The sequence below is a fragment of the Balaenoptera physalus genome, assembly GCF_965194825.1.
Source record: "Balaenoptera physalus genome assembly, chromosome: 6".
In the NCBI taxonomy this organism is placed as follows: Eukaryota; Metazoa; Chordata; class Mammalia; order Artiodactyla; family Balaenopteridae; genus Balaenoptera; species Balaenoptera physalus.
Genome location: NC_138885.1, coordinates 39,829,127 through 39,901,215, shown reverse-complemented (window position 1 = coordinate 39,901,215; position 72,089 = coordinate 39,829,127). Strand labels below are relative to the sequence as shown.

Below are 72,089 nucleotides of genomic sequence, written 5' to 3'. Positions count from 1 at the left end.
CACACAGAATATATATGTAAATACACTCACATAAGCATATTTGGGAATCAGAGATTTAGTAACCATGCCCTCCTTTCATTACTGATTTGAAGTTTTTTATTGATCACAAAGGGCTAATTGTTCGGTAGAGCGCCTACCTGAGTGAACCTTCCATCAGGACCGACACGAATAGGAGCTCGTTAAACAGCTTAAAACAGACCAAAATCTGACTGCACACCTGGGAAAGGTGGGCTTCTGGCTCAGCTGTTTCAGTGGAGACTCTGTAAGAATGCAGAACCCTCAAAAACGTATTGTCTGCTTGCTTTCAGTAGAGCTTGTCAGTTCAGTTGAGATCTTTGTTCATATTTTTTTAAGGGACTTCAGGTAGCTGGGGGGAAAACTCATTGGGGTGGTTCATTCAAGGAGGACTTGCCCCAAAGATTTTTATACTTTACCCACAGAGATTGACTTAATCTGCCACTTTCCTTTCTTTATTTTCCTGTCATTAATCAGATGACACACAGATAGAAGAACAGACGATGAAGAGAAGTAAAAGAAGACATGAGTGAAGAAGTGAAGAAAAAAAGTGAATATGGTAGAAGGATCAGTTTCTCCACCTATCACTATGAGAATTTTAGGATATTCATGGTCAATAGTGACCACACTTGAAAAAGAGTTCTTTGGGATGAATCCCACCGTGTGCGACTTAGGTGTTAAAAACAAAACAACAGGCCCCAGATGAGATCACTTATGCTAAGCCCCACATCACCAAACTGAGACTTAATTACAGTTTTGGCTCTCCCAGAAATGGAATCTTAAACCAGTCAATCAGGAATCTCCAGATTAGCTAATAATAACTAATAATCTAATAATAAATAATAAATAAATAAATAATAAATAAATAAATAAATAATAATAATAATCTAATAAACTAATAATAATTATTAGTTACATAATCTGCCTGGTAGATCCCTGCCATCCCCTAAAGGAAAGTAACCTTGCAATAACCAACACACTTTCTGGCCTAGTATAACTTCTTTATTCCTACTCCCTTTTGTCTACAAAAGTCTTTCATTTTGTACAGCTCCTCAGAGGTCCTTTCTATCTGCTAAATTGAATGCTACTTAATTCGAATCAGTTTTTGCTCAAGTAGAACCTTAAAAATTTTAAGATGCCTCACTTTATTTTTTAACATAAGCTATAATTACATTCTGAAGTCTGAGAGACATTGCTCAGTTGATAAGTGTGTAGGCTTGAAATTGGGAGCTATAGGGCCTGGTCCAAGCCTTCTCTAAATGACTGTGCAGTGGAGAGCACACTGTCTATCCTCCAAGTGTGCTTCAGTATCCCTATTTATTAAAAACCAAAAGGAAAACAATGCTTAACCTACCCATCTCACATGCCTGATGTGAAAATGTGAGAGACATCAAGTACATGAATATGTTTTGAAAGATTCCAAGCAAATTGCAAAGTTCAGACATTAAAATCAAATAAAGGTTTTTTTAGGGTGGTGTTGACCAAGCAAAATATTTCCGTTAAAATATTAACTGATGAGTTCAGTTAGTAAAAGTGTGTGACTTGCCAAAAAATGGATTGGTATTAATTATAAAAATTACATTAGAATTAATGCATTCATTAATGACCTACTAATCAATATCAATTGAAGGTTTATTATTTTAAGGAGGATGGCCAATTAGCAGTTTGACACCATGAAAAAGAGATAACCAACTGACTGATGGGTCCCCATCAAGTTTAATTTTAATTTGTTTTGAAAGTATCTTCTTGAGGAATGAGTTTAAATGCACACCACTCTTTCTCCTTTCAGCAACTGAATATATAAGTTGTTTAAAAAGCATATCTGAACGACCAAGAATGAAGTCTGGCATATGTAAGAAGAAATGAGCACATCCTCTAAACGGGCTCGATGGTATGATCTAAGTTCTATTATATAGAACTTATATGGTCTAAATCTATAACTGGATTGCTCTTTAAATTAAGTGAATTTGTATGTCCGCTTTCCCTTAATGGAATCGGTTTTGATATACTCTTTGTTCATGCTGTTACGGCTTCAGTCTAAGGGTTCTTTGTACTGACTTTTTAAAGTTACATCACAAAGAGGTTTTAAGATTTCCCAACAGGCTTTTATTTAACCAAAGCTTTTGATCTCAAACCTGCTGGAGACTAGTGAAATCCTTACCAATTCTCCAGGAACTTCTCACTATTGGAATTTGAAAAGACCCACCTGAAGGACTGAACTCCCAGTATGGTTTCAGCCACCCTTCAGATCACGCTATTCAGGCAGCTGGCGAGGGGGTCTAGTGCACCCTTTGTGATCGGCTAAGCAGCCTAAGGTGTCCTTTGCATAAGTTGTACTCCCGAGGAAATAAAAACCAGGAGGACACAGACCTATATACCTTATTTCCTGCTATCTTCAGTTAAAGGCGGATTGCAGGGGGTCTGCTTAACATCCTTTGCTACCTAAATACCTTTTGGACATGGGAACTCAATAAAAGAACTTTCATTGCATCCATTACCCTACTGTGGTGCATAACAAATTAGATTTAAAAGGCTACTTTTTTCCCCCTTACAGCTATTTCCAACGTTTTCTTTAAAATTTCAATTTAGTGTCTAGTGCCAGAATATTCTATAATATACTTTAAAACTCTATAATACCAATTATGCCAACTGAACACTATTTCCAAAGAATTAGGCTTCTATTCTTATAGAAAAATTGTAGTTTAGAATTAAGATAAGGTAAAAAATAAAATAAAATAAAATGAAGATAAGTTAGAAAATTATGTTTAAAACAGGTTAAATATAAAACTATATAATGCAAATATTGTTCTTGGATAACTCTTTTTTAAATATAAATGCATTAATTTTTTATTTGGCTCCAAATTCCCACTCTTTGAAAAAATTTTCATTTGAGGTTGAAAAATATCAATGCCACAGATTAACCTATTTTTAGAAAGGGTGAAATAAAATTCTCAATGATAATATTTAAATATTTTTATGTATTTTATCTTAAAACTCCATTGTGCAAAGGTTTTAGGGCATGTAAACAACACAGAACACAGAAGGCAAATACAACTTTGTAAAGAACACAATATTTGCAGCTGTGTGTGAGAACAGATTTGCCTATAGACCACTTGTCCTGTGTAAATATTTATCTTTACCCTTCTATTAATGTGGTGTCAAGCCTCTTTATTATTCAAAAAAAAATTTTGGACTCTGTCTTGATAGAGATGGATATTACTGTCATTGCATCAGATGTTATGATCCCTGACAAAGCCTCAAATTAGCTATATGCCAAAGAACTAGAAAGAAATGTATAAGTATTTCCAGAAGCTGTAAAATATTTGCCATTCAGTGCTCACTGCTTGAGGGCATACTCTCTCACACCACACATGTACCATCTATTACCAGACATTAGAGGCACTTGCTATCAGTATGTTTTTTGTCCTCTTTGTGCTCTGGTGTAACTACAGAAAAGTAGTCTGGAACCATCTCAGTTCTGAATATGTGGTAGAGTGGTCAGGCTATGTTCAGTCTGGGTTTCAGAAACACTGTTACCACACCTGTAGAATATGACATAATTGTTCCATTTCTCGACTTATTAATTTTCATAAGCATTTGTTACACATCTGATTGGTAGATATTTATGAGTAGCTGCCTGATGGACTCTTATGTTCTGCAGTTAATAATAACTGATTATAGGAAGACAAGATGCTATGAATTCTTTCTCTGGACAGAGAGAGGCTCAAAGACTTGCAGAACTGTGAGAATCATGGGAATTCTGGAAAAAAACGATTTTTATGGATAATACAAGTGTTACTTATGTTGTGTTACAGTAATCCCCTGCTTCTTTGTAAAAAAAAAAAAAAAACTATGCATTTTTATTGCATAGATAAAAGATTTAATAAAATATTTCTCATGATCCCAGATTTATTCTCATTCACTTTTATTCACAGTGTGAGTAGTTAGAATTTGGGGGATGATTATTCTGCAATATCTATCATTTAAAAGATGTGTATCACCTTTGATTAGAAAACTGTACTTCCAAAATACAGCCTTTAGAAATATTCACAACATTGTACTTAGAAGTCCACTAGTGTGTGATGTATGAGAATAAAAATTGTCATCACTCTAAATGTCCACCAACATGAGGTTGCTAAGAAGATATCACACACCCACGGTAGCAGCACTGTCGTGGTTGCGTGCCTACCAGGGCCAAGCAGTAGCTCCTCATCCTGCGTGACAACCATTTCAGGGAGGTATTGTTCATATCACACCTTACAAGTTTAGAAAGTGGATTAAAGAGAAAATAAGCGACTTGTCAAAGTCAGAGCATTACTAATAGTGAAGCTAGGATTCAAACTCAACCAAGACATTTGGCTGCAAAGCCATGAACTTAACCCACTAATATTTGTATATTTTATATAATACTCATATAACCCACTAATATGTGTGTATTCAAAGAATGAGATAGTTTTAGAGATCATGAAATGAAAAAAAGTCTAAGAAATATTAGATAGAGTTTGGTAAAAATTATGTCTGTATACATTAGAATATGGAGAGAAAAGTTTGAAGGACTATTCACCAGCCTGTTTATATTAAAATGTCTGTGGTTATTAGACTTTTATTTTCTACTTTATATATTTCTTTAATATTTAGGTATCTTATAAATTTGTGTAATAAAAACAATACAGTTCTTTAAAATATCAACATATAAGCAGGAGAATCAATAAAATTAATAAATTATTGTATCAACATATGCAGCATTATTTCAAGATCTCAAGTGCTGGCATTCAATTTGGCATTTTTTAAACAAAGCATAAATAAATTATATCACATAGAATTTTTCTACTACGGACATTAATTATTGCAGTCTGTTTTGGGGGAGGATGGTGTTCTACGGTAAAGAAAGCTACACCACCGAGACTTTTTTCCTTGTGTAAGCAAGTTCTGCAAGTGACTTGTCTTATAACTATTGAATAAAAGTCCTGTTTTACCGATAGAGTTATACATATTTTTATTCCGCATTCTTTATATTAGAACACAATTATTTATTCTTTTAAAGGAGGACTGTCACAATGTTTCTAATACATAAAAACGCTTCCTACTTTTGCATTTGTAAACTGCTTCCATGCGTGGACATTGCATCCAGGTTCCTAAGATCAGGAAAAAAGATCTGTGCATTTTATTCTGAAGTTACAAATGATACTTGATACACCACTGTGCTAAAGGCAGGATTGGGCTGGCTCTAGCTTTACGTCTTGCATTTCAGCATTGAAAAAAAAATCAGTCATGGGTAATGCTTTCAAAAATGTTAATCCCAATTTTTGCTTATGGATATCACATGATTTTAAAAGGTAATAAAGAGTATTCTCAGTAGTCAAGGGTGAGTCAAGGAAAATGGCATCTATGGGAATAAGTCAGCCAGACAAAAACTTGACCCAACACCAAGCTCATTGTCAGAATCACAGCTGCCGCATCAACCAATGAGACCTGAAATGGAGGCAGCCAGGAAGTCAGGTGCCGAGGCTGGAAAGCCTGTTCCAGACCCATTGGCAGTTGGCCCTTCAGCTGCTGTACAGCCCCAGGAAGGGCCCAGGGGGCTGGATCTGGTTTTCGACCACAGGAGGAAAGTGAAGTGAAGTACAACCAATATTGTCAACAGCGAGACTGTCAAGTTAGTGCTGATAATATATTCATGGGGAGATGTATTGTTTTGCTCTTCGGGCTCAGTGGGGAAGGAGAGCCAAGGGAGAATGTACATAGCAACTCTGAAAGCATAATCTACCTCCTGCTCATAGAAACTGGTGATGGTGGCTCAGGCTTCCTTTTACCTCTCGATTCCTTCTAGTAGCGTGTCTTATTTACTAAGTAGGATCTTGAAAAATATGGACAGAAGTGAATACCAGGTTTAAAAAGGAGGTGTGGTTAAAGGAACATGATACTCAGATTTTAAAAAGAAAATGGATTTTTGAGTTTGGCATTATTAACAGAGAGCTGTCATGTTCTTTTCCTTCAATAGAGAAAAGAAGTGACCCAAAACAGAAAATAAATGACCCGTGCTATGATTAGCAACTCACTGTGTTTGTTTAGTGTCAAGAATGCTGCTAGGATTTAATAAAAATTTACAATCATAGATCACCTCCCAAAACAAAAGCAAATAAACAAAGCACACATCTTTAAGGTAAGTCATCTTCTAACACCTTTGAAGCTAAGGATTGTCCTGCTTGCGCAGAGCAGGCATTTCGTAAACGTTGAAAACTGAATATAACTCGCTGAACCTTGAGCTTGTCTTTGCAGTCTGTGCCCCTCCCGGATAGACACCCAGTTGTATGGCTTCCAGATTCATATTATTACATTCTCACTTCGGTGCTGAGACTTTATATAAAGACTTTATGAAAAGCTTTCTTAATGACAAACACATTCGTTTCGTCCACTGTAGTGAAGAGCACCCGGTGTGGGACCCTGAACATAGTATGTTCTCAATAAACGCTTGTTAAATTTAATAGAAGTCACTAGGAATTGTGAGACATTATGGGAAGTTTGAAAGGCATTATATGTTCTTAAATTTAATGGGTGCTCCACAAACACAAATGAAATAGAAATATACTCACATATACATAACTTAAAAACCCATCATAAACACATGCAAAAACAAGAGGCATTTGTAGTGAGTGGCCAGAGGTTAACTTTTCAACATGGTTCCGATGGAGGAGATGGATAGAACTGATAACAGCTAACATGCATTAAACACTTATTATTGGCCAAGCAAAATGTTAACTGCTTTAGATGTATTGATTATCTTATTTAATTTTCACTGCAACCTTAATGGAGGTGATATTATTTTCATTTTACAGGTATGACAACTGGGGCTTAAATTGTCAAAATAGTTGCCCCAGATTAGTAGGTGGGGGGGGGGGGGGAGGGGCAAGCCAAGCTCTGCAGCCAGAAAATCTGGCTCATTGGCCCCATATAAAGACATATGCTGTGACCTGAATGTTTGCTTTATGCTCTCCCCCCATCCCCCATCCCCTCCCCACCCCCTCGCCAAAGCATATGTTGAAATCCTAATGCCCCAAGTAATGGTGTAAGGAGGGAGGGCCTGCGATTATAAAAGTTGAGCACTCATGAATGGAATTAGTGTCCACATAAGAGAAACCCCAGAGAGCTCCCCTTCCACAGGTGACGACTCAGCTGGAACCGGGAAACAAGCCTTCACCAGAACCTGCCCATGATGGCACCCTGATCTTGGACATCCAGCCTCCGGAACGGTGAGAAATAAATTTCTATTATTTATGTTACCCCGTCTATGGTATTATGTTATAGCCTTCCAAACAGACTAAGACAACACATGACAACATGGAAGAATGGTAATCTTACAGTCATAAGTCTCAGAGTTTTGGAGAATTGTTCAAGGATAACCACAACTGCACATTTAGGACTCAGATGACAACCGAAATATCATGAGTGTACCTCTAGAGATCCAGTTATCTTTTTGTTTCTTTAATAGCCAGTGTTTTTATTGTGGAGTGTTGCCATCCTCATGACATTCTCTGGCCCTGATTGTACTTCTCTTGCTGCTTCTCACACACACAGTCTCACCCCAGCCTCATTTCTTCCTCAGACTTCTGACCAATCACAGCTTCCTTTGCTGTGTGGTCTCAGCTCACCGCCTTCTTCCTGAATGGAGGCCTGAATGGAGGCCTCTGAACCTCTCTCCTCACTGGCCTTCCCTGATGCCTCACATTCACACGCCTCTGAGACTGGCTTGCAGATCAGCTGGCATGTGGTCATGCCCGTGGTGAGGAGCTCTGTCTCCAAGCCACCTCAGAGACCCTGGCCCTGACAGGAGACAGGAACCTTAAGGTACAGGGCTGATCTCATTTGATTGCCGTGGCCTGGTGTGATGGTTAATTGTATATGTCAGCTTGGCTAGGCTGGGGAACCAAGAGTTGGTCAAACATCAGGTTAGATGTTCCTGTGAAGATATTTTTTAGATGTGATGAATATTTAAATTAGTAGACTTTGAGTAAAGCAGATTACTCTCCATAATGTGGTTGGTCCTCATCCAATCAGCTGAAAGCCTTAAGAGAAAATACTGAGGTCCCCCTAGAAAGAAGGAATTTTACCTCCAGACTGCCTTCCGACTCAAGATGCAGCATTAAATCTTCCTGGGTCTCCAGCCTGACACCTGCCCTGCAGATTTCAGACTTACCAGCCCCAACAATTAGTTGCTTTCCAAGTAACCATCGACAAGTGACTTGATTTCCTTAAAGCTCAGGGTCTGACTTGGCAGGATACTGTGATAATTAGATGTAATGAATTATATTGTGATAATTAAATATTGTGAAATTCATTGATAATTAAGTGATCATTTTATGTACATAAATTTCCTGACATCTAGTAGATGCTGAATAAAAATAAGTTTCTCATCCCTTTCTCTAGCTAAAATTATACTAAGCCATTCTACTTGTTTTTTATTTCACTGGAAATGCTAACTTTAGATATAAGGGAGTTTTTCTTATGATTGACTGATATTTCATGTGCCAACTCAAAGCCATCTCATGTTTATTTATTAAGGTATTCTTAGTCTTGCCACTCATTTCTCAGATTGACTAGTTAGTTTCAATTCTAATTGTCTCTCATTATATTGAACACAATGCATTTTCTTACCAGAGGTCACTATCTTTATGAGCCTTCAATCCTGCTCTGTTAGGGTTCTCCAGAGAAACTGAACCAAGAGAATGTGTATATATACATAAAGAGAGAGATTTACTTTAATTGTGTTTATGATTTCTATTTACCCTGTTTCATTTTGTCATTTTTTTCCTATTCTTATTTAGATTAATTGCTTTTTCTTTTTTGTTGTTGCTGTTATTAAATGGGAGTTATATATTCTACTTCTTCAGTGGTGCTCACAAGTTTTTAACAAGCACACTTGACCTATTTGTTTCAATTTCCAAACACTACACTCTTCTACCATCAATATATTATTTTACTTCCCCTTTGTTTTTATCCCCTAAACTATGTCACTGTATTTTACCTCAATATTTACTTAGAATTACACACATATTTACCAGTTTCTTTGAGCACCACCTTTTGTACCTCTCCTTTATTCTAAGTCAATGTTCTTTTTACAGACGTACATCCTTTGGTGGTTCTTTCAGTAAGAAATCTGAGGATAGTAAACTCTATCAGTTTTTATTTTTTTAAAAATCCTTACTCTTTTGATCACATCCTTAATCTTTAATTATAATTGATATGGGTATAAAATTCTAAGTCAACAGTTGTTTTTTCCCATAGCACTTTGAAGATATTATTCCATTTCCTGCTGAATCTATTTTTATTGATGAAATCTCTGCTTTAGCCTAATTGCTGTTCTTTTTTTTTTTTTTTTTTTAATTTATTTATGGCTGTGCTGGGTCTTCGTTTCTGTGCGAGGGCTTTCTCTAGTTGTGGCAAGCGGGGGCCACTCTTCATCGCGGTGCGCAGGCCTCTCACTATCACAGCCTCTCTTGTTGTGGAGCACAGGCTCCAGACACGCAGGCTCAGTAATTATGGCTCACGGGCCTAGCTGCTTTGCGGCATGTGGGATCTTCCCAGACCAGGGCTCGAACCCATGTCCCCTGCATTAGCAGGCAGATTCTCAACCACTGCGCCACCAGGGAAGCCCCTAATTGCGGTTCTTTAGGTAATCTGAGTTTTCTTTCTAGTTGCCTTTAATATGCATGTCTTTTTAACTTTATTATTATTTATTTTAACTATGATGTATCCAGGTATGGATTTATTTTCATTTATTTCATTCCTCTGTAGCTCCTTCTGTATATATGTTTGACCATCTCATTCTTTCCTTCATGTCTTCTAGCATGAAAAAAATTTTCATTGGGTCTCCTTTTCTCTGTACTAATTGGAGATAATTTTCTTAGCTATGTTTTCTAGTTCAGGCATGAGCTCTTTAGCTACTGATTAGCCCATCCATTGAGGAATTTCATTTTAATGAACAAATTTCTCATTTCTGCATGCTTAATTTGTTTATTTTTCAAATTTGCCTTTCCTTTTTTCATTATGTTCTGTTCTTTTTATAGTTATTCCTTTTTTAAATCTTTTTTATCATTTTAAGCATCTTTATTTTGTATTGTCTTTCAGATTATTAGATCAAGGTATTAAGGGTACTAATCTTTATGTTTGTTGTGTCTCCTGACTCTCTCTTACAGAAAATTGTTTTCTTGTGTGGCTCGTCACTCCTGTATTGTGAGCTTTTCTTCAGCTGTAGGATTCTTGGGCACCCCAGGCAGTGTCAGCAGTCCCTAAACACAGGTTTGGGGTTTCCTTTTGTCAGGTTCATTTCCCTTTTTTGTACATTAGATTCTTGAGATTTTCAAATAACACAAATGCACACTCTACTCTTGCATAAGGCACATTTCTGGGAGTTTAATATTTGCTGACTTTTTTTCCTTCCTCTGTAACAAGCAGAAACAAATGTCCTTGTTGGTTACCTAAACCAGTATCTCCCACAGTTGCTGTGAGGTCAGTCATGAGTGATGAGGTCCTGCAGCTCCCATCTCCTCCCGACCCCTGAACCCCAAGCCTGCCACGGGGATGTTCGTGCTTGTGTTCACCTTCGTGTACCAGCCCTGTGTGTTCTGCTGTGCCACACCCAGGTCTGGGAGGGCAAGGACAGGCAGAGGATGAGACCCCCGACACCAGACCTGCCTGAAGGAGAGGACATGTGTGGGTACAGCTCCCTCTGTGTGCCCCACTGTATCTGTGTCTCCGGCTTCCTCAGCTGCCCAATGGTCTTCAGCCTCTGTCCCCGTTCTGTCCCTTACAGCAACTAGTGTCACGTCCTGCATGCCCTAGGTTGCTTCTCATTCTGTAACCTCAGCTCTGTATCCTTCCGGTCGCAGGGAATGGGGCCTACTCACCCGAGCCTGGTCTCTGAGCCCCTGGACCAGCTGTCTCCTGTGGTGCCGGCCCACACATGACCACGCCTCGGCAAGTGCCCCCTGCCCCAGCAGCCTCAGGTGTGGTTCACGGGAAGGCCTGAGGAGGGCCCAGGTCTATGCTCAGGACTCAGAAGCCTGCTGGTCAGCGGTCCCCAGCCTGGGACGTGGCAGGAGGCTGGGCAAGCGAGCGCTGTGGACAGACCCTCGGGTTGCCCACCTGTAGAAGGATAGAGATTGGAGGTCCCCCTGTTTTACAGGTGCCCACAGACCTGGATGTTATGAAGTTGTACATAACGTGAACACTTTGTAATGTTGTTTGATTGAATGTAAGACAATTCATCTAAAAAAAAAAAAAGTTTCCATGTTGTGAGAAACAAGAATCCCATTATTACTATTATTAATTTTATTAAAACAGTATTAATCAAAAGAGTGCTACCATTATTACCATTCTTGCCATGCCTATGCCATTTTAAGAACAAACATCCTCAACTAATTTGAGTTGCAACTTTTCCATATTGTTTTTGGATGACTGGTTTCCATATTTTAGATTATGCCATAGCATAGAGACAGAAAGAAATAAGTTGTACAGATTTACATTAGACAGACACTATTTTGACTTCCTTTAGGCAAAATAGTATCAGAATTTTATCACTAGAGTTCTTGAATGTTAATTTATTTTTTTCTCCACTCCTTTGAGATCCCCGTTTTAATTTTTAACAACTTCCTCCCTTCTCCACTTCTATTATAATGCAAAAAGGGGGAAGAGGTGAGAGGAAGATGGTAGAGAATCTCTGAGAAATAACAAAAGGAAAAAATAGTAAGTAATAAATTGGCAGAAGGGAAGGAAATAAAAACAAAATTAAAGGGAGTAAATTTTCAAGAGTGGAGAAAATAATATGATGGTATCCCAAGGAACACGAGTAAAGAAGCTATGGGTCAAAGAAAAGAGAAAAGGAGTGAGGGGTGGGATGCTGGGATGGAGAAAGCATGAAGCATTGTGGGTGATGACGAGAGAAACAGAACAAGTACCATTTGTGCCTATTGTGTGCTGGAAGAACAGTAGGCACATTTCATCCACAGCTCATAGGTAGAGTCAACAAATGTATGAACCAAGAATGATTATCTCATTTGATAAATCAAAGAAGTCAGAGAAATTAAATAGCTCATCCAAGATCTGAAGAGTTAGTAAAAACCTGAGTCAGAATTCATGCACAAATCTGTGTGTTTTCACCAAAAACTGGGGCAGGATTGGAAAGGTCACTCTCCACCCACTGTGTGGAACAGAGGACAGATGCCCCTGCTTCTTTCTTCTTTTCTTTGCCAGCTAATTACATGTCTGATTAGTGTAGGACAAAGGAAAATGTGCAGAAGAGAAGCCTGACAAGGTTGAGAAGGAAATGGCCCGGGAGAAAGGAAGATGATTCATTGATAAGCTCTTTGTCCTCTAGAAATGCAATAGGCCTCCTAGGAGGAGAGACTCAGTGTCTGGAGGGGCAGCTCCGGCCTTGAAGGAATTGTCACCCAGAGGTGACCGGGCACAGAAGTGCTGGAGCATTTTGAGACCTCCCTACCTCAGCAAGCCACAAAAAAAGTGCTATAAAATGTCTTTGATTCTTCCTCCTTTTCACTCATACTATTATATACCGGCCTGTCCGACATTGCCCTTGAAAACCAGGCCACCTCTGGAGCAGTGAATTAACCATGTGGTGTTTCTTGAGCATCTAATCCATGGAATAGGATCCCATGTCATACTTGTTTAAGACTCGCTACAACTTAAATAGGGTTTGCTGCATTATTCACCCCAAGTAAAAACCCCAAGAAACCAAAACAGAATTATACAGCAATTTAAAAGAATACTATTTTCCCACTGATGACGCCTAGTATCATGTCTCCACGTTGCTGGTAATGGAATGAAAGTCACGTCAGATACACGGTGAGGTCAACTCACCTTGTCATTAAAGTTCAAAAAATCAAAAGCCCTTTCTTTAAAAAAAATTTTTTTTAATTCTTGCTAATTTTTATCACCATTTCCATTGTGTGATTTTTTTTTTCAGAGATGAAAATAAAGGTCATTTTTAATCCCCAACTTCTAGTTTAGTGTTATCTCAAATCAATTCTTGATATACACCTCATTTAAAATTGTCTTTTCTAGTTAGAGGCAAGTGTGGAGTTTTCAATGAAGAATGAGGGTTTCATTCGACTCTCTCTTAGGTGCACGTAGAGCCTTCTAAACATTTCAGAGCGTGGGTGGACCTCCCTCTATAAATCGTAAATTGCCCACGCTTTTGAACTCCCTTTCTCTTTTAAAGCCACCTAGGTTAAAAATTAAGCCCCTACAGTGAAGGGCACCTGTATTTGCTTGCCCTATTATGCAGCTATACTGAAATGCTTTACAGCTGTCTAAATTAGCATAATTAAATCCACATCAATTAAAAACCTCAATCATCTCTCTCCCCTTCACATGTAGATGGTGACATTTGTCTAAGGTGGGAACTAACAAAAGAACTTTTTAACAGTTGAAGATCTGGCTCAAAAGGAGGGTAATAGGATTGGTCTATTGTTCCGGGTTCACCTAAGACGGGGAGCAGTGGTCAATGAGAGCTATTTGGCCAAAGTCGTCTGCGGTTTGCATTTCAATGCTGCTGGCAGCAGGGCCAGCCATTGGAGATGTGCATTTTACAGCAGGCCTCTCCTCCAATAATGAGGGTATACAAAGCGCCCATTCTGACTTTGGGGGTGGTGGTTGTTTTTAAACTGGGGAAGTCTGGTGACCTCAGGATAGTGACAAGCCTAAACCGTGTGGTGCTGGCAGAGAAAATTCCTGGAGATGAAAACTGACGTGGGGTCCAGGGGTTAATTTCTGGAACAGACAAATTTGCATACAAATGAAAAATGATGGGATTTCCGTTCTCCTAAATTTTCAATGTCATCAGCATCAAACAGCAGCCCTGCTCCCTTGCTGTTTGAAGAATATTCATTACTTTAGAAAAAGGGGCACCTTGTTTGGTGTTCAACTGAATGCAGGTCTATGACTCAATTTGTGACGCCTCATCTGGAGGGTGAGTTTTCTGTGCCTCTTCGTAATACTACTAAGTATGGCTTGAATGATATTTATTTTTATAATCCTAAACTTTTCTGAATAAACATTGAATGGCCTGTGGTTGACTACTTTGAGCATTTACCTTTTCACCCTCATGAGCTGTTTACCCATATTTAGCTGACCTTTCTTTTTTATAATATCACAGAGGATGACATTTGGGTCTATGTTAAGTTAGTGGATTCGAGAGACAGGACATGACAATACTAATTTCTCCAAAGCACATGATATTTCTTCATTTTTTATTCTTTTAGTTATTTGTTTTTTTCACATTTAAAGACAATTGTTTTTAGAGCAGTTTTATGTTCTCAGCAGAATTGAAAGGAAGGTCAGAGAGTTCTCATAACCCCCTGTTGCCATCCCTGTTCAGACTGTCTCATTGTCAACATGCCCCACCAGAGTGGTACATGTGTTACAACTGATGAACCTACACTGACACGTCGTAATCACCCAAAGTCCATAGTTTCCTTTAGGGCTCACTCTTGGTGTCCCACATTCTATGGGTTTGGACAAACTTATAGCAACATATATCTATTCTTATAGTATCATATATCATTATAATATCAGACATGTATGAGAGTATCATATATGTACATACTCTACATACATGTATGTAGAGTATCATATAGTTCCATTGCCCTAAAAATCCTCTGTCCTCCGTTTATTCATCCCTCTCTCCCCCTCAATCCCTGGCAAGCACTGGTTTTCACTGTCTATGTACTTTTGCCTTTTCCACACAGCCTATGGATGGAATCATACAGTACGTAGCCTTTCATTTTGGCTTCTTTCCCTTAGTAATATGCACTGAAGATTCCTTCGTGTCTTTTCATGGCTTGATAACTTGTTGTTTTTAGTGCTGAATAATATTCAATTGTCTGGGTGTATCACAGTTTATTTATTCATTCACCTACTGAAGGACATCTTGGTTGCTTCCATTAAACGTTTTTTTGATGACATAATTCATATCTGCTCTTTTTTTAATAAATTTACTTATTTTATTTTATTTACTTTATTTTTGGCTGCATTGGGTCTTCGTTGCTGTGCATGGGCTTTCTCTAGTTGTGGCGAACAGGGGCTACTCTTGGTTGCCGTGCACGGGCTTCTCATTGTGGTGGCTTCTCTTGTTGTGGAGCATGGGCTCTAGGTGTGCAGGCTTCAGTAGTTGTGGCACACGGGCTCAGTAGTTGTGGCTCGCGGGCTCAGTAGTTGTGGCGCACGGGCTTAGTTGCTCCGCGGCATGTGGGATCCTCCCAGACCAGGGATCAAACCAGTGCCCCCTGCATTGGCAGGCAGATTCTTAACCACTGCACCACCAGGGAAGTCCCCTGCTCATTTTTATAGTGTTACAAAAATATAAGTATGCAGAAAGAAGAAAATAAAAATTGTTCAAAGTCTCAGTTCTTAGACACCACTGCCAGTTAATATTTTAGTGTATATTCTTCCTCAACCCCCTTCTTCAAAGTTTCCATACTTTGAAACTGTCAGCCCATTGAAGGCAGGGATGCTTCCCGTTGCCTATAGCAAAGCCCACCCTTTTTAATTAGCTAAGCCTGCCCTCGAGGAAATACTGCTAGAGGCACGTTCTTATGAGTCAGTCTCTCTCCTTTCCCCGCTGTATCACTAGCGATCGAGAAGACCCCAAATAACTTCTTGAAACCCCTAAGTCTTCTTTCTTCCAAAATATGGATCTCTCTAGATACTGTGTCTAGATGCTGCCATAAATTAGTGACTATTAAAGTATATCAAAACTCTTATTTAACTTTTAGGACAATACTGAAATATTTACATTTTTATAATGAAACAGAAAGTACTTTGCTCAGTTCCTCAGCTCTTTAGAGCTGTAGGATGCCTCAAGGGACACGCCTGACAATACTCGCCATTCAGATTTGCCTGCAACTTCTGTGGGAAACAGTTCGTGATACTTTCTACTGGGTCATGGAATGTTCTTCAACACTTTACTTCCCTCTCATGGATGAGATGCCTCCTTGGCAGTTTATCATTTTTTCTTCTCTCTCTCTCTCTGAACTATTAATAAGAAAGAAAGGAATGATGCATAAACTTTAGAAATCTCATAAAAGGAAAAGGTCCACCTTTCAGGATATGAAATGGTTGAGAAATCCCTTAAAGAAATAGCACTACAGCAGCTAAATTGCTATGATATATGAACCAGAAAGGCAATATAATAATGTACATGGGAATAAAATATATCTGTTTTAACCTGGAACTTCACATTTGTATACAGTCTGGTCATATGCATCTCTGGTACAATAAGTACCTTTAACATATATGTGAGTTTATCAGAAATACCTTTAAGGTTTTTGTCAATTAAGGTATCTTTATTGTAATTACGACTTGCTGAAGGGGAATTTTGAGGCAATAAACAACATACCTCAAAGCCCAGATGTCCTGTTTAGACAAGGAGTTTTATGTTGATTCTAGTCTGCCTTCACCTAACCTCGTGTAGCAAATATTACAAAGACATAATTAGAAAATTTGGTACAATATTTAGCCCTGGTCGCTGTGTGATGGAATTGTTTGACTGCTGAGTTACTGAAGCTTGTTTGCATCCCAGTGTGTAGTGAAAGGCAAACTTCAAAGAAAATATTATATCTCCCAACTCCAGCTCCTGAGAGTCTTGGAAGTATAATACAGCAAGGCTTAAAACTCCCTGCTGTGGAAAGGGCAATTTGACACTGAAACTAGTGTTAAATCACTATTGAGACACTGGTTTGCAAAAGAGTTCTTATTAGATAAATATAGTTAAAGCCTTAAAAGGCAGGAGCAAAATACACCCAAGTCATAGGGAAAAAAATGGGGGAGAAAAGTCTTTCAAGTTGGACAGTATGTGTTGACAAAATTTGGAGATTTTAAAACATGTATCTACACATTTATTTTATAAATTGTACATAAGACTGGCTCCTTTTCCAGTGCAAAATCAAATATTTAGATTTGCAAAAACCTATGGAAGCCAGATTTTAGACAAAAAGGGATTTTTTTGTCAGACTGTCAGTCTCTGAATTTCATCACAATCTGTTCAGCTGTTTTTGTTGCAGGCAGGCGTAAAACGTACTGGGTAAATGTGTGTTTGTATTTATTATTAAAATGGGGATGCTAAATCCTGCTTCCTAACAGTCTTCACATTCTTTAAGTCTGTGATGGTCACAGGGAAGCAGATCGATGAAGTGCAAGTATGAGAGTCATACATGGAGGAGGAGGGAGAGAGGGGTGTGACAAACACCGACAACCAACACTTCTTTGCAATAGAGGCTTTCGAGCCTTTAAAAAAATGACCTTGACATGTTGCCTCAATAACTTTTTCTGAACCTATATGTACTTATTCTTGTCTGGAAGAGGGATGAGGAAATGATTTGCTGGTGACAGATCTAAATGTTTCATTTAATTGTCATGATTTCTTTTCCCATTCTCTGCACTAATCTAAAAATGAGAACTTGGGTTGAAAGTTTCAACATCATTTAATATACATGTATAATTGTATATAAAGATTGCCTAAGAGAATATTAAAGCTAGAATCTGAACCTCTAGGAGGTGGGACAACATAGTAAAGAACAAGCAAACAACAAACAAATAAATACCAAATCTCAGGTAAGTGCATGCTTGCAGAGCTAACTCTTCTAGCTAGGGCTTTTTGATACAGTTACATCCAGAAGAAATGAGATTTGAGATGATATTTCCCTATATAAGTAAATCTCTTTACAAAAGGAGAATAATACGTTTGTTCCTAATCAAATTGACAAGGATAGAGCAAGCATTTGAGGACTATTTTCATATTTTCAAGAAGTACAATGGAAATTTTACCTTTAACAAAAGGTATATCAGTCAGCTAGGGCTGCCATAACAAAATACCACAGACTGAGTGATTTGAACAACAGAAATTTATTTCCTCACAGTTCTTTCTGGAGGCTGGAAGGCCAAGATCAAGGTGCCGGCAGCGCTAGTTTCTGGCGAGACCTTTCTTCCTATTTTATAGGCAGTGGTGTCTTGCTGTGTCTCAACATAAAATTTCTTCTGCGTTTGAACAGAGAATCTCTGTATCTCATCCTCTTCTTGTAAGGGCACCGGTCCTATAGGATTAGGGCGCCACACTTAGGACCTCATTTAACCTTAATCACCTCCTTAAAGGCCTATCTACAAATACAATCACACTGGGGTGTTAGAGCTTCCCCATCAGAATCTGGGGAATGCGATTCATTCCATAACTAAAATAACACACAGCCTCCTTGGAACTCCAGTTTCTTTGTTTCTCACTGGCTTTACATCAACTCATTATAAGACTTCATATTCTGCTCAGAACTTTTGATTTGCAGTTTTATGTTTCTGATTAATAAGGCATTGGAAAAATAAATACTATTGTTCCATAAATGTGGTTTGGTAAACAAATTATTTCTGAATGTAAGGTCTTTGGAGAAAAATCATTAAAGAAATTCTCGGTGATTAAAAGAGGCTGAAAGTCTCTGGAGAGAACATTACCTGCTTGAAGAGGTGAATTCAACTAGGGAGTCTCAAGATCACTTCCAGGTCTCAGAGCTATGAGTTTGTGAATTCATTGATTTGCATAATACAGTTTGATCCCGAATTATGTGGTATTGAGAGCCCATTGAAATATGGCAAAGTAGTCTTCCCTCCAAAATGTTAAGGAGTGTTGCTGATAAATTTACAAAGAAAAATAAAATTCCCAGGTTTGGTTGTGCACCTGTGGCAGAGACTGGCTGGTTAGATGCTTGTTAATCCCATTTCTTTTTTCTGTGCACACAGGGGCACTCCATTTCCCAGCTTCCTTTAGATTGGACCATGTGATTAGGTCCTGGCCAGTTAGAAATTGATGGAAATGATGCACAACCCTTCTAGGACTGGACAGAACTGTCTGTGTGATCTTTCATGATTTCTCTTCTCTTTTGGTAGTAACAATGGAGACCAGGTGTGGAAGTCATACAATACAAAGAGCCTGGATCCCATAGTCACCACTTGAAAGAGGCACCCAGAAAGACTTTCTGACGTTTTTGGAAGCAATGAATAAATTTTATTGTGTTAATCCATTGAGATTTGGGGGTTATTTGTTATAGTAGCTGGCATTACTTGTCCTTACTAATATAATATCAAGGAAAATGTCAAAACAAAAATTTTGGACAGCAATCTAAGTTTTATCTATTGAAATATATACCATTAAAGAAATGCTAGACATTATACAGAATTTCCATTTACCTAGTTGTTTTAAGAAATCAAATGAATGTAGTTGCTCTCCTGACATCACTTTTGTCTCCATCACCAGCAAGGTCCTGATCAGAATCTTTCTGCATCAACTATTATTATTTTCCACTAGGCACACCCACAAATCACACTAGGGCTTTAGGCTTCAACCTATTCCCATTTTTGATATTGTTGAACCCTGAGAGGTGTGTTTGTTTGTTTGTTTGTTTTTTGCCATGCCACGGGGCATGAGGGATCTTAATTCTTGACCAGGGATCAAACCCACAAGCCCTGCAGTGGAAGCGCGGAGTCTTAACCACTGGACCGCCAGGGAAGTCCCTGGGAAGTGGTTTTTAAAAACGATTTAAATATTGTGATCAGATGCCACCTGCACCTTTCTCCTCTCCCCTAAAACAGAAGATACGGTGAAAATTCCATATCTCCAGGATTCTATTTGGCAAAACCACTGTGTAGCTCAGCGATAAATAGCTTGTATTTAATGCCTCTCCTCTAATGAGTTTGCAGTTCCTGTTGGAGACACTGTGTTATGAAGGACTCAGAGGTGGAGTCCTTATTGGAACTGTTGTTGTCTGCAAAGGGCCAGAGACTGGGGAGTGATGGCACGTGTGTCCCATAGGGCTGTTGCTGGTTTACACTGTGTTTCTGAGTATTACGTGTCTACAGTTATCTGTCTACCACAGATAAGGTCCAGTTTTGTTAAAAATATTAAAACCTCCATCTAAGGCCATACTCCTGTTGCAGTAGCTACTAGATCATCGACAGTTGTAAGTTGCCATTTTGGAGCTGTGTCCACTTAGGTCAGACTTGACAGGCTTACGCCAATTTGTCTGACTTGTCTCCAATTCCCAGGGAAGATGACACTGTGTAGGATCTGGTATCCAGAGTCTAGAGTCGCAGACATACTAACAGAGTCTGTGCGTTCTATCAGAACACCAAAGATGATGGTAAGTATTAGGAAGTGAGCATTAGCACATATTGTTTGTGGGAGTGTATGTTGTGATAAATGTTCGGTAGTACAATCTAGTAATATGTATCAAAATGTGAAACACATCTACACTTTAGTACAATAATTGTACTTTGGGGACTTCATCCTAAAAATACGAGTGATCATTTACATATAATGACATCAACTGTAGCCTTTTTTTTTCCTTTTATTTTTTTATTGGGGTATAGTTGCTATAAAATGTTGTGTTAGTTTCTACTGTACAATGAAGTGAATCGGCTATATGTATACATATATCCCCTCCCTCTTGGACCTCCCTCCCAATGCCCCCCCATCCCACCCATCTAGGTCATTAGAGAGAACCGAGCTGAGCTCCCTGTGCTAGACAGCAGGTTCCCTCTAGCTATCTATTTCACACATGATAGTGTATATATGTCAATCCTAATCTCCCAATTCATCCCATTCCCCCACCACTTCCACACGTCCGTTCTCTACGTCTGCATCTCTATTACTGCCCTGCAAATAGGTTCATCTGTACCGTTTTTTCTAGATTCCATATATATGCATTAATATATGATATTTATTTTTTAGCCTTATTTTAATAACAATATCCATCATTAAAGGATTGATTAAATGAGTCATGATATATTCATGTAATGGAACACTATACAGACTTTGAATAAGATAAGGTAGACCCACCTTAAAAAGCTGTCATAAAAAGCTGTCCATGATAGAATGTAAAGTGAACAATGCAGGTTGTAGAACAATATACATAATTTTAGTTTATCTAATATGCAGGATATAGAGCAGTACATATAATATTCTATCCAGTGTTTTTACAAAGCCTTCTATGACATAATAATATACTAGAAGTACATATCCCACATGTTAAAAGAAGTTACATCTGTGGGATAGGATGGAAGCAAGGGGAAAGGCATGATGGAGGTAGCGCTACACTGTATACTTTGTATTTTCAATTTTTTAAATTCGTGTGTAGTTTTATCATTTCTTCATCTGTAAAATAGTGAAGTAAAAATAGGTGGATCCCTATGAAACTGTCATTTTTGTAAGTCAAAAATGGTACAATATCAACACTTTAGAACTTACCATTTGGTTGTTGGGAGAATTAAATGAGCTAATTCATGTAGAACATTAGGATGATGCCTCGAATATTGTAAAAGTGAAATAAGTGTTAGCTCTTACTGATCTTTTTATTATCAATGCTTTACATTTCCAATATTCTTTCACATTCACTTTCTAATTTAGTCCTGGGACACCCTCTTGGGATAGGAAGGGCATGCAACATCACCCACAGGTTCAAAAGAGCTTTCTCCAACATTTTGCTCTGTTTACACATCACGCCATTTGCTTCTCCAAACAATCCCAGGTGGAACGTATTTAAGTCTACTTTGCTTATTTAAATTAACAGATGAAATAAAAAATAATTTGTACATGTTTGACATTTTCTCCCAATACATAAAATTATGTGTTATCCTCACATGGATATTTTAATCAATTGGATGCACAAAAGCAAAATTTGGAGTCCTTGAGTTATAGGATACAACTCAACGATCATGTCCTTCTTGAGAAATCCTGTGATTCCTAGGGGCAGATTTTGTTGCTCTGTCCTCCAGGCTCCAGAGCTCTTTGTTCATATCTATTCATATAAAGAGATATTTTGTAAATGATACATGTAGTATCGGTATATTCTTTATTATCTTTGATTTCTCCGAATCTGGCAGAGTCTCAGGCAAAAAGTGGCTGCCTAATAAATGGTTAAAAAATTAACGAGGAACTAAGTGAAGGAATGAATTAATGATGATTCTCTCTGTTTTATTCATTAGAAAAATCAAAGCCCTGTATAGAGAAGGGGATTGCCCAAATTCAAAGAACTATTAGCTAGAGATGCCAGGACTCAAGCCCAGGTTGCACACAGCCATGTCCAGAATGCCATCACACAAGGCATAAAGCTTCAGACCCAAAAGAAGCAGTAGGTGTGCTCAGCCTTGAATGTGCCTATCAGATGAAAACCCACCCCAGATGGTGTATCCAATTTAATCAACATCACCTGTGAGCCAAACTGAACAGTAAATGTTAAGACAGGATCACTAATAATGGGGACCTGGAATCTAGCCAGAATTAAAACAATGATCTGCTTAACAATCCCTCTGGGCTGGATGCATGTGGAGAACGGATAAATGCTGGATATTGAAACAGCTGTTCTATGGCAAACTGAAATGGGGCAATCATAGATAGCAAAGGGAGAAGAAACACTTGAAAATTGTCTTAAATAAAGTAGCACTTTAAATAGTGTGTGACCTGGCTGTGGCCTTTTAAGAAGCAACCACCCCACACAAAGTACCTGGGCATGCATCTCTAGAGAATGAGGTAGCTTCTGGTGAGGAAAGCCTATGGAATTATAAAAGGCAGTGACAACTGGTAACCATCAGTCCCCAATATACATAGACAGGATTAGTCCAAACATCACCTTGAAATCTGAAGGCCAGTGCCCCAAATGAAAATTCCATGTCACCACCTCCTGAACTTTGCCTACTGCACACGACCATTTTCTATGAACTCCTTGTAAGCATTGTATAAACTACACTGTTTTTCATATTCCTCTATTGCCTAATTATTTTAAGATGATAACTACATAGTGTCTTCTCAACACTATCACAAATTGCCTTGGATCAGGAACCAAAGTTCATGTTAAAAATATTTAACAAGCAGACACAGGCATAAAGCAACCAGAGGCCAGCTTGATGCCATCCTGGCTTGCACCAGCAACTGTCTTTATTCTTCTGGGCTGATGACTCTATATTATGAAGTGTAGTAGGACAGCACACACACGGAGTTCTCAGAAAGGAGTTCCTGACTGATTGACTCTCCAAGTTCATTTTAGTACTTGTCTGTCATCTGGGGAAATCCCATATCAGTGTGTAATTTATCATCCATACAACTGTATTAAAATAAGCATACCAATTACAGACCAAGCAGGCAACCATGAAAGAAATCAGTTGTTCAAAAAATAAATCATGTATTCAGCAGTCATATAAAAAATATATACTCTGGGTTTCCCTGGTGGCGCAGTGGTTGAGAGTCTGCCTGCCAATGCAGGGGACACGGGTTCGAGCCCTGGTCTGGGAAGATCCCACATGCCGCGGAGCATCTAGGCCCCTGAGCCACAACTACTGAGCCTGCACGTCTGGAGCCTGTGCCCCGCAACAAGAGAGACCGCGGTGGTGAAAGGCCCGCGCACCGCGATGAGGAGTGGCCCCCGCTTTCCGCAACTGGAGAAAGCCCTCGCACAGAAACGAAGACCCAACACAGCCAAAAAAAAAAAAATCCTTCCCTCTACTTTAAAAAAAAAAAAATATATATATATATATATATATATATATATATATGCTCTGTATTACTCTGTATATATACTCTGTATTACTGTGCTGATATTCGGGAACATAGAGATACAAACAACTGTGCTTACTTTCTGGGAGCATAAAGGTTAGCAGATATACAGATTTTACCACTGCTACTGTCAACTATAATATGACCAAATGTTTTAAGAATCAGTTCAGTATAATCATTACAACAGCTGCAAGATCACTATACGGTTGGTAAGTGTAGTTGAATTTCATGTATATAAACATTAGATTGTCTCATCCAAACTTCCCACTACGGGAATTCCTCTCACAGCTTCCCTGAGAGGAGGCTAGCAGATTTGTTGGACTACTAACAGTACCAGGGAGAGAAGCCATTGTCTTGTAAGGGAAGCTACATGTTTCTAAGAGAATGAATTTTCATATTTTATAAAAGCACTTTGCAAGATATATCGTAGTTGTAGATTTTCCCACATGCCCTTCTCTAAAATTTTTCACTAAGAATTTAGATAAACTGGATCTTAAAATCCAAGAGATTTTTAACTTGTAACCGAAATGTCTTCTGATTTTTACCCTTAGACATAAATGCGTTATCAAGAGTAACTTTCACTAAATCTCTATACCCATATGATAACACTTGATGAAAGAGAGTTTATATAGTAGGAAAACATCAGGGAAACAAAGGAAGTTTTCATCCATTTCCCCTTGTCCTTATGTAGTTGGGTCATTTGATCCCAATTGGTAAGCTGTTCATCAACCGGTTCATTTAGCTTTTAACAAAAACTTTGAGCATTCCTTAACCATTCTGATGTGGGCAAACATTTGCTGTGTATGTGCTAAACTCTGCTACTCCAGTAGGACAGATATAGGACTACAGAGAAACTCTCTCAAGGAGCTTATAGTCAAATCCAGAGAGGCAGACATGGAGGTAAACAAGAGCAACACGAAGTATCAACCCTTGTGAGGACGCATGAGCAGGAATCAATGAGTGTCACAAAGAAAGGGGTGTTCTCTCTTCCGTATACGCTGGCCTACCAGGATAACCAGGTTCCAAACAGGAGAAAATACTTAAACGTATTTTTTCCTCTGTGCGGGAGCTATCTCTGGGACATGGCCAACTGACACTCCTTATATGTAGACCATTTAATTAGTACACGCTTCTATGTTTGTAGCTTTCTAATGGCTCTTGTAGGATTCATACTGATGGTTTTAATATGTTCCTGAAGAGCTATATCTACTGGATTTCAGACAATAAGGTCCCAATGGATAAGGTATTGAAAACCACCTAAAGTAGCATAGCGTACCACCTTAGATACAGCTTTGGGATTATTTCTGATGTATCTATATCTTTATTTATATCTATGTGTGAAGAGACCCTTCATAACGGGAAGAAAATAGGGGCGACGAGGTGAGAGTGATCACAAATGCTGTCTTCCATCAATGCATTCCAGGTTATTTGTTTTGAGCCTGGTCTCTGAGATACCTTCCAGGTGACCAAAATAGTTCGATTGTCTCTCTGACATCGTTTGGTGTTGCTACCAGTTAAACTCCAACTGAAAAGCAGCTTGATAAGAGCACTGCAGTGTCATATTACAGGGAACAGATGTCAAAATAAAGGTTCACTAACTTGAAGCAACTTATATACATAGAACATTCAGGTGTGTCTGTGACCACAAGAGGAGAAGGAGAAATTGTATTTTGTGCAGTTGACTGATACCAAGGACAGGCTCTTTCCTTGAGGTGCCAACAGAGGAATTTTGTTAGCAGTATTTTGTGAACAAAACACTTAAGAGAATGTATGTATACAATAGTTTAAAAAAAAAGGGTTACTGACACAGATGCCAATTTGGTGGGGCATATGGAACATTTACACTTGCCTTTTTCTTTCTTGCTTGCTACAGCTGGTGCTGATTTAGTATGTGAAATTTTACTAGCAGGAGTGCTAATCAAGACCGAGATTCTGTAAGGATTTAATCATTTATGTAGGGGAAACTACGGGTATCATTAAAAAGTAGAAGATCATCTTAGGAAAAGCATTATCGTTATCAACCTCATTTTTAAACTAAACAGACACAACGGTACTGTAAGTATCACTTTAGCAGCCGAAAAAGTCAGAATGTTTTCCAGATAATGTTCTAAGAGGATTGCACCCACAGTTTAAAGTTGTGGTGGAGGCACGTTAAAGTTTGGTGCTGTCAGAGCCAAGCAGGAGAGTGAGCCATTTAACAGTTCGTTGTTTAACTTTTCTGTGTAGTGGTTCAGCAAAACTGCTCTTTGGAAACGTTCAATTTTTAAAGAATAAAATGTAATTGTCATGATACAGAAGATGAATGCATTTTTTTCTGGAATCCTTGGGGGAAGTTGGGGGATGGGGAGAAGTGAGAGGCTTTTGATTTTTCCCCTTACATTTCTGAATACAAATTTTTGCAATCTGAGGCCAAATTTCACTGATCATGAAGGTGTTGGGAGAAAAAATTAAATAAAATTTTAAAAATCTTTCCCAAGTGGTGACAAAAGCATTGTCGGTACATTAAATATGTTGTCCAGGTGGCTTGGTAGAGTTGGAGACCTGCACGGCAGCTACAAGACATCTGCTGCCTGAGGAAACTTGCAATGTGGCAAAGTGGTGTTTGTAGCTCCCTGTGGAAGGGTGCCAGCTGCCCAGGGCTTCACTTCTACAGATGAACCGAGAGCCTTGCTGGTGCTTCAGATGAAGCGGTGTATCATTCCTATGCGCCTTTTCTCATGAATTTAAGGGACAAAGAGGTTTTGCAGTGAAATCCAGGTAGATGCTGTTGGGCGAGGGGTAGATCAGCTTTCTAATATTCCCAAGGGCTTTGTCCATCAGTGTGACCACAAGCACAAGCCTGTAATTAAACCATTTTTATTTTATTTTCATGTGTAATTTCTACGACTCACTGCAAGTTATTTATTATTTTCACGATTCATACCTTAAATGCCATCAGAAGAGATATTTGAAAAGTAAAGTTTGCTAAAATGCAAGCAACAAAATATTTTATTTTAAAATAATTAATGGTTATGCATGTGTTAGATGGTTGGTTTGATTGTTTTAGAATATTTTGACATAAATATGGTGGCTTTAAAAACAGAATACATATAACTTGTAAATAACTATTAGTAACTAATTAAAATTCATTTATTGAGCATTACCACACACCAACCATTATGTTAAAAGCAAAAGAGACAAAGACTGTATAACAATCTATAGCCCTTGCTCAGAATCTAGAATATTTAAAAATTAATTAGTAAATCTCTTAATTATTTTACTTACTCAGTCTTTAATGACACTTTTACCATAAACATGACCATCTGGGCTATCTGATTAAAACTGGAAAAGTTGAAGACCTATCCTTAAATGCACAAAGAGAAAAGGATGAGGAGATTTGGACTGAAGTTATCAAATTTTAAAACAACTAGTGCTCTTTTCCCTTCCATCAGAAATCTCTTCCATCTACAATAATGCTTAAGAAATGTAGTTTCATGAAAGAAAAGGAAAGGGCATCTAGTTAATATGATATTTGGTTGCTTAAACACATGAGAGAGTAAGAAAATTCTTTTTAAAGAGGCAAAAAATTAGGTTAAAAAAGGTATATGTTTAGTAATTTGTATATATACACACACCATTTAAACTATAGTGATTCCTAAACACTAATAAGTTCCTTTTAAAATTCTGTTAGGCTGTGTTGAAGGAAATAACTTTTATTTCTGAAATTGTACCTGATGAATATTTTTTGAGAATTTCCTCAGTGAGACAATCATTTAAGTGGAAAACATTTGTGATAGGTCATAGGAGGGAAAACCCATTCTCTCCTCTTCCAACTCTCTTAAATTTGTCCTTAATCATTTATCATTGCTGTCATACTTATGAGTAATAAGGAAAAATAAAATGCCTTATTTGAAAAATAAACAGGTATTCACATTCTTTAAAATACATCAGGTTAGTTCGCTGAAGCATAAATTAGGATAGTCTACAGACTGTTAATGGTGACAGCAAGCATATGGCAAATTTGAACTGTCTGTAGGTCAACTTTTACTTTTGCTTTCCAAATGTCTGTCAGTCATTGTTAGGATTTAAATACATGTGTTAATGGGTGGAATTCAACAAAATGAAATCGTTCAGCAAATTCTTGGAGCAAGTGAATTTTTTTTGTCTTTGTCTCTCATCTATAACCTTCCCTGTCTCTCATATACAACCTGCTTTGATAGCAGTCTTAAGAAATTTTACCCAGAAAGAACAAGCCCTTGAAGATTTGTGTTGCCTTTTCTTTGTTCAGTTAAGGAAAAGGTTTATAATCATATGCTGCGTGTGTGTGTGTGTGTGTGTGTGTGTGTGTGTGTGTGTGTGTGAATGTTTGTGTGTACGCATGGATTGATTTCTCGAAGAACCAGTCGAGTGCTCAGATCAGATTGGTATTTTTGCCAGCATTACGGCTGTTCCTGATGCTGTGATTGTACATTTCATTACGGTAATAGCAAGTCGTCTTTTATTTTCTCTCCTTCCTTTTTTTCCTTTTTATTTATTTTTTATTTTTTGGCTGCACCATGAGGCATGTAGGATCCTAGTTCCCCGACCAGGGATCGAACCCACGCCCCCTGCAGCGGAAGTGCGGAGTCTTAACCGCTGGGCCACCAGGGAAGTCCCATCAGAATATCCTTGCTCTCGAAAGCCAGCAATGTTTGCGGCATTGGAGATCAATGACACTACGATGATAATGTATTATTCTGTCAGAAAGTGGTAAGAGGAGCCAGCAAGGATAGCTAGGATGAAAAATGAAGTGGAGTTCCTGGGACAGATAGGGGGCAGCTTCTAGACAAAGACGTGAGAGAAGGAAAGCGAGGAACAGAAGAGAAGATTTGAAATATGAGAGTCTTGAAATCAGCAAACCACCAAACATCCAAAAAGATGAAGGCCCTGGACTCAACGACCTTCCCTGAATGCATGTGCCACCAGCAGCTGGAGCTTCCTTAGTTTGCAAACACTTTCTTCAGAACAACTCCAGTTCTGGCTCTGAAGAGGTGATGGAGTCAAGTGTTGGAAGAGAGAAGAGCTGCTCATTTCTTCAGGGCCAGAAGAATTCCGACCACAATGAAAAGTCATTGTTAAAACAAGAGCCTGAAAAAATTATTCCACTTCAATTGAACACCACAAGGAAAAGTGGCCTTGACTCAATTTAAGAAGGGTATTTGGAGTCCTCTTCATCTTCACTCCAAGGGATCTATTCCTTCAGCCATTCGAAAAAGAGCTGTTATCTTCACTATTGATTTTCTTATTAACAATTCATCCATCTGTATTAAGCTTTCTGCATTTCCAAAGTGCTTTTGCATACGTATCTCATAAACTGAGGCATTAAGATTAGATATCTTAAATCTTCATATTACAGATTGAAAAGGGAAAAATCTTTAGAACATTATTAAAATCTCAAAGACATGAAAATAGCTAGAAGAAATTCAATCAGATTCCCTAGATATCATGTTCTTGGTTTCCCAAAGATTGAACTCTCATTCCATTTCCTTTGTGGATTGAGAATGTGTCTTAGTTGACAGCAATGCCTGGCACATGGTTGCTACTCAATAAATGTATGTTAAACTAAACCTAATATTCCTGTTATAATAAAGTCAGATAGAAATAATTTTAATTCTAAATCTCTCACTTAATTGTTCTTTCTTAGATTATTTTCCTCATACTGAAAATCAGGAATAACAATTCTTACCTTGCGCTGTCAGTGGTGTGCTGGTAAATGTTTAACAACTCGATCATCCACCCCCCTATAAAAAGGGCCTGGTGCGTAGCTTTTGCCAGTTTCCATGGTGTAAATACTCCCACCATGGACAGTTTCAAGCTTCCAACATGACATCACTGAATGCCGAGTTGGGAAGAGATGTGAATAATCAATTCTTGTGGGCTAATAGAAGCCAGTTCCGGCACATCACTACATGGCTTTAAGTTTATGGTTTGGTTTCATGGAATTGCTCTTCTGTATTACTGTAATTTGTGACTCTAAGGATATCTTAAGGTGTGGTAGTTTAGTGGATGCTGTTGGTGCCATGCTGTTGGATCCCTTGCATGCCCTGAGGCATCCAATTCCTAACTGCCGTGGGTGTAGGCAGATAGCCATTCATAGCTGTGCCTTCTCTGCAGAATTGCCCTTGACCAGGAGGTGCCTCACCAGGAAGTCTACACACCCACCTCCAACACTGCCCCTCCTGGGACAGACTATAGACAATGCCTGTCTGACACCGGGGTAGAAAAGTGGTGTCGTTTTGCCTCAAACTGTGACCAACTCTGTGGTACAACTTGTGCTCCAGAACTTCGTATGGGAACAAACCGAAGCCGAGACCACATCCTTTCTTAGTTTCTTCCTCTGCCCTCCCCTTCCTCCCTCAGTCCCTTTCTTTTGAGAGCTCTCACTCAAAAAATAACCTAAACCAGAGGCCCTTTCTTTCTTTTTTTTTTTTAAATTATTAGCACCTTTAATTATTATTTATTTATTTATTTATTTATTTGGCTGTGTTGGGTCTTCGTTTCGGTGCGAGGGCTTTCTCCAGCTGCGGCAAGCGGGGGCCACTCTTCATCGCGGTGCGCGGGCCTCTCGCTATCGCGGCCTCTCTTGTTGCGGAGCACAGGCTCCAGACGCGCAGGCTCAGTAATTGTGGCTCACGGGCCCAGTTGCCCCGCGGCATGTGGGATCTTCCCAGACCAGGGCTCGAACCCGTGTCCCCTGCATTGGCAGGCAGATTCTCAACCACTGCGCCACCGGGGAAGCCCCAGAAGCCCTTTCTTAAGCTCTGCTTCTCGGGAACCTAACCTAAGACTGTTGAAAGGACACGTGGTCTTAGAAAGCAACTTGTAAGGATGGGATTCTGAAGTTGGAGTCCTTGTTGGCTAGATGGCAGGCAATGTGCACCCCACCACTACTGGAAGGGGGAATATTGATCATTCCAGTTATACTGTGGCAGTGCCATTGCTAAGACTTTCATCTGTAATGAACTGGGATACAGTACAGGTAGAAGGGATGTAATAATTGGTGCAAAGTCTCAGGTATTTGAGAGATATGGGGAAAATAGTAGCTGTAAGGACTGTGGAACTAGATGGCTACTGCTAAGGGCTATTGATCCAGTGAAGAGAGAAAATGACAGGCCCAGATCTAGTAATCAATAGTTTAAAGCAAAGTGTTAGCCAGAAGGCCTTCTTATAAGCATTTGAGGCTCTCATCTTCTGTAGTAGAAGGTCACACACAGCTGATGATCAGACATTGTTTGGTTACTTTATATTTAATTGTAAAAGTGGCTGAATTGTGGAGAAGGCTAAATTCTCAGAATAGACAAGTCTCCTGTGTCCAAGTTAGGTTCTGATAAGAAGCAAATGGGATCTGGGCAGGGATTTCTGGGTAAAAGTGTTTGAGAAGCTTGAATTTGCCAATTTCCCTGAAACCGTTGGTTCTGTAGAAGTGGCTTAATTCTTGCTGGAAGTTAGAGATTCTCCTCTTGCTTGAAGAACATGAAGAACCTTCAAATGAGATAGGTCTCTTACAAGACAATGTTTTCCCTCCTCTTCCCTCAACTCCCCTCTTGGCCCCAGACCTATAATTTTGCAAATCTCAGCACAGGCTGACTGGGAAAAGGATAGTGATGCAGGACTTGGTTAGCATGTTCCAGAAAGAAGCAGGAGAGTATGTCTGAGCCCGCTTATAGCAGTGGAGATGACAGGATCCTTGAAGAGCCAGAATTTCCCATTAGGACTAATTATTGTCAGATCCTGATACAGTAATATCCCTTGAGGAGACCAACAAGCTACTTGCTGGCTATCGACTGCATCAGACCCTTTCTACTATAGTGTTTCTTCTTGACTGGATTCCCTCCTACTCCAGGTATGGGTTTGCCTTTTCTGCTTGGAGGTCCTTGGCCAGCACCACTCCCTGAGAGTTCATTGAGTGTCTGATTTACTGACAGGCAATCCTGCATAACATTACCTTGGACCAAGGGACCACTTTGCAGCAAATGACTGTGACCTCAGTAGATAAAATACATGGGTCTGGGAATTTAGGGGTGGAAGTGGGAGTGGTCCTCCTCTTCATCACTCCTAGTAACCCACTTGGTCAATCTGTGCTTCCTGTCTCTGCAACATTGGGCTCTGTAGGTCTTGAGGACCTGGTTCTCAGATAAGGATGCTTCCATCAGGGATCATAGTAAAACACAGTAAACTCAAAGTCACCTGCTGTCACATTACTTTGGGTTCCCCTTATAATTGACCATGGTTCTCATAAAAAAGCTAGGGGTACTGTTACACAATGGGAAATACGTGTGCCTCTCCTGCCCACTGTAACTTGTACTTGTGAAGAGCAAATATAAGAACTACGGCTCGAGAAGGACATGGAAACAGAGCCCAGAGATGAGGACCTGGGTCAAACTACCAGGCAAGCCACCTGGACCAACCAGAGTGCAAACCGAAGGGGAGGTGGGTCTAACATAAGTGAAAGAAAGGGAGAAGGTGGATATCAGTCACTACCTCAGAGTCAACTGCTGCAGCTGGGGCTGTAATTCATCCCACTAACCTTTCTTTTTAAAGTTTTCCCAGAAATTCTGACCAACTAGAATCCTGAAGAAGCTGTGCCTAGATGGAAATACTAAGTTATCCATGGCAATTTTATTGCTTAATGTAAAGGATTTTACAGTCTCCTCTGTACTGTGGTCTCTGGTTTTTGATAGACCTCTAACAAGTTATTTAGTCCAAATTTGGAGTGTGTGAGTACGTGTATGAGGGTTTGCATGTGTGTGTCTGTATGTTTTGAACATGAAAATACTCGCAACCTTGATAACCACTCAATGATGACCAAGATGGTGGGAGTAGGTCATGAGTTGTGCCAGCTGGCTCTCCTACAGATTCATGCCATCGAACCTCAGCTGGGCTCTCATTGCTGTTCAGTCATTTTTTTGTCTCTCTTTTTTCCCCATTGTTTCTCCCACAGCTGCTATTCCATACCCTGTCCCTTCACCCCAAGTCCAGAAAAATATCCCTGGTATATTTCATAAACAGATGACCTCAGAACATAACTCTACAGTGGTTAAAGCTATCCCGTCCAAACTTCCTAATCCTCACTTGGCTTTTGGGACGTTGTTCTCTTGTGAGTCTATCTTTCTGTTGGTTACTCTTATTCTTTTTCTCACCCTTCAAATAGAGCTCCCCTACAGTTTTCTTCAGTCATCATCACCATCCTAACAATAAGCCAAGCACAACACACATCAATATCCTCTTATCTATTCTGTCAGTTATGTGTACACAAGGTTTCTCTTCTAAATCTGCACTTGACTGGCACTGCCCTGGTTAGAACCTCATTTTCTCCCTTCTAGATAGTAGAAGCCATCAATGTCTCTCTTCTGTATGTCCACCAGAATAATCATTTTAGAATCTAGACTTGATCCGTTTTTCTTACTCAGACTTTCTTTCTGTTTTTACTTTTTACTGTGATTAAAGTGTTTTGTATTTTATTGTGAATATAATACTTAATATGGTGAAATAGAGCATACTAGAAGAATGTATATAATATATATAAGTAGCATTTTAAAAAGAAGAAAATGACCACTGCTCATAATTCAGCCTAAGAAATAAGATATTACCTTTTCATTTGAAAACCTATGTTTTGTGAGTTTCTGCTCAGTTGAAGCCCCCTTCCTCTGCCCCAGAGGTAACTGCTATCCTGAATTATGTTAATTAATCCCTTGTTTTCCTTAAAGTTATCATATATGTATATTAATCTATGCAGAAATGGTATATGTATATACTTATAAAAATATGAGTCTTTATGTTATCTTGTTTTGCCTTCTTTTGTACTTTATATAAAAGGAATCATAATATATTACTCTGTGACTTGAAATTATGTTTTAGAGATCCATTTATGTTGATGATTTATCTGTAATTTGTGTTTCACTATTGCATTCCAACAAATACAGAATTACAATGTTGTACACCTGAAACTTATACAATGTTATTTACCAGTATTATCTCAATAAAAAAAAAGAATGCATTTCAATTTATTTTTTTATTCTACTGTTGCTGGACATTTGGATTGATTTGTTATTACAAAAAAAGTGTCACTATAAATGTTTTTGTATAAATTTGTTCATGTTCATGTATTCAGGAACTTCTCTAGGATATATACCTAGAAGTGGTGGTGCCGGGTATGCACAAATGCACCTTTACCAAGCAATTCCAAATTGTTTTTTAAAGTAGTTTTACCAATTTATTCTATTTTATTCGACATCGGCCGTGTATGAGATGCATCTTCAGTCAGTATATTACCAACACCTGGCGTTTTCAGACTCCTGAATTTTTGCCAGTCTGTTTGGACATGACATTGTAGTTCATGGTAATTTCAATACACATTGCTTGATTGCTATTGACATTAAGAATTTTTCCTATGTTTACCATTCATATTCTTTGGAAAACTTTTCGTTATATCTTCTCATTTTTAATGGGCTATTTGACTTTTTCATTTGAATTTGTAAGATTTTAAAATTTATTCTGGACAGCAGCAATCCTTTTTCACTCTTTTCCTTTTTGCTTTATGCTTTCTGCTTGATTTAAAAACTATTTATTACCCTGAAGTGATAAATATATTTTCCTATAGTCTCTTTTAAAGTTTTAGACTCTGGCTTTTCCAGTTTAAGTACTTGATCCATCTGGAATTGATTGTTTATATGGTTGAAGATACACATTTTTTTTCCATATGAATCATCAGTTGTCCCAGCATATTTTAATGATAAATTCACCTTTTGCCACTGATTTACAATGCTAGTTCTCTCATATGTCAGGTTTACATCTAGGTGTGTAGATCTTTTTCTGGAATCTCTGTCCTGTTCCATTGGTCTATAAGATTATCTCCACACTAATGCCACACTGTCTTAATTACTGTATATTTGTAATAAGTCTTGCTATCTGATAGGTCAAGTCCCTCCACTGGTTATTATTCTTTGGATAAAAATTTATTCAGACCATTCTTCAATTGTATAGAAAGTCTCTCTTCATTTATAGCTCCATCCCCAACCCCTTAACATAACTTTATAATTATTTATAATTATTCTTTTATGCATTTGTCTTCCAAATAATATAGGGACAAAAGGAAAAAAAAAAAGAGGAGTTATATATCAAATATGCATTACTACTCATGGTCATGTTCGCTGTATATTTTATTGTTGCTCTTTATTTCTTCATATGGTTTTGAGTTATAGTCTATGGTCCTTTCATTTCAGTCTGGGGGACTTCTTTTTAATAAATGTATTACTTTATTTATTTTTGGCTGCACTGGGTCTTCGTTGCTACCCGTGGGCTTTCTCTAGTTGCGGTGAGAGGGGGCTACTCTTCATTGCGGTGTGGGAGTTTCTCATTGCGGTGGCTTCTCTTGTTGTGGAGCACGGTCTCTAGGTGCACAGGCTTCAGTAGTTGTGACATGCAGGCTCAGTAGTTGTGGCTCGTGGACTCACTAGTTGACGCATGGGCTTAGTTGCTCCGTGGCATGTGGGATCTTCCCGGACCAGGGATTGAACCTGTGCCCCCTGCATTGGCAGGCAGATTCTTAACCACTGTGCCACCAGGGAAGTCCCTGGGGGACTCCTTTTAGCATTTCTTTTTTTATTTTTGTAAATTTTATTTTGTTTATATTTTTTATACAGCAGGTTCTTATTAGTTATCTATTTTATACATGTTAGTGTATATATGTCAATCCCAATCTCCAGATTCATACCACCATCCCTCCCCCACTTCCCCCTTGGTGTCCATACATTTGTTCTCTACATCTGTGTCTCTATTTCTGCCTTGCAAACCGGTTCATCTGTACCATTTTTCTAGATTCCTCATATATGCATTAATATACGATATTTGTTTTTCTCTTTCTGACTTACTTCACTCTATATGACAGTCTCTAGGTCCATTGATGTCTCTACAAAAGACCCAATTTTGTTCCTTTTTATGGCTGAGTAATATTCCATTGTACATTTGTAACATGTCTTCTTTATCCATTTGTCTGTCAATGGGCATTTAGGTTGCTTCCATGACTGGCTATTGTAAATAGTGCTGCAATGAACATCAGGGTGCATGTGTCTTTTTGAATTATGGTTTCCTCTAGGTATATGCTCAATAGTGGGATTACTGGGTCATATGGTAATTCTATTTTTAGTTTTTTAAGGACCTCCATACTGTTCTCCATAGTGGCTGTATCAATTTACATTCCCACCAACAGTGTAAGAGGGTTCCCTTTTCTGCATACCCTCTCCAGCATTTGTTGTTTGTAGATTTTCTGATGATGCCCATTCTAACCAGTGTGAGGTGATACCTCATTGTAGTTTTGATTTGCATTTCTCTAATAATTAGTGATGTTGAGCAGCTTTTCATGTGCCTCTGGGCCATCAGTATGTCTTCTTTGGAGAGATGTCTATTTAGGTCTTCTGCCCATTTTTGGATTGGGTTTTTTGTCTTTTTAATACTGAGTTGCACGAACTGTTTATATATTTTGGAGATTAATCCTTTGTCCATTGATTCGTTTGGAAATATTTTCTCCCATTCTGAGGGTTGTCTTTTCATCTTGTTTATAGTTTCCTTTGCTGTGCAAAAGCTTTGAAGTTTCATTAGATCCCATTTGTTTATTTTTGTTTTTATTTCCATTACTCTAGGAGTGGGTCAAAAAAAGATCTTGCTGTGATTTATGTCAAAGAGTGTTCTTCCTATGTTTTCCTCAAAGAGTTTTATAGTGTCCAGTCTTACATTTAGGTTTTTAATCCATTTTGAGTTTATTTTTGTGTATGGTGTTAGGGAGTGTTCTAATTTCATTCTTTTACATGTAGCTGTCCAGTTTTCCCAGCACCACTTATTGAAGAGACTGTCTTTTCTCCATTGTATATCCTTGCCTCCTTTGTCATAGATTACTTGACCATAGGTGTGTAGGTTTATCTCTGGGCTTTCTATCCTGTTTCACTGATCTAAATTTCTATTTTTGTGCCAGTACCATATTGTCTTGAGTACTGTAGCTTTGTAGTATAGTCTGAAGTCAGGGAGTCTGACTCCTCCAGCTCCATTTCTTTCCCTCAAGATTGCTTTTGCTATTCAGGGTATTTTGTGTCTCCATACATATTTTAAGATTTTTTTGTTCTAGTTCTGTAAAAAATGCCATTGGTAATTTGATAGGGATTGTATTGAATCTGTAGTTTGCTTTGGGTAACATAGTCATTTTCGCAATGTTGATGCTTCCAATCCAAGAACATGGTATATCTCTCCATCTGTTTGTGTCATCTTTGATTTCTTTCATCAGTGTCTTATAATTTTCTGCATACTGGTCTTTTACCTCCTTAGGTAAGTTTATTCCTAAGTATTTTATTCTTTTTGTTGCGTTGCAATGGTGAATGGGATTGTTTCCTTAATTTCTCTTTCTGGTCTTTCATTGTTAGTGTATAGGAATACAAGAGATTTCTGTGCATTAATTTCGTATCCTGAAACTTTACCAAATTCATTGATTAGCTCTAGTAGTTTTCTGGTGGTATCTTTAGGATTTTCTAGTATAGTATCATGTCATCTGCAAACAGTGACAGTTTTACTTCTTCTTTTCCAATCTGTATTCTTTTTATTTCTTTTTCTTCTCTGATTGCCGTGGCTAGGACTTCCAAAACTATGTTGAATAATAGTGGCAAGAGTGGACATCCTTGTCTTCTTCCTGATCTGAGAGGAATTGCTTTCAGTTTTTCACCATTGAGAATGATGTTTGCTGTGGGTTTGTTGGATATGGCCTTTATTATGTTGAGGTAGGTTCCCTTGTTGCCCACTTTCTGGAGAGTATATAAATGGGTGTTGAATTTTGTCAAAAGGTTTTTCGGCATCTACTGAGATGATCATATGGTTTTGATTCTTCAGTTTGTTAATAAGGTGTATCACATTGTTTGATTTGCATATATTGAAGAATCCTTGAATCCTTGGGATAAATCCCACTTGATCATTGTGTATTATCCTTTTAATGTGTTGTTGGATTCTGTTTGCTAATGTTTTGTTGAGGATTTTTGCATCTATATTCATCAGTGATATTGGTCTGTAATTTTCTTTTTTTGTAGTATTTTTGTCTGGTTTTGGTATCGGTGATGGTGGCCTCGTAGAATGAGTTTGGGAGTGTTCCTTTCTCTGCAATTTTTTGGAAGAGTTTGAGAAGGATGGGTGTTAGCTCTTCTCTCAATGTTTGATAGAATTCACCTGTGAAGCAATCTGGTCCTGGACTTTTTTTTTTTTTTTTTTTGATAGGACATAGGGCAACAACCCTTTATTAGGATCCGTGGGTGGAGTGCTTTGGGGTTCCCAAGCCAATCCCAATCCTAAAGCCAGATTGGTGAATTCAAACCAAAAGAGCAAGTTTTTGGTAAACTCTATGGGGTCTCATCTAAGGGGTGCAAAAGGGGAAGGCCTGGGAGGCGGGGGAGACTTGATCACAAGGGCTTTTTGTCATATCAGAACTTATACTTGCTTCTGACTCTTCAAGCTTCTATCTAAGTCATGCACTTGCATGAGGAAGCTGGTATTATTTTAAGGCTGCTGCAGGCCACTTGGCCAAACAAAACAGATGTCGTGGCTTCAATACATGGAATAGCCTAGCTAAACTCTCAAAAACTACCCTTTCTCCACTGAATTACCTTTGTACCTTTGTCCAAAATCATTTAATCGTATACACATGAGTTTAGTTACAGAGTGTTAGTTCCATCAAACTATTTGTCTATTTTTGATGCTAGTACCACACTGTTTTGATTACTGTAGCTTTATACTTAGTCCTGAAGTGAGGTAGTATAAGTCTTCCAACTCTGTTCTTCTTTATCAAAATTGTTTTAGCTGATTCTAGGTCCTTCACATGGCCAAATGAATTTTAGAATGAGTTTGCCAGTGTTTGAATCTGTAGATTGATCTGAGGAGAATTGACATTTTTTTTTTTTTCACACACACACACTGTATTTTATTTTTACAAGAGATAAATAGACTGACACCAAGCATTGTACATGGATGACCACAACAAAAGCAACAATGATTGCAATTACCAAACATGAAACACACTCATACTATGTCATAATATTGACATTCAGTCCAGTAATCCTCCACTGTAACAGCTCCTTTACTTTGCAGTGAAAATTGATTTGTATATGCTTTGCCTCTGAGTCCTTGTGGGATTTTTTTTTTTTAAATTCAGACAGAAAGTCACAAAAATTATACTCATCCTCATCAGTTCACTCAGTCTCATGTAATTAATTGTTTTTTTTCATCTTGATCTTTTGTTAGCACTTTTATGAGTTCATCAGTTTTTCATCAGAGTTCTGAAAATGCTTATTCATTCAGTTCAGCAGTACAGTCAGTTACCAGAAACCTGTACTTGTCAGAGTCTTTTCCATGAATTTCTTGAAGATGAAACCCTTTTATAGGAACATATTTGCAAAATCATCAGAGTACACCCAGAACTGTCTGTAAATGACAAAAGACTTAAAAATGACCACGGTAAAAGATTTGATGAAAGTTCATAATAATGCAGTTGACAAGAAAATTAGTTATTTCTGAGATATACATTTTAAAGTAATAACTAGGATTATTACTTATAACATTATACCAGAACATATAAGATTTTTAGAAATTTCATGTAATGTCTGAAACATTTATATTAACATATTTCCATACATATTTCCATACAAATACAAATATAAGATTTTTAGAAATTTCATGTAATGTCTGAAACATTTATATTAACATATTTCCATACATATTTCCATACAAATACAAATATAAGATTTTTAGAAATTTCATGTAATGTCTGAAACATTTATATTAACATATTTCCATACAAATAACCCAATGAAAGTTTAGTATTAGTTGTTTTGTTTGTTTTTTTATACTGCAGGTTCTTATTAGGCATCAATTTTATACACATCAGTGTATACATGTCAATCCCAATCGCCCAATTCAGCACACCACCATCCCCACCTTTTGATTGTTGGAAGATTTTAAATTACAGTTTCAATTTCATTACTTGTGATTGGTCTGTTCATATTTTCTGTTTCTTCCTGGTTCAGTCTTGGAAGGTTACACCTTTCTAAGAATTTGTCCATTTCTTCTAGGTTATCCATTTTATTGGCATATAGTTGCTTGTAGTAATCTCTCATGATCCTTTGTATTTCTGTGGTGTCTGTTGTAACTTCTCCTTTTTCATCTCTAATTTTATTGATTTGAGTCCTCTCTCTCTTTTTTAGCCAGATGAGTCTGGCTAAAGGTTTACAATTTTGTTTATCTTCTCAAAGAACCAGCTTTTAGTTTTATTGATCTTTGCTATTGTTTTCTTTGTTTCTATTTCATTTATTTCTGATCTGATCTTTATGATTTCTTTCCTTCTACTATCTTTGGGTTTTGTTTTTTCTTCTTTCTCTAGTTCCTTTAGGGGTCAGGTTAGATTGTTTATTTGAGATTTTTCTTGTTTCTTGAGGTAGGATTCTATTGCTATAAACTTCCCTCTTAGAGCTGCGTTTGCTGCATCACATAGGTTTTGGATCGTCGTGTTTTCGTTGTCATTTGTCTCTAGGTATTTTTTGATTTCCTCTTTGATTTCTTCAGTGATCTCTTGGTTATTTAGTAATGTATTGTTAAGCCTCCATGTGTTTGTGGTTTTTACGTTTTTTTCCCTGTAATTTATTTCTAATCTCATAGCGTTGTGGTCGGGAAAGATGCTTGATATGATTTCAATTTTCTTAAATTTACCAAGGCTTGATTTGTGACCCAAGATGTGATCTATCTTGGAGAATGTTCCATGTGTACTTGAGAAGAAAGTGTAATCTGCTGTTTTTGGATGGAATGTCCTATAAATATCAATTAAATCTATCTGGTCTATTTTGTCATTTAAACCTTGTGTTTCCTTATTAATTTTCTGTCTGGATGATCTGTCCATTGGTGTAAATGAGGTGTTAAAGTCCCCCACTATTATTGTGTTACTGTCAATTTCCTCTTTTATAGCTGTTAGCATTTGCCTTATGTATTGAGGTGCTCCTATGTTGGGTGCATATATATTTATAATTGTTATATCTTCTTCTTGGATTGATCCCTTGATCCTTATGTAGTGTCCTTCCTTGTCTCTTGCAACATTCTTTATTTTGAAGTCTATTTTATCTGATATGAGTATTGCTACTCCAGCTTTCTTTTGATTTCCACTTGCATGGAATATCTTTTTCCATCCCCTCACTTTCAGTCTGTATGTGTCCCTAGGTCTGAAGTGGGGTCTCTTGTAGACACCATATAGATGAGTCTTGTTTTTGTATCCATTCAGCAAGCCTGTGTCATTTAGTTGGAGCATTTAATCCATTCACATTTAAGGTGATTATTGATAAGTATGTTCCTATTACCATTTTCTTAATTGTTTTGGGTTTGTTTTTGTAGGTCCTTTTCTTCTCTTGTGTTTTGCACTTAGAGAAGTTCCTTTAGCATTTGTTGTAAAGCTGGTTTGGTGGTGCTGAATTCTCTTAGCTTTTGCTTGTCTGTAAAGCTTTTGATTTCTCTGTTGAATCTGAATGAGATCCTTGCTCTGTAGAGTAATCTTGGTTGTAGGTTCTTCCCTTTCATCACTTTAAATATATCATGCCACTCCCTTCTGGCTTGTAGACTTTCTGCTGAGAAATCAGCTGTTAACCTTATGGGAGCTTCCTTGTATGTTATTTGTCATTTTTCCCTTGTTGCTTTTAGTTAATTTTTCTTTGTCTTTTAATTTTTGTCAGTTTGATTACTATGTGTCTTGGTGTGTTTCTCCTTGAGTTTATCCTGCCTGGGACTCTCTGCACTTCCTGTACTTGGGTGGCTATTTCCTTTCCCATGTTAGGGAAGTTTTCAACTATAATATCTTCAAATATTTTCTTGGGTCCTTCCTCTCTCTCTTCTCCCACTCAGACCCTTATAATGTGAATGTTGGTGCATTTAATGTTGTCCCAGAGGTCTCTTAGGCTGTCTTCATTCCTTTTCTTTATTCTGTTCCATGGCAGTGAATTCCACCATTCTGTCTTCCAGGTCACTTATACGTTCTTCTGCCTCAGTTATTCTGCTATTGATTCCTTCTTTATTGTATTGTTCAGCTCTGCTTGTTTGTTCTTTAATTCTTCTAGGTGCTTGTTCTTTAATTCTTCTAGGTCTTTGTTAAACATTTCTTTCATCTTCTCGATCTTAGCTTCCATTCTTTTTCCGAGGTCCTGGATCATCTTCACTATATTCTGAATTCTCTTTTGGAAGGTTGCCTATCTCCACTTCATTTAGTTGTTTTTCTGGGGTTTTATCTTGTTCCTTCATATGGTACATAGTCCTCTGCCTTTTCATTTTGTCTATCTTTCTGTGAATGTAGTTTTTGTTCCACAGGCTGCAGAATTGTAGTTCTTCTTGCTTCTGCTGTCTGCTCTCTGGTGGATGAGGCTATCTAAGAGGCTTGTGCAAGCTTCCTGATGGGAGGGACTGGTGGTGGGTAGAGTTGGGTGTTGCTCTGGTGGGCAGAGCTCAGTAAAACTTTAATCTGCTTGTCTGCCTATGGATGGGACTGGGTTCCTTTCCAGTTGGTTGTTTGGCCTGAGGCGACCCAGCACTGGAGCCTACCCAGCTCTTTGATGGGGCTAATGGCAGACTCCAGGAGGGCTCACTCCAAGGAGTACTTCCCAGAACTTGTGCTGCCAGTGTCCTTGTCACTGTGGTGAGCCACAGCCACCCCCCGCCTCTGCAGGAGACCCTCCAACACTAGCAGGTAGGTCTGGTTCAGTCTCCTAAGGGGTCACTGCTCCTTCCCCTGGGTCCTGATGTGCACACTACTTTGTGTGTGCCCTCCAAGAGTTCTCTGTTTCCTCCAGTCCTGTTGAAGTCCTGCAGTCATATCCCACTGGGCTTCAAAGTCTGATTCTCTGGGAATTCCTCCCCTCATTGCCAGACCCCCAGGTTGGGAAGCCTGATGTGGGGCTCAGAACCTTCACTCCAGTGGGTGGACTTCTGTGGTATAATTGTTCTCCAGTTTGTGAGTCACCCACCCAGCTGTTATAGGGTTTGGTTTTATTGTGATTGTGCCCCTTCTACCATCTCATTGCGGCTTCTCCTGTGTCTTGGGGTATCTTTCTTGGTGAGTTCCAGTGTCTTCCTGTTGATGATTGTTCAGCAGTAAGTTGTGATTCCGGTGCTCTTGCAAGAGGGAGTCTTAACATTTCTTATAAGGCAGGTCTACTAGTGACAAACTCCCTCAAGTTTTTTATTTTATTTTAATTTCACCTTCATTTTTGAAGAATAGTTTTGCCAGATATGGAATTCTTGGTTGACAATTTTCTTTTATCAGCACTTAAATAGGTCATCTTACTGCCTGTTGACCTCCATGGTTATGAAAAGAAATCAGCTTATGATCTTATTTAGGATCCCTTGTATGTGATGAGTTGCTTCTCACATGCTATTTTGAAAATTTGCTCTTTGTTTTTGTCTTTTGAAAGTTTGGCTATAATGTGTCTTGGTGAGAATCTCTTTATACTTATCCTACTTAGAGTTTGTTGAGCTTCTTGGATGTGTGGGCTTACGTCCTTTGATTTTCTACTCTAATCTTTTAGTATAACAAAGCAATCTCATAATTTTCTAATGTTGAATCCACTCTGCTTTTATAGAATAATCATAATCTGTTAATAATGTGTTATCTTCTTTGTACATCCCTGGATTTAGTTTGTTCATATTTTTCATGTGAGATTGGCCCATAATTTTCTGTTTCAAACTGACTCTGTATGGTTTAGTATAAAGGATATGCTAGTTTCAGCCAATATGATAGAGAATATTTCTTTTTCTCTCTTGTCTAAAATAGTGGAATAATCTGTTCCTTGACTGCATGGCAGAATACATCAAAAGAACAATTTCAACAAGGTGCTTTTCTCTGGGAGAAATTTTAAAACATTTTTAGTTTCTTGGGCGGGTTCTAAGGTGACTCAGATTTTCTAGGTCTTCATGAACAAGTTAGATTACAAATCTTTCTAGAAATTTGTCCATTTCACAGATTCATTCAAATTTACTGTAACAAAGTTGATATAATATTCTTTTACTATCTTTTTAGGATGTGCTGCATCACTAATTAAGTCCCCCTTTCACCCCTCGTATTGTGTATTTTTCATTCTTTTTTTCCCCCCTTGATTATTCTTGCCAGAAATTTGTTCCTTATTAGTCTCATCATAGGACTAACTTTTGGCTGTATTGATGCTGCATATTATATCTTTGATTATCAGTTAGTTATTTTTTGTGTTTTTTGGTTATTTTTACTTTTTAGTTTTTTTTTTTTTTTTTTTCCATTTACCTTGTTGTGTTGATGTCTGTTTCTGCTTTCACCTCAGTTCTGTGTCCTGTCACTAAAGCATGACTCATTGAAATTCAGGTTCTAGGCCCCCAGGATTTTGCAGATACCTCAGGGTAAAAGTCTGTTCCAAGTCTCTTTAACTCCTTAGATTCTTTGTGACTGAATTCTAGGGAGTCTATTATTACAACAGCTTGTCCAGGCATTACAAAAAGATGTCTTTTATTATTTGTCTACTTTTTTTAGGTGTGCTTCCCACAAGAGGTTTCTCAGAAACTACTCTGCCTAGAGCCGTCAAACACGCCCCATTGCTCCTACTGTCTGTAAACAGTGTCCAGACTCCTTAGCATAATTTTCTAAGGGAAAGGACCTCAACCTGTCTTTCATGGCTTTATTTCCTGCCAAGTGATTTCCTTTTCTGTATGGAAACTACTTTTTAATTCTTCTAGACCCAGATCAATGTCATCTGTTGGTGATAACTTCTTAATTTCCCAGTCCTTTGAACACAAAAGCAATCTGTTCTATGACATCAGTAACAGGTTGTGCTGATATCTTTACTGCACTGTTCAGTGTTTGATGAAGGAATGAATTTATGGCCACATCTCCTGCTGGATTTTGAGTTCATTGAGGCAAGAACTGTGCCTAACACAGAGTAGTCATTCACTTAGTGCTTGTGGAATGAACCAGTGGAATTTTGAATCTCTCTTTCAGACTTAATATATACATTTTCTTCCCAGTCCCACCTTTGATGCTCCATCTATGGAAGGAATTACAAGTAAAGTAATAAGACCCTATAGCCACCAGGACTTTTCTGCGGATTTAAACACCTGTGGCCCAGCTCTTATATGGTATTAGCCAAATTACACCAAGCATTTTGGTTGTATCTTTGGGCTCTGGAGTCTAATTGCTTGTAATGAAACACTGGAGTCATAATTTGATGGTCTGTAGGTTTCTCAGCTGTTTTTCTCTATGAGAAAATATATAATGGGATATTTTGCACGTGACTGTCTATATTTTATATGCAACACATCAGTGTTTTGTAAATTTTGTGAACAACTTCTATTATCTTTGAAACCACAGGAGCAACAAGCAGTTATAATTATAGTCTGAAGAAGCTATAGTGTTTCAAATATGCCTACAGTAGTGGTATTACAATGAGAATGTTCTGTTTGCCTGCAGCTTTCACTGTGCTCAGTGACATCACAATTATACTAAATTTTAACAGAAACTTCTGTCCTTAAACAGAAACAGCTTGTTTGAAAATCTAAGAGTTTTCTTTCTTCTGAATTCTTTGATTCTTCACTGCATAAAAGTGGGAGAAACGGTAAATATCGTGGCATAACTCCATTCTCTGTTACTTCCTGGCTGGTTTTTACTATCATGGAGTAATAGGTATTCTACTTTACTCCACATGGGGAATGAATGCACGTTATTTAAAACTTCTTTCTGTGCATCTGCTACTTGTCAACTCATGATCTTCTGATCCTTGAAGATTTGACAACCCTGTGATTTGCTTTAATGGAATTACTGAAAAGTTATCAACAAAGACGTTGCAATGTAAGAATGCAAAGTAAGTCCTTAGATGTTTAGAGGGAAATGAACTTCAAAAGGGGAGTAGTGGCCACAAAGAAATACCTGAATCATTCAATTTTTGGTGCGGTCCTGCATGTCTTTAATTTTGTCAACTGGTAGAGAGGATGTTTACATTGCCTTCCCTTTTCCTCAGCTGTGACTTATCTCTTTCTGTAGCTTATTAATCAACACCTCGTATGATACTGAATACACCTCAGAATAAGAAAGTAGAATCAAAGGAACATTCTACCTGGAAATAGAAAAACTACCTTCTAATCCTGTCCATTCCTGCCATTTTGCCACTGACTATGGCAGAATCGTTGGATTAATCTTTCAAGTTTTCTGGGTCTTTCTTTCTTTATCTGTAAAATTTAAGCAGTAGGTTAGACCAGTGATCCTCAAAGTGAGGCCTCTGGACCAGTAACATTAACTTGATCTGGGGACTAGTTAAAGAAACAAATTCTCAGGCCTCCCCCTAGACCCAAGGATTCAGAAACTCAGAGGGTGGAACCTAGCAATCTGTATTTTAATAAGCCCTCTAGGTGATTCTAAAGCACATTAATCTTTGAAAACCACTGGATTAGATAAACTTTAGTAAACTTCCAACCCTAAACTCCCATGAATCTCTATGTATTTAAGGGTAATTTAGGACTAAATTGGATTTTAAGTAGGCATATTCTTCTGCTTGTAATTAAATTTAAAATTTGGATTCCAAACACAGATTTAGAAACATATGTAAGAAAAAAAGAAAAAAGAATGTTGAAAATGTTGTCCAAAAAAACGTAATTACTCTGAAAATGTTTTTGAATATAAGCATTTGTAGAATTTGCCTCCATTTGACATCCCAAAATGAACTTGGTATTTCTGTAGTACATGTATCTTGATGAATATTTCCACCGAATGATCACCACTGCTTAATGGCTGTGATTTCAGAAAAATAAAATTATTCAGAATTATTGCCATTCATTTCTTATATTTATGGAGGATAACAGTTAATAATCTGTTCTACATAAGTGCACATATGGCTAAAATTTTTGTTATTGAATATTTGGGCCTTTGGTCTCCTCTATAGGGAAATGTCCTTGTGTTTAACCACTTCTGGGCTTTATTAACATATGCTTTACCTAACAGTCTGTCTGGCTCCATTTTTTATTAATGCAGAAGAGTTTTTGGTAGTGATTTTGATTTTCTAGGACTGGTATAATTATATTAATCAAGGCTTTATGCTTTCCAAGGTCACCAAAGGAAGGAGTGGAGAATCTTTTATTCTTAGTCTAAATAAGTTAATAAATATAAATATGCAACAGAAAATGTAGAAAATCTTTTTATAAAATTCTGTAGAAAGTAAAATGAGAACTGGGGAAAGGAAGAGAGAAAATTATCCTTTACTTTGCTTTGATGAGTAAGATAGAATCTGAAGACCTATTCTCCATAAAGAGTGGCCAGAACTCTGCTTTTCTTAAGAGAATCCAAAGTTTAAGACTGGAAGATAGGAGTATATGTCACATTTCAAGTAACCCTTTTCTTGACCTATTTCTGGAAACCTGTGAAAAATTAGCTAAAACATTAATTGGTTTTATTTCTTTTTCTTTGCAGTTGGAAATAGCCAAAAGAGGCAAGCTAGAAGCATTAGGAGATATGTTTCTATTACAAAATCAAGTAAAGCGTAAAAGACATTTTGAGAAGTTATTCACTTAACAAATGTTTATTGAACACCTAGTATGTACTAAGCACTGTGCTTGACACTGGGGATAGACCGATGGATAATGTGCCTTGCCTATTAGATATTAGTATCTAGTTAGGGAGAACAAAATTTAAAAATGATTATGCAAATTACGATTAAAAATACAGTGCAATAAGTGTTATGAAAGAGATGTATATAGACTATAATCATAATCCATAATTGAAACATAGACCCATCTGAGGATCAGGAAAGACTTTGATACAAGTTACAGTGATAGTCACTTTGACTGCTATTTGGAGAATAGTAGGTTGGAGGCAAGAGTAATATGAAAAACCAGTTAGGAGGCCATCATAGTAATCCAGGTACTGTTCCCTGCCATCATGGAACTTATGTTGTAATGCAAAGGTTTTTATAAAGTACCAACAATGAATAACAGAAACTTGCATAACTTTTGTCCAGATTTCCTGTCATTGCATAACAAACCATTTCAAAATTTAGTGGCTAAAGACACAAATTTATTATTATGTCTCATAGTTCTATGAGTTAGCTGACTCAGTCAGTGAGTTTAACTTAGAGTTTCTCATGTGGTTGCAGTCCTACAGAAGCAGGTACTGGAGTCATCTTAATAATCAAACAAGATGGTCTTCTTTTTGTTTTCGTTTTTTGCATACATGCCTGACACCTCAACATACCTGTATGTGGCTATTTTTTTCAGCAGGGTAGACTGAACTTCTTACATATTGGCTCGGGGCTCCAAAAGGCAGGAAATAAAAACTTCCAGCGTCTTTAAAGGACCATTAATTTAGAACTGGCATAGCATCATTTCCATTGTATTCACTTGGTCAAAACAGTCACAGGCCAGTTTAGATTCAAACTGGTCAAAGAACAACTCCACATCTCGATGGAAGGTGTCATGAGCAATGACAAGGTGACCAAGATGACCCCCAATAATCTTTACTTTTTGTTACCTTGCCCTTCCACACTGGATAGGGCTTATCCTGTGTAATCAATATGATACTGTGGAGATGATGGTCTGTGACTTCCCAGTCTAGGTCATATAAGTGATGTGGCTTTGACCAGTTCTTTCGGATTACTATCTTTGGGGAGAGCTAGCCCCCACGTTGAGCATCCTTCTCACATGGAAAGGACCTGAGGCCACTTATTAACAGCCTGAACCAACTTGCCAGCCATGTGAGGGAGCCACCTTGGAAATGAATCATCCAGCCCCAGTCAAGCCTCCAGATGATTGCAACCCAAGTCATTATTTATTTAATTTTTTATTTAATTTTTTTATAATTAATTTTTATTGGAGTATAGTTGCTTTACAATGTTGTGTTAGTTTCTACTGTACAGCAAAGTGAATCAGCTACACGTATATATATAACCCCTCTTTTTTTGGATTTCCTTCCCATTTAGGTCACCACTGAGCAATGAGTAGAGTTCCCTGAGCTATGCAGTAGGTTCTCATTAGTTATCTATTTTATACATAGTATCAGTAGTGTATATATGTCAATCCCAATCTCCCAGTTCATCCCACCCCCCTTTTCCCCTTCGTGTCCATATGTTTGTTCTCTACCTTTGTGTCTCTATTTCTGTTTTGCAGATAAGATCATCTATACCATTTTTCTAGATTCCACATATATGCGTTAATATATGATATTTGTTTTTCTCTTTCTGACTTACTTCACTCTGTATGACAGTCTCTAGGTCCATCCACGTCTCTACAAATGACGCAGTTATTTAGACTGCAACGTGAGAGATCTCAAGCTTGAATCACCCATGTAAGCTGCTCCTGAATCTTGACCCACAAAAACTTTGTGATATAATAAATATCTATTATTGTTTGAAGCTGCTAAGTTTTGGGGTAATTTGTTATGCAGTGATAGATAAATAGAACAGAGGCCATTTGGGGAGATAACCCAAGGGCCCTGTTTATGGTTGTTTTTGCTAGTGAATGTCATGCAGTGTAGTACCTGACTCATAGTTCAATAACATCATAAAAGAAAGAGGGTCACGATATTATAGTTACTGAATAGACTTCCCATTGCATAGCTTCTTGGAATGGGGGTAGGAAAAACATAGCGAGTGACGGGAAGTATGATACAGTGAAAGTGGGATTCTGAGTGCAGAAGAAGCATGATCTCCATGCAAAAAAAGACCACTCAGGATTTTGGCTGGCATGACAGGATTGCTGGCAACCCTGACTAGTACAGTAGAAGTCAGAAGTGAAAAGCTTCTTGAAGGCTATAAAGGTTATATCAAAGACTTCCTGTTTGTGCACATGTCCTTTCCTTCTAATATCGAAATTAATTAAACTGATCTGCAGAAAAACTGATTTGCTCTTCAAAGAAACTACTGGTTGCTGCTTGGTGACTTGTGTTCTGCTAGGCTGGCTACCCATGGATTCTGGGTTGATTTGTTCTTGTATCTGCTCAGTATATTTATTCTTTCTACATATCAAAGGTAAACCTAAGCTTTTTTCTAAGTATTTTAAAGAAATACTGATTTAAAATCAGAAAAGAGCAGCAGAGTTAAATATGCATCCATAAAACAAACTCTTAGAACTTCAGAAGTAATTATATAACTAAAATCACTATCCCTGTGTTTTATGGCTCACAACATTTTCCTATATCTTTGAAATTTTAGAGAGGACATCCAAGAGAATGAACTTGAACCATATTTTATTAATACACTTCTGGTGTAATACTTCCATACATCAGTATTTTTTCAATATATAATTGTGGAATGGAAAAAAATAAGAAAAATTACAGAGTTGAAGTGGTTTTTAGTTGGAATGTTTTAGAAGAGTGATTTGTGATCAAACGCAGTATTATAAATAAGATACAAATATCTTTATGTGTATATAAAGTTCATATGTATTATTTTAAAATGAGCTAAGTTTGAAAGGAAGATAGAGACAGGGCTTGAGTAAGAATAGACAGGATAAGAGAGAGTATTCTAGGAGGAGAAATAGTAGATGAGGTGTTTGGAAAGGCAGACAGACAGAATAAGACACATACAAATGTCAGCAAGTAGGGTTCTTTGACTGTAGCAGTGAGTGTGTGTTGAAAATCCCCTCTTGCCCATATGCCTTCTCGCACCTCAACCTGTCATGTCAAATTCCCTCCCCACAATCAGGGTACATACATTCTCTTAGATGTTTCCCTGGTTCCTGGGATGAAGCAATAAAAGCCTTCCACTCTCCCTCAAAATATGTTGCTTCCATTCCATAGATAAACCACTTGTATTAATGTTGGCAGACAAGCTCCGAAAAGGTAAGTGTGAACTGAAATGAGAGTGAGCTGAAGCAAAGCTCTCTGGGCACAGGGAGGTGCACTTGGAAAGGATAGTGTTTTATCAGTGTGGGTGGGGCCAGTCAGAGGAAGGAAGACTTGGAGCAGGAGAAAGTCACACAAATGGCACATGTATTCCACACAAAGTTTCTGTATTTTCAAATCAAAGGACTGTCTTTCAATATTGGAAGAATGAAAATCATGGTTGTCACACATTGCTCTTGTTAGATGTATATTTGGTTTGGTATCTTCCAATAAAGACAAGTAAACAGCAGAGTTAAATGTGCATCCTGTTTTAAATGGGAAAAACAATGTATTCTCTTTGAAGAAAATGTGGAAATACAGAAAAGTACAGAGAAGAAAGAAGAAGGAGAAGGAGTGGGGGGGGTGGAGGGGGAGGAGGAGGAGAAGAAGAAACCACTGCTCAAGAAAACCACACTATTTACTTGGTATATTTTCTTCTCCCAGCCTACCTCCCCCCACCCCTCCTTTTTCTCTGCGCATAGTGCTTTAAATACACACACAGTGCAATTTCGTATTTTTCTTTTTAAAATAAAATTTACAAGTATTTTATTTATTAATTCTTTTGGTAAATATCACAAGAAATGGCTAAGCCATCTTTCATCATGTGTCAAAATGAAAATGTAGCAATTGGTTTCTTAACCATCCCTCTCTTTTTGGATATTTAGGTTGATTTGATATTCACTGTTATAAATAATGTTGTGATAAACTTCTTTGTGTGCTAAGTTATTTCTGGATTTAGGAATTCCTTAAAGGATAGATTCCTGGAAATTTGATTACTTCATCAAAGGATAGTAATAGCAAGTATGTTACTCTTTATGATTATATGGACATTGGCTTGATTCTTTGATGATGAATCTATTAAAATTAATAGGTTCTAATCAAAATCCAAAATCATATGTAAGACATGGTCCATTTATACTTGGGCTTCTCTCCAGACTTCAGAACTTGGTGTCTCTACTATGATTGTTCTCCTGTGTCTTGAATGCGGCATGGTTGCAAACACTGAATTGTAGCTAAATGTACATAATTCTTACCTGAATGCTTTCTCACCCAAGGAATGGGAGGGGGAAGAGTAAAACAACTTTAAAAACAATACCCAAGATCATCAATCAACCTTCTTTGCCAAATAGCTTGAAAATTTGTGTAAATACAGTAATACTTAAAGCATAGAATCCTCTTTCTACTTTATTCAACTGTTTTAAAAATACATACTTATTGGATTATGCCCTCCTTATAAAACTCCACTGAAATGACCCCTACACAGAATGTTTAGATACAGAATTAAAAAGCTTTATGAACAAAGAAATGTTACTGTTGTGATATTGCTTACCTATTTTTCTCCTATAGAAACTCACCTTTTGTAAATAAACTATGCTGGTATTTTTATTCATTATACTGTTTCAGACCGTTTGCTTTTCACTAACCTTTTATTACCGTGTAAATATTTTTCTATGTTGTTATGAGTGCATCCTCCTATTAGGTTCAAATTCTGTAGTGTCATAATCACACAAAAGGCTGAAGTACTGATTATGCCTCAGATAATGTAGTTGTTAATGATCAACTTAATGCTAAAAGCCATTACTGCTCATTGACATAATTCTGAGAACATTATACTGTAGAAGTGCACCTTTTGTGTGGAAACAGAATGACAAAATTGAAATGTTAAAAGTTGAGTGTCTGAATAATAGCCTGTGAAATCATTTAGACAAGACCATTGTTGCCTCTATTGTTCAAAGACTAGAGAGTGACAGGATGAGACAAAAAAGGAGAAACACCACAAGGGCTCCACTTGCAGGTCTGAAGGAAGATGGAAAGTAAAGAAGATTTCTGTGGGTTTCCCTCTCTTCCTGGAGGGTCTTCGCCTAACAAGCACCCTCCTCTGGCCACTTGCCAAAAGGGGATGCCTGCCTCATTTCTGATTGGCAGGAGTCGAGCCAGGCAGAAGTTGCTGCAAGTGCCTGGCAAGGATTTTTCCAATACAACATTGCCTGAGAGTGACCAGAACAAGTCACCCACGGTTTCCTCCATGCTGCCCACTCAAGGGTTTTTGGTCATGAAGCATCTGAAAGCTAGAAGGATGCTTTAGGAAGTCACCTTCCCAAACAATCTGCCAGCTCACTTGAGTACTTTGCATCTTGGTGTCCATTTTCTGTGGTATCCTTGGTCTATTTTTTGATCTGGGAATTGGGGGCAAGTCAAGAGTTTAGAGAGAGAGAAGGTGTGTGTATTTGGCGGTGCGGGGGAGAGATACGTATGAGCCCCCAGGCTTGTTTGATGGAGCCAATGGGACCTAAAACAGAGGTGTAATTCCCTGCTGAATCATCTCGTTTCACTCTTCCATTTGCAAAGACTTCATTCTTTACACTGACGGACCACTTAATAATATCCATATTTGGTTGGTCACAACAGTACCCAGGTGAACAAATATGAATGGGTTACAACTCATTAATCATTGTTACTAGAAAAATCCAAAGCTTATGATCTGCTTAGAGTGAGTGACAGTTATCTTCATGCAATATTAATGTTACCGTAAACGTTCTACGTTCCAGGGACACATTCTAAATGCTTTAGATATATTAACAGGGAGACTTTGCTAAAAGTAGGCACATGCAGTAGAAATGCACACTGGTGTCAGACTGTCAGAGAGGAAGAAATAATAATTGTATTATCACAAGGGCTACAAACTGATGTTCATAATGTACTCCAATTTTAAAGAAAAGATCAAATCATGCTTGCAACTGCTGTTTAAGAAAGCAGAGAAATCTTATATAGTTTTAAAATAGTTCTATAAAAATTGATTATTTAAAATATTTTATTTATGTTGAATTTATTTATTTATTTGTTTGTTTGTTTATTTATTGGCTGCACGGCATGTGGTAACCTAGTCCCCTGACCAGGGATCGAGCCTGCGCCCCCTGCACTGGAAGTGGGGAGTCTTAACCACTGGACCGCCAAGGAAGTCCTACATTGAATTTTTAAAGTAAGCTTTTTCAAAGAATAGTTTTAGATTACATAAAAACTGCAAAGATAACACAGAAATTTCCCATATACGTCACACCCAGGTTTCCCTGTTATTAACACCTTACACTAACATGGCATATTTATTTTAGTTAGTGAAACAATATTGATACATTATTGTTAATTACTGTCCATAGTTTATTCAGATTTCCTCAGCTTTTTGCTAATGTCCTGTTTCTCTGGAACCCATCCAGGATAGCACATTATTTTTAGTTGTCATGTCTTCTTAGGTTCCTCTTGGCTGTTACAGTTTTTCAGATTTTTCCTTGTTTCTGATGACCTTGACAGTTTTAAGTAGCATTGGTCAGGTATTTTGCAGAATGTTCCTCAATGGGGATTTGATGGATGCTTTTCTCCATTGCAAACTTACTATTTTTTCCATTGTAGTCAGTAATATTTTGAGACTATGCAAATACTTTTTAAAGGATTATTTTGGAGTGCCCCCTTTTCTCATCGTTTGGTAGGTCCAGATCAATCTCATCTAAAAATTGGTCCAATAAGTTAATTCCTTAAAAACAGATCGATATTTGAGATTTTCTCCAACAAGTATTGGTCTGCTGATACTTAATAGGTTTATAAGAAATATTGATGAAAGATAGGGCATTGTATTTAATTAAATCAAACAATGTGGGAAAATAATAGTTTGACAACGGGAACAAGAACTTCTATAAACTGTATTTGGGATAAGTAATAATAGCAAAGCCAGAAGACAATGGAGCTTAACACATGTTGATACTGGTATCTATCAATTCTGGTGAATTTATATTCACCAACATTTAATCCTTTGATTTTTCAGAAGAAGACTTTTAGTTAGCTTTCTTCTTTAGAATATTCTATTGTGCCCCAAGAATTCTATTCTAATGCTACTGGGAAGAGTTATTTTAACTTTTGAGAAATAAAAAATTATTTTATTTTATTTATTTTTTATTGAAGTATAGTTGATTTACAATGTTTTGGGAAGAGTTATTTTAAAATCAGGCCCACTGATTACTAACGAATTAAGGTATATTAGCACCAACAGCATGGGGTCCTAATTAGAAAATGACAAACTATTTTGGGAAAAAGTAGGTCTAAATCTTTCTTTTGTTTTGCAATTAAATTATTTTCAAAGTTTATATTTTTATAATGCCCTCTGTTTGAATTCTCCATGTCCTTTTATTTAATACTCTGGATATCTGCTTTGACTATTGCCTTCTCTGTTATATTATCCACTTTTCTAACAGAGCTGACTTGGGTCAGTTTTTGTCATATGTCATCCCTCGCCGCCAAAGACTTCTTGCCTTCTAGCCCCAAGTATTCTCTTTATTGCTTACAATTTACTTTTTTAATGCATTTTTTTAGTTTTTATTAATTGATTTATATTCTGATGCTACCTCCAAATTAATGTTTTCATATTGTCGTTACACTCAAATTGCACCGAAACACCCAGTTTATTCATTTATTTGCTTCACTCTGTGTTAATGTAAAACATGGTCTTAGCTAGGTGTGAATTGCAAAGACAAAGAAGTCAGATTCCTGTTTTCAAAAAACATCCCCTCAGGGAACATTTTCGAGGTAACATCTTCTCTGAATCTGGACTGGTTTTGGAACGAGATCTCAGATTTTGGGGAAGCATGTTATGTGTCTTGGAATACATAAAACACGCCCCAAGAGGATTAAAAAGATTGCATTTTAGTGGAAAAGGAGATTAGCAGGTTCTACTTGTCATTATTCCATTTGCTAGAATTTAAAGGTATGGGCAACTGGGGAAACAGAGGGAGGACACAGAGAATGAGAGAAGGAAGGAGGTAGCAACGGAGAGGGTACAGGGGTTGTGGAGATGTAGTATCGGCTGGAAGAAAACCCAAGATGTTGAGTAGCAAGGGGAATTTGAGAGGGTAAGGAAGAGTTCTGTGGAGGGACACAAAGCAAATAAAATTCACTTGCTCCCTTTGACAAGGCGGAAAGAAATAGCCTCAGCTTATTTGTGTGCTTCTGAACTCCGGTTCACCCGCCACTCGTTCAGATGCTGTGGGAAATCCAGAGGCAGTTGTTGTTCTCACCGAGCTACATTAGGAACTGATCCAGCCTCTGTAACGTATCAGGAGGCTGCATTGGCAGCAAACAGATCCACTCCTAATGTAACTTGAGGGGAAAGCTTAATGCCTTTGCTCTGCCATTTGAATTTTTTGTTTGAAAGAGCATATAGATTATTTATAGTCCACCAGATAAACCTGAGGGTCTTTTAATAAACTCATAGATTATGTTGCTCAAAGGAGTTTATTGAAATAATATCTGAATTCTCCCGTGACAATGACATTCCGTAAGAGTTTATGACTCTATCCCGTGTGGAATAGGATTTCCCACCTTACCCCAGGGTATCTGCGTATCATTTCAACATTGAAAAGGAAGATGAAAGAGTGACTTTAGGTCACTATACCAGATTCTCTCATAATTTTTTTCTTTAAAAAAAACAACAGACCAAAGCAGGTAGAGGATAACCGATAAAAAAATAAAAAAAAAACCCTAGGAAAGAACTCAACCAACTGCCTTCTAAGCAAGGGAAGTTTGAGCATTTTGATTAGCCTTTTTTGGGGGAAAATGTGAGTTTTTCTGGTTAGCATTAAATTAGGGGTTTAGCGGTTTGGCTTGGATCTGATCCAAGAAAGAGCAACCAGGACATACAAATCCGTGTCATCGTAGCGAGAAGCTTTGATTCCAGCTACATTTATTTATTTATTCTCGGACGTGCCTGAGGAGCTCACAGTTGTCTGGAAGTGTGGGCTTATCACTCCTACACTCACATCACCACCGTAGCTCAGCTCCACACGTCCTCAGGGGATCGTTTCGCCGTCTTTCAGACCACTCCATTACATTGTATTGCTTGAAGTCCAAAATTTTTTAAAGGTTCCCCAATTTTTGTCCGTCTTACCTTTCTATTTTTCCCCCAACAGTCCTTTGACCCCCAGTTTTCCTCATCCCTGTCGGAGGGCCTTGTTTGCTCCAGCTGTCTCTTCAAATCTCATGTCTCACTTGAAATTTCATTTAAAAATCTCTAGCCTCTCCCTGTCTTCCCTGCTCATTTCTCCCTTGGCTGCCATTTATTTAACTTTATAGTGACATTTTCTAACTCCATAAAGACTTCTGAGGTAACAGTTTTTATGAAACACACATAATTCTATTGTATTTTTTTTTTTTTCCAAAAGAGAACATAGCCAGAAAAGAACAATGGAGAATTGTTTTCTTTCAAATAGGACAAGTTAAATAACAAAATCAGAGAAATCTTAGAGTGAGAAGGAAGTTTTAAAAGTCATCTTGTCAAAGCCCCTCATTCTGTAATGAGGAAACTGAGTTCCAATAAGGTGGGGTTATTTTCTCAGACTGACATGGCTTGTACAGCCGAGGATGGAGTTGGTTCTCTCCTCCCCCAGTCCAGTTTCCTTTCCATTCCACCATATTGGCCTTCTTAGACATTTGCCTTGAGCCAGAGGTGATGCGATCACAGACGTTCACCAGGAGGGATGATTTCCAGAATGGCTTCACTCATTCAATAAACATTACTGAGGACCCACTTGAGCACCATTTTGGCACCAGGGATACACAATGAGTAGTTCCAAGTTCCACCCTCGTGGAGTTTACATTTAAGTGAAGGAGGTTAGTGATAAATAAATAAGAGAATACGTAATGCCAGGCAGAGATAGGAGCTGTGAAGAAAAATACAGCAAATAAGAGAACAGAAAGTGAAGAAAAGAGTGTGTGTAGGTTTGGGGTAGAATGGCCAGGGTGAACCTGCCCAAGGAGGTGACATGTGGGCAGAGGTCTAAATAGAGTAAAAGCGTGATCCACCAGACCATACTGGAAAGAACATTCTAGGTAAAGAGAAGTACAAAAACCCTGGCGTGCAAAAGGCCAGTGAGACCTTTATTACACACACAAGTAAGTTTCATTTTGAGAACACAGGCATAGCTTTCAGTTTACCCTGTGGGCTTTTTAGTATGTATCAATGGACTAAAATGAAGAACATTTCAATTTTACAGCCTTTTTTTTTAAGGACTGAATTGTACCAGATTCACTAATTGGCCAACTCACTTGTTCTCTCTCTTTAATTGTAGGACCCCAGAAAATGGGGGCACATCTTTTCCTGCTACAAAGACACATAACTAAACAGAACCATCCTCATATCTAAGTTTAGCATTTGGTTAAGTGGCTCTGTCACAGAGACAGATTATATAACTGGCAGAATCAACTACTTCTTTGGAGTTGCATACTGGCCTTCCACATTGCAACCCAAAGGGAATGCCACAGGAGACTTTTATGAAGCCAACAAACTGTCTCAGAGAAAAAGACTCAGCACCAGGGTTGAGAGGGGAGATTTGGGCACGAGCTACTGCTGTCTTTGTAGACCAATGCCCTGGGATCCCCGATCTCCTAATAAGGAAAAGGCTAGCCCATTTTGACCTTTATAGCCTGTTGCAAAGTCATTGCTGAGCTATTATTTGAGTAGCTTGAGGTAGAATAATGTTCAACTCAGCTTCCTGGAGCTGCATTTGAAATGCAATTAATTGACTGCTGTTAGTTGTCAATTAACATTTATTATCAATTAGTTCATCAAATTGATTAGTTGGCAGGACCTTAAAGTCTAAATGCACTCCTCTCCATTATAAATATGTCTATAAGAGTAAAAGCTACTCACTAATTGATGTCAAACTGGAATTGCTTATGCCGGACTTGACTCTTGTCCATATTGCATTTTCAAATCTATATCAAGTGAACTTGGATAATACATGTAAGGTTCACACTTTCAAAATGTGCATGTTGTAGTTGTTTTTTGGGGGGCAATCAGTAAACATGCCAGGTGGAAACTTTATACTAATATTAAATATCACCTTTAATAAGATTTGTTATTTCATAGTCTCATATCTAGAATGATTTTACTTTGGAAAAAAGCATCCTGTTTCTCTTGGTTGCTGAGATTTTTGTACACCTTGAAACAATGTCTGTGTCAATTTTAACATTTTGTGAGTCAACTAATAGAATGTAAGCTTTCAATAGCTGTCTAGAGGAAAGTTAAATATATGTGTGCCTAATTTACAACTCCTGCTATTTGAAAGATAGGCATATACATATTTTTATCACTTCTCTCCCCTCAAAAACTTTTCTAGAATATACTCAGCATTCTGGAGTATTCTGCATTCTATCCATTATCTAAGACTAATTAGCAGATTTTGAATTCGCCCTTCCTTCTCTCCTTTTAGTCAAGAAAACCCCCAATAAAACAAAAAACAGATATACCATCACTTAAAAAGACCCATTTTGTGTGTGTCTGTGTGTGTGTGTGAGAGAAAAAGAAACTTACAAATGTTTAGCCGTCAGCATATAATATTTTGTCTTATTTTTGGTACAACTTAGGATGAAGCATGGAACAAAACTGAAAATTGACCCCTATTTACTAAACAAAACACAAGATACCTATAAGGGATTACTCACTTTTATTGCCTTTGTGCAAAAAGATAATTCCTGCCTCCTCCCATCCCAAATTGTGACCTAAATATGGCTGAAAGACACAACATGTGACCTGCTTAGCACTGCCTGCCATGGCCTCGAGCCACAGCAGGAACTCTATTAGAGGGAACGGCACAGATGCTACCAGATGGCCAACATATTGTCCAGAGATGACCCATGTATAATTGCAGAAAGTTCAATACATTCAGGTTTTGAATTTAATTGCATTGACCACCTTACCTACTGCTGCTGCATGCTTTAATTTATTTAAGGTGGAAACATAGTTTAAGAGAGAGTGAGGGACCTCCTTACAGTGTTATCTTCCTGCCTTTTGCCAAGCACCAAATTGCCTAAAGATGTGATTGCAGGTGTTACCGGCTACCTGAACTTTGAGCAATTTGTGACATATTTGCTTGGGATCCAATAGATAGAGAGTTTTGCTTTTAATCAACTGAGCAATATTGCCCAACTGCACGTAAATATACTTTCATGTATTTTTCAAGATTTTTTTGGTGGGGAGTGGGAATGCTGATGGGGTGAGATTGTACAATGTATTGCCGCTTTAGCCTTCACTCCGTTGCTTGTACAAAAAGTTGGTTGAATTTTAGTTATTTTGCCTTTCCCCACCCCCACTTCAGCTCTAGCAATGTGAGCTACCCGTCTGTGATCCAGTCCCCATGAATTTATATTTCCAGTACTATGATATTATGTTGGAGGGAAGGGGATATTAAATTTATTTTGCTGCATATGCAAATATATAGTCACTTAAAAATAAGAACTTCTTAGACTTTAGTTACTATGGATTTTGAGCCTTTTCTCTTCTAAAGAAAAATGGCAATTATATAAAGACAGAGAACTATTGTTTCAGCTTCCTCTTGCAGGCTGTTATTTCTTAAAATGTTTCTGCTAAGCAAATGTAATCACAAAGGCATGCGTTATTAATTCAAAATAGCTTCTCAAATGGCTCAGGCTCTGGAATGGCAGCATGTATGTTGCGATGTCATCTGTCATAATTCTTTGCTCTTATATCGTGCCTTTTCTCCAAGCCACTCACATACTACATTTGCTTTGTGTCTATATTCAAGACAAAAGATAAATCCTCTTTTTGTTAGAACTTTCCAATCTATTGCATCTTTTCATATTTACACTGCAGACAGTCTACTGATAGATCTGATTGGTTTCCCTGATATGTCCTAGAAAGAGAAGTCACGAAATAGTCAAGAAAAATTACATTCCCCTGCCATAATCTGATTTGAGAATAAATTTTATGGTGGAAGCCATTTTACATTCATTCAATGATGTATTTACAATACATTCAATGATGTATTTCTGACCCTTGTCATCATTAATTATGCTTTACAAAGTCCTACTTCCTGTTTAAAATCTGAATCCAAATCATTTATACCAAAAGAAGTCCATTTTAAGTGCTTCACAAAAACTTTAATTTTTAAAATAAGAATATGTTCTCATGAAAACGGTTAAATGTAAGACATTGTGTTAAACAAACAAACCCAATTATTGTAAAATTAAAAAGACTTCCTAAGTCATTATTTTATGATTTGGACCTGCTAATAAGTATTTTAGGATGTCACAAACCCTATTGGGTAGTGTTCCTTTAACAGCAGAATGGCAGCTGCTGTCAAAAATGGAATGCACCCCCAAAACTTGCTGTTTATTCATATCCCAGTTAAAGCTGAAACAAACAACTGAAACTAATCACGCTTGAAGTTGGGTATCGCCTTTGTGAGCTTTATGAGCCTATTTTTCTGAAATTAGAAATTGCCTGAGTGAAATGTTTCTAGCTAAACTGCTTTCTACTGAAGTCATGATTTTTACAGTCAGATAAATGCCCCTTAAGCTCCATTTATGTAAGCGTCAGTGACATCCAGTGGCTAGCACGCTGATCACAAGTGCATCTCCCCGAAGTATGAGGGGCCCATGGTGGGGAGACGGCATTGGAATCCACTCTGCCTTTTGGTAATGCTGTTTCTACTTAAGAAAGTTGATTTTATCAATATCATACGTGGTCCTCTGATTAGGATGACTAAATATCCCACCGAACTTTGAAATAGCATTGATAGAAATGAGACTTGAAAATGGGAAATCAAAATACACATAGGGACTGCATAGGAAATACCATTGCTTAGAAAACATAATTAGCATCCACACTAAACCCGAGGCTTGAAACTCTGCAGGTGTTATTTAGAAATGGTTCTCGGAGCGCTTACGCAGCTTTCAGTTATACAAAGAGGACTTGTAAATTATGGCAAGACTGGTTCATTATGCAGAGTCGGATGGTGTTACCATTAATGTTTCAAACACATATGCTTCATAAAATGGTCCACCTTAATTTGAAAAAGGTATGACTTGCAATTATGTCAGCCACAGAAATTTATTTGCAGACAGTCAATTCATATTGATCATAGCCCAACCTTACAATGACCTTGAAGAAAGGTAGTCTGTGACGGGTATAGATATTGGGATCAATACCAGAGTGCAATCGACTACACCTAGTTACTGATAAATGATGTAAAAAGGTACCCTATTTTCAGAAACAAAGATAATAACAGCTCATTTAGTCAACTCTTTGTAAAGGTTTAATATTGATACATGTAGTTATAATGACATCCTCGGGCATTTTCAAATGGTGGAAAACAATAGGGTGCAGAGTCGCTGAGCACATCAAGTAGGAAGAATCATTACTTTCCAACTCCAAATAAGAAATTCCAGGATATTTATGTCAACATTGCTGAGGACTAGGGTACTCTCTAAGCCGTGCAGAGAGCCCACGATTCCAGCTGCTGTTTTGCTTCAGTGGTCTTCTCAACGTGCCAGGTCTTGTGAAGCGAAGCACCCTATTACACGGGAACAAAGCCTCCAGGACCACACATTGTACGTCAGTACTACCCTCTCTTGCATATTTGCCACGGAATTAGCCTGCCTATCCACAGGTATAACCAACTGTAATCATGAGGAGGAGAGCATTTGGTCTCAGCACATCTGCTCCACTTTGATGCATTCCCCTCTGCTACGGAAAGTTAAAAGAAAGGATGTTAACAAAAATTTCCCCCAATTGTTCCTTTCTCTTTGTTGGGAATTCCACAGAGTGAGCACTTGGCAAGTTATGCAGAACCTAAGTAAATAGAGTCCACTGGCAAAATGGTAACAGGTTGTGCAGCTTAATTGGAGGAGAGAAGTTCAGGAGCCAACCCGGTGTCTGCTGCACCCAGTTGGTAAATTGTGCCTGTGGTGAGAACAGAGTGATTTTGCAGTAAGCTCATTTTGGGTAACTAGTCAGCCTGCTACTGGGAGCCAAGAAATATGCGGATTTAGTTTCAGTGTGTTTTTTTTCTCCTTTTTTTTTCACTGTAAAATATATTTCTATATCTTGAGCTTTGTTTATCTTTTGCCAGTATGATTTTAAGAAATCGATGCCAGCGCTCTGATATTGTCTTCCTAAGAGAGGGAAATACTAGGAGACATTTGTGGCTATTAAAACCTGCAAACAGAAGGAAAAGGCTCCCGTCCGCATGGATTCCACTGGAACGTTTTCCCCGAATGCTTAAGTTTCTAAATTGATCCCTGCAGTTAATCTCCTGGTCACATTTCTCAAGCCAGATGCTTTTTTCACACGGTCTTTCTGGTTTTTGTGCCGTCGTGTCATTTGCTACCTCCTTTTGCCTCTTAGATGCTCACGAAGCTTTTTATTAATAAACCTGTGTTTTCAATACAGTACTACATCAATAAACCTCTGAGTGGTTCCGTTAGTCAGCATTCTGGAAAATCCTATGCTCTATTGAAGAACTGTAAATCCCCATTATTGCTTCCCATAGCACAAATAAAGAACACCCTCTTACCTCCCTGGCATCCTCTGCTAATTTTTAAGGGTGAATGCATACGCTGGCATAGGCGCTTTGAGGTGCTGAACTTTGTGGGGGGTTTTTTTGGTTGCATTGGGTCTTCGTTGCTGCGCAGGCTTTCTCTAGCTGCGGCGAGCGGGGGCTGCTCTTCCTTGCGGTGGCTTCTCTTGTTGCAGAGCACAGGCTGTAGGCGCGTGGGCTTCAGTAGTTGTGGCTCGCGGGCTCTAGAGCGCAGGCTCAGTAGTTGTGGCGCACCGGCTTAGTTGCTCCGCGGCACGTGGGATCTTCCCGGACCACGGCTCGAACCCATGTCCCCTGCACCGGCAGGCAGATTCTTAACCACTGTGCTACCAGGGAAGCCCTGAACTTTGTGTTTATGTGCCTGGGGAGCTTCACTGCCACTGAAGACACCCTAAAACACCTATAATCAAAGAACATGCTAATTTAAGGTATTAAGAACCAATTTACTTCAGGTCGCTTCAGCCTTCCCTTTTTCTGAAACCTCTCACTAATCTAGTGGGACGGGCGAATTCTGGACTTCAGAATTTTAGTTCTGGAGCTGTGTTATTTGACTGCAATGTGTTATTAACAGACACAAAGAAAATATCAGTAATTAGAGCGAGAAGAGAGATTTTTGTATACTTTTTGGTATCAGACGAAAGGAGTAGAACCATCTTTAGTACTAACTAAAACACTTTGGATATTTACTACCTAAGATCAGGGTGACAATTACATTTCTGCAAGGCTGTAAGAAAGGATTTGGCCAGTAAAAGGTGTGGCTTCTTTCTATTCTTATGATTTTCCCAAGAGAAAGCACAGTGGAAGTTAGAATGGCGAGCTTGTGCAGTGCGGGATGGCCGCTGGGAGGACTGTCTGGAACTGGCCCTGCCTCTCAGTCTGGGTTTCCTCGAAGGGTCCCTTTGAAAGCTACAGGTGCTATATATTTGACAAGAGGAAACTAATTTTTCATAGCACTAAAGGTGCTTTTCGTAAAGCGGATTTAGGAATCCTAAGAAAAAAAATTGTAGTAATATCTCAGAAATCCCTGATCACTCTGGGACCAGTTGCTTTATATCTGGCATCCTCAGCTCACTTTGTTACAGGTTTCCTTGTTTGAGGGATACCACAAGCAACTCTACTGAGAGTTTCAGATGGTCCTGCTTTGCCCGTATCTGCTGCCTTGCCTCTGGGCTCTGACCAGGGCCCTTCCTGCCTGTCTAGATGCTAACTAACTCATTAGGGACATAGGCCTATACCCTGCTCCAGATCAATTTTTGCTGCCAAACTTCTACTTTAATTTCACTTTTGGTTGGTATCTCCACTGAGAGCAGGGACCACGCAGCTGTGGCCAGGGCTCTGTGAGTTTCCTAGCACCCAGCTGCTCTCTGCTGACTCTACCTGGGCTAAGCCACCCAAGCTGGTCTCTGGCCTGCTTCTTTGATTGATCGTATACCATCGTTAGCTAAAATTTGTCTCTAAGATTCCATTTCAGTTATATGTGTCCCTCTGCCTCTTCTCAGTAACTTCTACGGTCCTTGGGGTGCTAGGGCCTATCGTAGTGCATTCCACGTGGGTCTGCCTACTGGGCAGTCTCCTTGCTCCAGATTGGTCCTCAGAGCCCAAGTCTCCATTAAAACTCCAATATTTCATTTAGTTGGAGTGATTCTATATGTTGGATTACCTAATGAGGAATCCCCAATGGACAAATGGATTATTCTATTGGATCTAAATGATATTTACATTTTAACAGGAATGCTGAGAAACCTCAAACATTTACTCAACATTGAGGGGATGGAGAAAGGAGATTATTTTAAGACTTTTGCGTCTTTTAACAGCAGTCCTTGAATGCCACTCTAGTCCAGATATGTGTAAGGTCAGTCACCGGCACATGACACCCCAATAGGTCTACACATGCCACCATAACCTGTGTTCAGAACAGCAGCAGAAGAAGACAGTGGAGTGGATTTTAACTGAAGGTCACAGATGGGCATTCCACACACGTGACATTTAATTTAGACCCTGAACCTCCCTGGATTCCCACTAATACCTTCTACTTGCGTTCAACAATTTCTACTTGCTAGAGGTGTGTCGTGAATTGTACCTTCTGGTAATTCAGTATCATTATAAGTAAATGGAGTTCCTTTGCTGGGAGCCCTTCACTCTGACAGGGACAAATCATCCTTGGTGAGAGACAGAAGAAACTGAGGAGAGGTAAACTCTCAATTATGCGGCTCACCCCAGCCTTGCCAAGCAAGTAGGAACACCAAGCTGACATGATTATTTTTCTAGGACTCAAAGGCTTCAGTCTTTCGATAACCCTGGATTCTGGGGCTGGAATCTCAAATGCTTTAAGACACACAGAATTTTTTTTTAAGGCAGATTTCCCATTTATCACTAAATAAAATTGCCCTCTGAAGAAGAATAGCTTAGGTAGATTTTCTGCTAGGTTCTACATGATGAAAAAAAAAAAACACAAACCTTATATACATTAAAAGAAGACTGCAAAATTACAAAAGCAATAGTACTTTACCATATTAATTAACTTTGAATTACAGCCGAACTCTTAAATAAGTGCATATGACATTCATGGTAATGTCAAATTAATTCTTTATGATCAGTGCTATTGCAATCAATACTAAATGAATTCGTAATGATAAGATACTTAAAATAAAGTGTTACCACAAAAACAATAAAAAAACCCATCATCATCCAAGCTATAGCACACTAATAAAGTATTAGCTCAATAAGCTGGTGCTATCCATGACAATCAATGGCAGATACTTAATTTATTTCTGCTTGCCCATGTCTTGCTTTTCCTGTAAGGGCTGTGTAAAAGCATAGTCTTTTGATTGTACTGTAAATTATACAGAGAGGAAGAAATACAGTACTCTTATTATTAAATAATTTTGCTGGAGCATTTACTTTACATGTCACCTCTCTGCCAAAGAACTCAAGGCATATTATACACACCAATTTACATTTCAAATAGATTCCTTTTTGCCTCTATGTCCTCCAAATGAGTCATGTAATTTTTTTTCTTTTCTTAATCTTTTCTTTCTTTTTTAATGTCCCCCTCTCCATGCTTTCTTTCATAGATGAGGATATTTGCAAGGTGCGTGGGGCAAAAATCTTGAAAATGGCTTTACTGGTCGCTACACTTTGACTTTTTCATTTTAATGCTGCCAAAAGACATTGTAAGGATAGGAATTAATGGCTATATCACATCTGTCCTTTACTATTCAACAAAGAATCAATCAATTATGAAGTTAAGAAGCAATAAAGATCTTCTGTACTTCCTCCCTCCTCCTCTCCCTCCTTCCCTTCTTCCTTCCTTCCCTCCCTTTCTTTCTTTCTTTCTTCCTTCCTTCTATTATAAGAACTATTTTGAGCATCTCCATATGTCAGATATATGCTGGGTCTTGGAAATACAAACAGAAAAAAACATAATCCTTACCTTCTAGTTTAGGTAGAGTCATGGAACAGGTACTGGGCTTGGTATCAGATCTGGGCCAAATCTTAGCGCTTTCACTTTATTCACTGTTTGATCTTAGGCATTATGACAGAGACAAATTCCATTTCAAATTCCTCTTTCTTGGGAACATGAAAAGCTATACGTCCCAGCAACTTTGCATTTAAATAGGATTGTATGACTAGTTCAGGCCAATTAATTATACGTAGAAATTGTGTGTGTTACTTCTGGGTGAAGTCAATGAAACACTCCTATGTAATTCTCCAGTTCTCTCCTTCCCAACCTGTAAGACGACCTCATGTTGAGGTGGTACAGCCACAAAATGGAAACTACCTGGAAACTAACTAGAGCCTTTGTAAAGAGAAAAGCTGCTATGGAGAGGTACCCAACCTGTGGGTGACTTTGTGTGATGGACACACAAATTGTGTTTGGTTATTTTGTAATTGTTTGCTACTGTAACATAACCTAACCTATCCTAACAAACACAGGCATTTAACCTCTCTGAGCATCTGTTTCTTCACCACAACACAGGGACAATATATTTCTTACCAACATAATGAAGTTACTGAGAAAATCAAATAAGATAGTTAACACACAACACACAAACTATTTCAGTAAGAATTATGCACTGGTCGGCTTTGTCTACACTTAGATTCCAAAATTATAAATCAAATAATTTCATAAGATCCATTTGACCCTGGTATAAGACTCTCACAGCACCAGAAAATGTTGTTTAAAGATTTTATAAAAACAAGGTGGTTTGTTGAAGATGATGAAAACTCACTCTCTGTAATGGGAGTTATATGTAAATTACCACCGCTGTAGGCAATGATATCTGTCTTCCATTTTTCTTCCTCAGGGCCTGATGATACTGTTATATACTGTTCTGATCTGGAGCTTCGTGAGTGAGTTCCATATTCTCTACCCCATAGTCTGCACCAAGATGTCCAATATTTACTTAAAAGCTTTTGTTGCTAAGCTTAGATTTTGTTCGTGCACTTACTGAAACTACAGACTTTATTTGCCAAGATTTTAAACATCTATTTTAATGGGAAGTTTTGCTTCCTTCTAATAGTCTCTGCAAATTTAAGTTCTGTCTGTGTTTTCTGCCTACCTACCCTGAGAGCTGGGTCGTGTTCTCTTTGTTGGCTTTCTCCTCTCCATGAAAACTAAAATTCCATCCAGGTACAAAATGGGATTTTAAAGCTCTCTTGATGGAAGAATTTCTTTTGTTTGTATTCAGAACTTAAAACTGAGCCACTGCCCCACCTCCCGCCCTATAACACCAGATACTTTTGAAAGTGGCATCTTGAATTGTACTGTGGAAATCTCCACAGCTTAGTTATAAGCCCTATACAAATGCAAATTTAAATCAGAATTATCATATTAAATCAGTATTATTATAGAATTAACTGAGGATATGTGAATTCATTCAGTCATATAGTCATTTATTCATTCAATAGACGTTTCTTGAATACCTACTATGTGCCAGGCACTATTCTAGGCACTGAGCAATGCAATGGTGAACAGTCATTTGTATCTCTGATGTCATTAAGTTTATATTCAAGGAGTAGGGAGGAGATGGTAAACACTAAACACAGGATACCTTCAGATGATAAAAAGTACAATGCATGGTAGAGAGACACTGAACATGGAGTAGGTGGCTATTTCAGAAAGGGTAGTTAGAAAACAAGTATCTTCACTGAGTAAGTGATGATATTTGGCTTTAACCTGAAAGGTGAGAGCAGAACTATTTCTTCTTATTAGTTACTGTAGGCATCATGCCTGTGGTTAGGAGTTTTTCAAGGGCTCATGAAAGCATTTTAGACCTCAAGAATGTTATTGGCATTAATTTATGAAAAGAGTACTGCAAAACTGAAATCAACATTACTTATTTAAATGCATACAAAAATGTCTATTGTAACTAATCAACTATAACTCAACTGTTCTCATTTTCTATAAATTCCATTTAATGTGAGTATATTTTAATATATTTGATCTGATATGCTTAGAACCCACAAAAATCTCCTTGGCTGAGAAAGAGCTAGCTGTATGAGGATCTTGGGGAGGAATATCACAGGCAGAGAATGTCTTGAAACAGAAGTGTATTTGATGTGACTGAGGAAGAGAAAGGAAGATTTGGCTAGAAAATAGTGAGTGAGGGAGAGTAGTATGAGATGAGATTGGAAACAGATAGTTTCCAGATTGTGAAAGTTTTATGCAGGGTAAAGAAAATGGAGAATGATGCTTCTCAGCACACTTTTTTTTCTTTTTTCTGGTTCAGTGTTGTGGGTGTGAACATGTGTGTGTGAGCACTTCTTTCTTTTTTCACACGTATTTGTGTTTGAGAAGTTGTTAAGCGAGGGATGAAGGATATTAGTTGTTTTCTTATATACTCTGGCTGTTCCTCTACATAGATTATTGCCTTGATGCCTTCACTCATATTCTTAGACCCAAATATTCTACTGTATTTCCATGTATTTACCATTCATAGACCAAACAAGACCATCCCATAGACTAACTGACTTTATGGTGGTAGATTCTTGACTTTCGGACTGAGTCCCAATCATATTTGTCTTGTTTTGTTTTATCTCACGTCAACATGGCTGGTTCCCAGACTTCAGAGAGAGTTTCAAAGTCATGGGGAGCCCATAGGGAATTTGGACAGCCATCGAATGGAGGAGCCAGCCACCTCTTCTTGTCTTGTCATGGGACCAATCTTTCACTCCAGAGCGTAAGCTCAGTGAGGTTGCTCCAAGTGCTGTGTCATTCACACTTATTTTATGATAATGTCCAGTTACCACTGAATATGAAAAATATCTTAAAATAATTGCTTTATCAGGTATGGCTCCAAACTTTCTTTTATGCCATTTGGGGGAGGAGGCTGGGGCGGTTTAGTGCTTTGCCTGCCAAGTCACAAAACATCTTTGCTGCTTTCTTTTTCCCTTCAATTGTCATTGAAAATAACTAGTCATAATGCCTTTGTAAGCCCCGCCTGGCCTCAGCTCTGCGTTGTGCTCCCAAACAGGGCCCCTTGGTTTAGAGGTCCCATTGTGGGAGTGATTTAGGTAGAGGCGGGATCATGAATAAAGAACACTCACCCTCTTCTTCAGAGGCAGGGCGAGAGAGAGCCCGGGAGAGCCCTTCCCAAACATCTCTTTTCAGCACCACTATTTGGCTAAGAGCTTTAATTTCCTTAGACAAATGGGGGCTGGGTTTTTCCATGCATCTCAGCCTCCTTTTAATGTGTAAATTACATAGGATTTGCCACTCATTACAATGGTGATATGATTATTGGCCTCAAACAGACCACACTGCACCGGGCCCCCAGTGATAGGCCAGCTAAGAAGTGGCATGTGTGGGAAAAATTGGATAGCACATGTTTTCTGATCACCAGCCCTCAAGAGAATTGAATTCACAAACGTGAGGCTCCACTTGGTTTACACAGAGTGCTTCAAGCAAAGTTACCTTCTGGGTGGAGGTGACAACACGGTAGGGAATGATGTCATTATGGGATGAGAGCTGCCTGGGGCCAGAAACAGGGGCCCAGGGGAAAGCTTTTGGGATTTGGAGGTGGAAGGCACAGCCTTGGCTGGTTTTTTAATTAATTAATTAATTAATTAATTAATTAATTAATTTTTGGCTGCGTTGGGTCTTCATTGCTGCGCGCAGGCTGTCTCTAGTTGCGGCAAGCGGGGGCTGCTCTTCCTTGCGGTGCACCGGCTTCTCATTGCGGTGGCTTCTCTTGTTGCGGAGCGTGGGCTCTAGGTGTGTGGGCTTCAGTAGTCGTGGTTTGCAGGCTTCTGTAGTCGTGGCTCGCGGGCTTCAGTAGTTGTGGCTCGCGGGCTCTAGAGCACAGGCTCAGTAGTTGTGGCGCACGGGCTTAGTTGCTCTGCAGCATGTGGGATCTTCCCAGACCAGGGATGGAACCTGTGTCCCCTGCATTGGCAGGTGGATTCTTAACCACTGAGCCACAAGGGAAGTCCAGGCTTGGCTGCTTGACTGAAGACAAGTCACTCAACTCCTCTGAACCTCAGTTTCCCTGTTCACAGAATGGGGATCATAAAGTCCCTGCAATACCTGCAGTTTACTAAGGAGCATTATTTTTGTGAAGCTCTGCTGCATAGGACTCTGCTAGGGAATATCACCCCCATTGTCTCACTCATTCTTTATAGTAACCCTCAGAGGCGGCTCTGGCTAAGCACTTTAAGGGAAGTTAAATAAGCCAGTGCAGCCTCTCCCCCTAAATGCTCTGTGGGCATGGAGTTTTGTGAGAAAGTTTACAGCTTGGAAAATGCTACAGAGTATGTCCGCTCCTCCTTGACGTGTTGGTAGCAACCCACAGTGCATATTAGCACACCTAAAGGCCCTGAGAAGCTTCTTATTAAAATGGTTTTTGCTTGTTTGATTTGTCTTCTAATCCAGAATTTCTGACGAGATCACCTTCCCTCCTCTCCCACCTTAGCAAATGTGTCAACCCAGCTGCCCAGGACTTAAGTCTTCCATAGAGGCAGTGGCACCAGGGCTCATTACTGACTTAAGGATGAAAAGGTAGTAGAAAATCCACGGGTCTCTGTTAGAAGAATACTCTCTGCTTGGAAGAAGCTGGCAGAAAAAGACACTTTCAAGAGCAAATACTCTGTGAGTTCATAAGCATGATAGGAAGCTCATCCTGGCAGAACTATGCCACTATTTGGGCATAGTGGGGGAGGAATTTATCGTCCCCTCCACCGAAAGGAAAATTTGTTCTAAAAGGATGGACTGTAGGACGTTGTTTCTACTTTCTCCCATTCATTTATTCACTTTGTAATTTTTTAATAAAGCCCAATATATCCCCCATCTATTATCTATATTATGCCAGAAATTTAGACATTCAGCCACACAAGACTCCCTACTAATCCAAACTTAAGCACCGCTCATCCAAACTTAAGCACCACTATTTCACTAATGGCTTTTAACACCGCCATCTTTTTCGGAGTCCATTCCTCAGAACACTAGGTCAGAAAGAAGATTGTAAATGTTCCTGAAAGATCGAATACATAGGCATTTGCTGGGGAAGGGATTTCATTGGGAATTCTGGGTTAAAAAGCAAATTAAATTTTTTTTTTTTTTATTTTAATACAGGACATCTCAGTGCTTTGAATGTGCATGGTGATTCTCTAAGAGTGTGATGAGGCTGGGTGAGTGGTGATAGCCTGTAACATCTTCCAAGCTATATAGTTAGCCAGAGAACTCTGTGTCCATGGAGCAAGTTTTGGTAGCAATGGCAACCTCTGAGAGTTCTTGTAAGAAACAAAGGAGATATGCTGATGATATTGCCTAGCACAGTACACACGTGGTAGAGATTCAGTAGATGCTGTTCTCTGACAGCTATAGGATTCGGGCAGGTCTTAGTCTCTTTACCTACCTTTAAGTGTGCTTTGTTTTCTAATCTAACTGTGACCTGGGCTGGTTCCTCAACCCTGGCTCCCTTTGTTGTTCCCCTCTGGGAATAGAGGTCAGCTTATCTCCCACTCAGTCCTTCTCCTTTCCCCAGATCCTGCCAGAGGACTGGAGCTGGACTATATCTAGTATTTTGCCCATTGACCTCTTCCAATAACAGCTCAGGCACTGCTAGATGGTGAGAATGACTTTTCCCTAGAAAATGTGCTGCCCTGTCTCACATTTTGATCAGAAATTTCAGATATTCATGCAGGCATGGACTGGTCTTGGGTTTACTCTCTCCATGGACTGTACAGAATGCCCAGCTTCTAC

At 38.4% G+C, this 72,089-nt stretch overlaps 1 protein-coding gene and 1 long non-coding RNA gene across 2 annotated transcripts in view; one reads left to right on the top strand and one right to left on the bottom strand.

Moving 5' to 3' along the window:
- GTDC1 (glycosyltransferase like domain containing 1) overlaps window positions 1–18,945 on the top strand; it is a 392,967-nt gene extending 374,022 nt beyond the window's left edge. Inside the window, exons 16-17 of the mRNA XM_082465032.1 lie at window positions 7,177–7,265; window positions 10,902–18,945. Of these exons, the coding sequence (XP_082321158.1) occupies window positions 7,177–7,265; window positions 10,902–11,163 (351 nt within the window). The 3' untranslated portion in view covers window positions 11,164–18,945. The remainder of the gene's footprint in view (window positions 1–7,176; window positions 7,266–10,901) is intronic.
- A 9,935-nt stretch (window positions 18,946–28,880) lies between these two features.
- Window positions 28,881–53,747, bottom strand: LOC309662485. The gene is made up of 2 exons (XR_014264730.1): window positions 39,593–53,747; window positions 28,881–37,854 (listed from the first exon to the last, which is right to left on the bottom strand). It is a non-coding gene; the product is annotated as an uncharacterized lncRNA (long non-coding RNA).
- Between the last annotated feature and the right edge of the window lie 18,342 nt (window positions 53,748–72,089).